At 33.3% G+C, this 72,089-nt stretch overlaps 5 protein-coding genes and 1 long non-coding RNA gene across 9 annotated transcripts; 3 read left to right on the forward strand and 3 right to left on the reverse strand.

Annotated features, from left to right (window-relative positions):
- Nucleotides 1-6,587: 6,587 nt before the first annotated feature.
- Nucleotides 6,588-7,724, forward strand: LOC133302152 (uncharacterized). Its single transcript, XM_061501902.1, has one exon. The coding sequence runs from the start codon at nucleotides 6,743-6,745 to the stop codon at nucleotides 7,619-7,621; it is 879 nt and encodes a 292-aa protein (XP_061357886.1). The 5' UTR covers nucleotides 6,588-6,742; the 3' UTR covers nucleotides 7,622-7,724.
- Nucleotides 7,725-12,905: 5,181 nt separating this feature from the next.
- On the reverse strand, nucleotides 12,906-18,219 carry LOC133302117 (adenine phosphoribosyltransferase 3-like). 2 transcript variants are annotated; one of them, XM_061501858.1, is made up of 6 exons: nucleotides 18,054-18,219; nucleotides 17,611-17,721; nucleotides 14,740-14,832; nucleotides 13,789-13,938; nucleotides 13,312-13,370; nucleotides 12,906-13,139 (listed from the first exon to the last, which is right to left on the reverse strand). In XM_061501858.1, exons 1-6 carry the CDS (start codon nucleotides 18,133-18,135, stop codon nucleotides 13,080-13,082), a joined length of 555 nt encoding a protein of 184 aa, XP_061357842.1. In that variant the 5' UTR covers nucleotides 18,136-18,219; the 3' UTR covers nucleotides 12,906-13,079. The 2 variants fall into 2 exon arrangements, with proteins under 2 accessions (XP_061357842.1, XP_061357843.1); XM_061501859.1 differs by lacking the exon at nucleotides 13,312-13,370.
- An 18,357-nt stretch (nucleotides 18,220-36,576) lies between these two features.
- LOC133302111 (secreted RxLR effector protein 161-like) lies at nucleotides 36,577-37,173 on the forward strand. Its single transcript, XM_061501851.1, has one exon. The coding sequence runs from the start codon at nucleotides 36,577-36,579 to the stop codon at nucleotides 37,171-37,173; it is 597 nt and encodes a 198-aa protein (XP_061357835.1).
- A 3,324-nt stretch (nucleotides 37,174-40,497) lies between these two features.
- Nucleotides 40,498-44,005, reverse strand: LOC133302128 (uncharacterized). Of its 3 annotated transcripts, none has more exons than XR_009750293.1 (7): nucleotides 43,606-44,005; nucleotides 42,919-42,976; nucleotides 42,524-42,614; nucleotides 42,302-42,411; nucleotides 41,258-41,963; nucleotides 41,070-41,182; nucleotides 40,498-40,959 (listed from the first exon to the last, which is right to left on the reverse strand). It is a non-coding gene; the product is annotated as an uncharacterized LOC133302128 (long non-coding RNA). The 3 variants fall into 3 exon arrangements; XR_009750292.1 differs by having other exon boundaries at nucleotides 42,907-42,976; XR_009750291.1 differs by lacking the exon at nucleotides 42,919-42,976.
- Nucleotides 44,006-47,508: 3,503 nt separating this feature from the next.
- LOC133302145 (uncharacterized) lies at nucleotides 47,509-50,797 on the reverse strand. The gene is made up of 6 exons (XM_061501894.1): nucleotides 50,753-50,797; nucleotides 50,301-50,459; nucleotides 49,812-49,985; nucleotides 49,597-49,717; nucleotides 49,241-49,519; nucleotides 47,509-49,118 (listed from the first exon to the last, which is right to left on the reverse strand). Exons 2-6 carry the CDS (start codon nucleotides 50,409-50,411, stop codon nucleotides 47,854-47,856), a joined length of 1,950 nt encoding a protein of 649 aa, XP_061357878.1. The 5' UTR covers nucleotides 50,412-50,459; nucleotides 50,753-50,797; the 3' UTR covers nucleotides 47,509-47,853.
- Nucleotides 50,798-67,448: 16,651 nt separating this feature from the next.
- LOC133302130 (flavin-containing monooxygenase FMO GS-OX-like 3) lies at nucleotides 67,449-70,050 on the forward strand. The gene is made up of 7 exons (XM_061501875.1): nucleotides 67,449-67,992; nucleotides 68,099-68,169; nucleotides 68,461-68,613; nucleotides 69,076-69,158; nucleotides 69,307-69,442; nucleotides 69,558-69,731; nucleotides 69,868-70,050. The coding sequence occupies exons 1-7, from the start codon at nucleotides 67,449-67,451 to the stop codon at nucleotides 70,048-70,050; spliced, it is 1,344 nt and encodes a 447-aa protein (XP_061357859.1).
- The last annotated feature ends 2,039 nt before the right edge of the window (nucleotides 70,051-72,089 follow it).

Raw genomic sequence — 72,089 nt, forward strand, 5'->3', positions numbered from 1 at the left:
CGATCTTTTTATTCCATTCAACTTTTAACAAACTTCCGGCAATTAATTTATCTTTTAAAATTTATATTACGTGTTATAAAAAATTAATGCAATACTATGAAAAAATGATAAAACACAATTTCTGTTGTTTAATATATAACTTTAATTTAACGTTAAATAAAATTTAAAACTATTTTATTATTTTCACATTCGTGTTCTGAATTATAGTTATATAATATTATATTTACAAATGCAATAATTTATATATGTTATTACAAAATAATATATAATCACGTGGAATTGATCCGCTTATGTTAAAATTTTACTTAAGAGGGTAACATGAAATTTTTATGTGTATCTGTTTCTTTACTAATATTGACAGATTACAATTGGACCACACATATTTAATGCATGTGAATAGAGATATAAATACAAAAAATTTACATTATTAGGTTACGTGAATTTTTAACTTAAGAGAATTCATTCGGGAGTTGATAAGATAATAATAATAATAATAATTTTTAATCCTACCCGATACAAGACTTATTTATATGCCTCATAATAATATTCTTAAAATATTAAGTTTGATTAATAATATTTCTTTCAACTGTATATTTAAAGTCAACTAAATTTAAAAGTAATATATAACTAAATTAAAAGTAATTAATAAGTCAAATAAATTAATAATATTATTTTTATTTAACTATATTCCTTTTTGAGAAAGCTCAATTTTTATCCAACTAGTCATCGATCAAAATTACGACACTTCTTGGGTTCTTCTGTCTTAACATTTTAATTTTCTTTCCTTACTCTTTATATCCGTTGACGGGGTTGCAATGCTTTAAGCCGTCCATTTCATGATTTATAAGTTGGACAGAAAGATGGGTCCTCATCATCAACTTCCGCAGTTAAGACTAACTGATTTTCGAAATCTGCTTTTTAAGAAGACAATATGATTAGCAAGGAAGATAATGATTCTCCATTTCTTGTAACCAAAGCCATGCTAGATTTGGTTGCCCCTTTCCGTTAACGCATAAACTTATTCTACTCTCCCACAGTCCCATTTCTTGTAACTGTCACTCCAAACTTGAAACTTCTGAAAGTTTTTTTTTTTTTTTTCAACCTTCAAAATTAAAGGGTAATGTTTTCCTCCTTTTACATTATACAAATAATTTTCTTACACAAACATAATAGTGAGTCCTTCAATTCTTTTACTTTTTTTTCTTATTTTAAAAATAGTGAACCCTACAATTAGTTGTCTCTATGACATCACCTAAGAATTTTTCTACAACATAATATTTGTTTTTCCCAAAGTTAAAACACCAAACTAATGTGTTTAGTGATACCAATGGAGCGTTTAGTACAGGAGAAAATTTTATTTGTCCGGGAATCTCGATTTTCAAAAATACAATTTTTACATTCAGTTACGATAATATCTGAAAATTTAAAATTTTAAAAATTTCAGTTTCCCGAGAATCCGAAAAAAATCCGTGTACCAAACGGCCACAAGGGTCCACCCAAATGGCCAAATCTAATTTTGTTGCCAATCCATTAGCCAAAAGGATAATCAACATATTGTCCCACTGGCAGTAAAGAAACTAATCTTCTTTGCTCAATTGCTTTCAGAAACTTAAATGTTCCTAAGGAATATAATCATTTTAACAGAAAAAGAAAAATACCTTACCAAAAACGAGACCCAAATTACCAAAAACGGTTTATTTATTTATTTTTCCTTTATTAACAAAAACAAGTTGAAAGCGTACACGTATTTTGGAGGTGGTTGTTGAATATCGAATTGAAAGCACGCCTACAGTTACGCATTTCCCGGGGCTAAGAACGAATGGGTTCTGCAGGCGTGACAACAAAGGCTGGCAACATTTCCACCCGCACTCCCAACTTCCCCTCCTCTTTTCCCATTCCCATTTCTCACCCACCACACCATATATTTGTTTAACTGAATCCCTTTACATTAATAAGTAACATAATTAAATCATGTTATGAGAGAAAAAAATTGAAAAAGTAATTATAATAAAATTTATCAATATCTTTTTTTTGTCTATGCACTTCTTTTTATTTATATAATAAGGCAAGAGAATCTTCTAGCACGCACAGCACACCACACAGGTTGATGTTATTCATTTTGTAACTTTTGACTGCAACATAATTTGTCCTTAATGGGTTATTCATATTGAGGCACAAGTCCTCAAGTTTTGGACCATTCGGTGGTTTGCAATGGGGGTATGATTTATGAAGTCAAGAAATTGTAGATAACCGTTGATTATCTCAAGATTATTGTCTGCTTCTAATGACACTGGAGGCCATTGTCCCAATAAGTTAAAGAACAGCGACTTAGTACCTAGAGAGTAGCTCCTGCTGGGAATCCATAAACAATAAGCAGGAGGCATTCCATTCCCGATTATTAAATTAGATTCAAAAGAAAAGTGGAAGAAAACCTGTCGTTTTACTAGTTTAAATTTCAGTGCTTTTTTAGATGCTTTCTCCGTCACTATACCCTGTGCCAGTTTCCATTCTTCTATTCTCCACTCCAAACTCCCATGACAAATTCTTTTTTAATTTCCATCCATCCTAACGCTACTACCTTCTACCCTTTTGTTTGGTATGTATAGTAAAAGAAATAATTAAAAAAATAGAAGGAAAAACTCGATTGCATGGACGAAACTACCCCGGTTGTGAAAATTGACAATTCAGGACATGTATGGTATAAGATAAAGCATAATAATATAAATTAGGATAGGATAAGATCTTATTGTATATGACCTAATTAAATTTTAATATTATTCATCATTTGACATGGTATTGTATTAGATAATATATTATATAAGATAATATCGTCTGGTGTTTGATAATGTACTGTATAATACTATATACGACAATAATAAATATTTTTGACCAAAGTATCCTTTAATAAAGAACTTATATAATTAAAAAAAAAAAAGAATTTATATAATTTTTTCAAATATATTAAATTTTTTATAAAAATCTATTGATTAGTATGTCCAAAAAATATATTACTTTTGTAGAAATAAGAATTTCCAATATATCAAAAATATAATTTTTATTTTAATATATTAATATATCAAAAATGATATATTAATTCTTGAGAAAGAATGAAAAGGTTATAATGGAAAAGAAAAAAATGGGAAGGGATTAATCTAATACATCAATCTATTATCAGGTCTAACACATATTCTTTTAGGCCTGATTAAATTATATATCATTTTAATGTATTAAGAAACTATGTTGGATAAACTTATACTATATGATTCTCACATCAAATAACTAAAAATGTCTTAATATATAATATAAACTTTATACATTGTACCAAACAGCCCTCAAGTTCATTAATTCCACAAAGAGTCTAAGACATACGTATACGTAATTAACTTGAAGGGCTGTTATATTGAAACTTCAAGCTGACGACCCAACACAGCAGCTGAGTAATGGTCGCTTTGATTTCAAGCAGCAACAATGCCACCAAGCATTCACAGTTAGATGGCAAGGCAAAAGCTTTTATTAGAATATGACATGACTTGATTAGCCACTCACCAACTGAAAATGTGTTGGGTCATTAAAATGAAAAAAAAAAAAAAAGTAAAAGGATAAATCAAATAAATTTAGAGATTAATATTTCTTATACTGTAGAAGATAATTTTATTTTTTATACTCTTAAAAAAATATATGAAAATTATTTTTATTTTTTCTATTTATATGTATCCACATATCTTTACGTATACATAAATAATAAAATTATTTTCTACAATATAAAAAATATTAATCTCATAAATTTAATGGAAAAATATTTGTCATTTTAAATGACATAAAATTATGTGATTTTAAGAGAGAGATAGACACAAAATAATATTTTTTATTTAAAATTTAAATTAAATAAAAATACTCACTTTCTCCTCCATAACTTTTATTTCTTGTGTCTATCTCTGTTGAGATATATAGACCCACATTGGTTGTATGAGCAACTAATGTGGAGTTTATAAAGCCTTGGACACTCCCATCATTTGAGTTAGCTTTTGGAGTGGTGTATCTCAAGGTTCTTTACATGGTATCAGAACTTGAGTGATTACAAAGTTACAAGTTCGATTCTCACCGCCTCCCACTTTAAAATAGAATTAAAATAAAAAGCACAAAAGGTAAACAAAAAATTGGACCTGAGCATAATTCACGCTTCAAGCCCAAAGGGCTCTTGTGTGAGGGGGCGTATTGAGATATGTAATTGGACCTGAGCATAATTTACGCTTCAAGCCCAAAGGACTCTTGTGTGAGAGGACGTGTTGAGATATATAGTCCCACATTGGTTGTATGAGCAACTAAGGTGGAGTTTATAAGGTCTCGGACACTTCCATGAGCTAACTTTTGGGGTGGTGTATCCCAAAATTCTTTACAATCTTTCTTCTAAAATAACATAACTTATTTCTAAAATAATATAACTTATAACTTATGACATTAAAATTACAAATATCAAACCCAAATTTAATAGCCTGTTACTATTTATTTGAGTTTTCAAACTGACACCCACAAAAGCCAAATGGTTTAGATTTTCGAAGTCTTCGTCTCCCATAAATCATAATAGTTTCCTCAGTCTTGATGCTGACTCATGAAATAAATAGAGACATATTCTATTAAAATTACTGAAATGCAATTATGTACATGATTCCAACTCCTAATCAAAGCACTTGTTAGATATGTCGAACTTACTTGTTAGATATGTCGAACTTTTTCTACCACATGCCAAATCATAATATTGAGTAGTGAGCAGCATAAATTAAGCAATCAAAATACGGCACCTTTTACTTGTTACTACTACTCTTTAAGGAATACTGATCAAAGTGTCACGTTTGGACAAAAAATTTATCAGACTGCCACGTCAACAGTAAATTTTATCAAAATACCACGCGACATAATTCGTTACACAGTATAGCGAAATATGCCACGTGTCAAATTTTGCAAAATTCGCTACCCTATGTAGCGAATTTTGTAAAATTTGACACGTGGTATTTTTGGTTCTGTGCGTTTTGACGTGACATATTTCGCTACACTGTGTAGCGAATTACTTGCATACATAATTCGCTACACTGTGTAGTGAATTATGCCGCGTGGCATTTTGGCAAAATTTACTGTTTGCGTGGCAATCTGGTAATTTTTTTGTCCAAATGTGGCAAAATGGTCACTCTCCCACTCTTTAAGGGGTGTTTGGCAGATGAAATTTTCTTTTTGTTCGGAAATTTCAATTTTTAAAAATATGATTTTTATATTCAGTTTATGATAATATTCAAAAATTTAAAATTTAAAAAAATTCAGTTTTCCGAAAATCTTGAAAAATGACGCGTACTAAACGCGACCCGGTTGACCCGGGTTAGACCGGTTATTATTCCTTTTTTTTGGTAAGTTTTTTTGTTGTTGATAAGAACTCTTGAATTAAATCATTCATATTTTATGATGAATATGATTAAAAGTAAGGTGAAAATAATAAGGTATTTTAGATTAGTGCAACTCGTTTATGTAATTTAGTTGTATCTTATAATGATCTCATGAAGTTGAGTGATGATAAACACTGATGGTCTCATGATCTCATCTCAACGGTGGACACTTTTTTTAGTGTATATTTCATGCATACTATTTGTTATCATGATTTAATTTATCCGTATCATGTCAAGCACAAAAGATGCATTTAATTTATATTGCAATTTTAATTCTATATTAGAATATGTTCTAGAGCTAGAAGCTTAGAAGTATATAATATTTGCTATCATTGAAAATTAATTTATTTTTTGAAGCTTATTGACAGTTTTCTTATGTGAATTTTTATTAATATAAGTAATATTTTTATATTTTAAATATGTGAACAGTTAATCCGGTTCAACCCGGTTGAACCAGTGACCCAGTATCTCGACCGGTTCGATGACCGATCCGAGTTTTAAAACACGGTTAAAAACTGTAATTACTTTTTTATTTTTAGAATTATATTTAAAGAATATGTTTGAGTTGTTTTTATTTGGTATTTTGAATTTTAACTTTCAAAATAAAAAAAACACAAAAAAATAACTATTTTACAAGGGAAAAAGTTATACTTACAACTTTTTTTTACAACCTCTTACCATCATATCTTCACACCGTTAATTTCCGTCAATCAACGATTATCATTATTGTGAATTAATAATTAATTAATGAGTTTAATTTACAAAAATCATAACTGTTGATTGATGGAAATCAACGATGTTAAGATATGGTTGCAAAAAGTTGTAAAAAAAGTTATAAGTACAACCTAGCTCATTTTACAAAACAATTTAAAAAAAAAAAAAATTAAAACACAATTATACAACCTACATTTTGCGTGCATCCAATTGGTCAGGACTCAGGACTCAATTTAGCATGCATCACCAAATGAGATTTGGTTTTGGGAATTAATAGAATTTGTTGTTTTACGGGAAGAAGGAAAGAAGGAGAGAGAATCCACGTGGGTAATTCCGAAATCTTCAGAAGGGCAGAAGAGTAAATTCAGAATGCATACGGTAGTAAAATCCATTTATTGTGGCGCCATGTTTGTTCCACTTCCACTCTCACTCATAATTTTCTTTGTTTGTTTTTCAGCGGCCACAACCACACAACAACATGAGACCCCCAATCCCATCTGTCACAAACAAAACCTAGAGCTCCCAAAAACTTCAAGTCTTTAAGAGAGAGAGAGAGAGAGAGAGAGGATATTACAATCTAGTTGTTGGTTTATGTAATGGCGAGTGGATGGGTGAAGTCATTGCAATGCAAGTCCAGAGCATATGAAGACGTTTATCACCCAAACCCTAAATTCCTCATACCCAGTGCAAGTTGCAGAAAGAGCGTTCAAAACATCAAAGACGTCGTCGAAACAACAAAGCCAAAGCCTAAAAAACCACTCCAAAAACACCCCAGCTCTAGATACCCATCAACCACCACCAAACCCGATTTCGAAACCACCATCAACCGCTCTCGAAGCACCACCGCCACCACCACCACCACCACCCGCCACACCACTACGCCGGACCCTCGTTTCCCTTCACTCATGGAACTCACTGAGGGGCATCCTTCGCGCAACGTTGTGGAGATTATCTTCCACACTAGCTGGGGCCCCAAACCCTTTTCGGGTCGGGTTGATATGATCTTCAAGGTCCACAATGGCCCACGGACCGTGTCCCGGTTCGAAGAGTATCGCGAGGCGGTTAAGGGTCGTTCCGGTTCGGGTAGCCCGGTCAAGGGTAGTAACTGGGAGGAAAATGCGCGATGCGTTGCTGATGGGAATGAGGTGATGAGGTTTCACTGCTTGGGTCCCACCTCCGGCGGTGGTCCCTACGGCGGAGCCTGTGCATGGTCATTCCCCGGCGGCAAAGGATCGGCGATCTGTACATTCTCAGGCAGCGGTGGGGCACATGACAGCTCAGGCGGCGGTAGGGGCAGGAAGGCCATGCTGGTGTGCCGGGTCATAGCGGGTCGGGTCTCCAAGCAACTAGGGTTTATGGACTCGTTGTTGGATGGGCGAGTTGGGTTTGACTCGGTGAGTGGGGACAACGGCGAGTTACTAGTGTTTGACTCGCGTGCTGTATTGCCCTGTTTTCTTATCATTTATAAATTGTAAAAAACGTATTTACCGTTCTTCCTCCTTTATCTTTTATTTTTAAAACACTTTTTTTTTCTGATTTATTTTCATTTTGGATGTATGTATGTTGATTGTTGAGGACTCGAGGTATTGAACCTAACCTACTTCTTTCCTTGCATTTATCTGCTCAATATTTCTTCATCTTATTCTGATTTGGTTAAATACTTCATCCGTCCATTTTAAACGTCATTTTGATCGAAGGCACAATTCTGAAACATAAAATCAAACTTAAATTACGAGAGTCTCATATCTATTAAAGTATAAGAGCAGAGCTGAAAATTACGAGAGTCATTTTAAGTTTTTTTTTTTTTTTTGGTTTGTGAAAATGTTACTTACAGTGATTAAATATTTTTCACCAAAACCAAACTTGAAATGGAGAAGAGAGAGTACTTAATTACATTTTGGGCAGTTATGAAAAAATTGTTGGGTTGATAAAAATTCAGTAAAATTCCTCGTTGTAATAATGCTCATTCAAAGAACAGCCGTCCAATTTGTTTGCTTTTAATTTGCTAGATTAAGGATCCGGAATGAACTTTTGTAAAAAGAAATTTTTATGAGTTAATTTTTTTTTTAAAAAACTTTTTTTAAAAGTTAAAATTATTTTATGTTTGAATGCAATATTTGAAAAATGCTTTTGAATAAAATTGTTATTTGGATGTTAAAATAAAAAGCAGTTCTGAAATATAAAATGACTATTATGCCCATTTTCTCTTTGTGCCTCAGTTACCTTTTTCATCGTGTCCTTTATGGTCCGTTTGGTATGCAGGATTCTTGAGGATTTTCGAGAAACTGAATTTTTTAAAATTTTTGATTTTCAGATATTATCGTAAACTGAATGTAAAAATTATATTTATAAAAATTGAGATTCCTTGATAAAAAAAAATTCAGCAAAAAGGTCTCTAAAAAAAATTTCTCCTCTCTTGTCATGAACTTCAGATTTTCTGGCTCCAAATTATCAAATCTAATTTTCTTCAAAGTCATAATCTTTTCAGCAAGAAGGTCTCTAGCCTTATACACATCGCTATACGTCCCTCCCCAATCTGAACAACAAAAACAAGATTGATTCATGTACCCAAAAAATCAACAACATTCAGAAAGATCCAATTTTTATTTTTAAAATTTTAATAAAACGAAAAAAATAAAATAAAGAGAACGATGCAACAATTTCAGAAACGGATTAAGGAAGAATCAAAGCACCTTAGCAAAGCTTCTCGAACATGTTGGCACGACAAGGAGTCCCAATTGCTGATTTCGTCGCCGGCGACGACCATTAAACAAGACGACCTCTTTCTTTGATTATTCATGTGATTGTGGTAGAGGGTGGAAACCCTAAGATGAAAAATGTTCTGAACAGAATGGAAATCAAGAAGTGTCGAAAGGATCCACGGGTAAAATTGGTTAGGAGAGTTTTTGGCTTCTCCTTCTTTCAGAAGCTCATATTTTTAACTTCTCAAAAAACTAAGATTTTAACTTTTTTATTAACTTCTGCTTTTATGAAAGCTTCGATCCAAACATGAAAAAAAAAAAATCAAAAGCACTTTTTTTTAAAAAAAAAGCAGCTTTTACCAAAACAAAAGGCTATCCAAACGACCAGTAAGACTGTTTTAAAAATTGGTTTTGACTGGGTGGGTTAACTCGGGTCTTATTGACCCGGTAAATTTTCTGATTTGAGCATCATTTGAATCGATTATGCTATCAATTCAGTTTGGACTGGTTGACTTGGTTGGATCTCGATAACCCAACAAGTTATACGAAACCTAGATTGGATGGGCCACAATCAACTTATGTATTTTTTTTGTTACATTTTTAGTTCACAGTTTATAAATATTAGCGCCACTCTATTTTAATTATTATGAAATTAGTTCACAGTTTCTATTATTGATAGTTTTATTCTATGAATTTTTAATATAAGTAATATGTTTATATTTTTTTAATATGCGAATAATATAGCTGGTTGAATCAATGACCCAGTATCTCGACCGAGTGGATGATCGGTCCGAGTTTTAAAACTGATGAAAATTGTGCTTTTTCTATTTTCCCAAATATTGATATAGCATGATGTTTTATCTATTATGCATAATTCGATTTTTGTAATCATTTTATTTGGAGAAATTCTTACCAGTGAATCAAATGAGTGAAATGACTTGTTAGTCAATTAAATTTCATCCAATATCACCGAAATCTTAATAGCGACTTTTGATTGTGAGAGTACATTGATTTATGGGTTAATAGCATCAGGGCAATGCTTAGCCATCTCAATGTATTTTGTTGCAGTTGAAAATCCACAATCTGACAATTCACATCCGCGAATCATGGTCTACCCCTTTACACAACAAAGCGAATGTCTCGTTATGTCTCTCGCGAGGCACAAGATGGAAAAAGAGCAAAATATAAATGGACGAAAAAATGTCAACATGAACATGCTTGTTTCCTTCTGTTGAATTGAAGAAATTATTGTACTCTGTATTTCATGCAAAAAGAAATAAAACAAGGAAGGGGTTGTCTTTAGGTTCTGTTAGAAAAGAACAATAAATTAAATGATTTATATCATGTTGTAGAGATAAAATTGGTGGAGTCCACTGTTTAAATAAAAAATAAATTAAACAGTGGACCCCACTAACTTTGTCTCTGCAACATGATATAACTTGTATCATGTAACATGATGATTATATTTTTCATAAATTAATTACAAGTTGGACTAGGAAGAAAAATAGAATAAAAGAGCAAGGATAGAAATCAAGGTGGAAGCACGAGACGAGAACAGAGGGATGGTGTGCAAGGAGAACGGGTCCCACTCACAATGGTAATAGGGAAGTATAGCGCAAGTTACGCAAATGTGGACCAAACAAAGCTCTAAACTTAACTTGTCTGATGATGAAATGACATGAGAAAACTTAAATGACGAAATTAACTAACCACAAGAGTCACTATCTTTGACGGAAATTCACATTTCACAATCCCAGTTGCTAGTTTGCTACGTTTCTTTCCTTCTGCTTTCTCTATTTACCTTTCCAATTTCAGCTTCTTTATTAAATGGGCTTCCCTTTATGATCTTTCGTTTTTGAAGAGAAGCTTTCCCTTTTTGATTTCTTTGCGTCATAATGATTTTTCCTTTTCGAACTAGGGCCTTCCTCTCATTCTCACGAGGTGTGGTGTCCTCTATTGTCTATGAGCCTAAGCTCTAACCAGTTAGCCCATACCTCAAAACGAGGGCCCAAACTGTTTTCGAATTCTTAAAGCTGTATGGAATGCTCTTCACAACATTGATCAATGGATCGGGAAATTTCTCTCTCAAAAAATCAAGTGCTTTAATCAAACAGGGACTTTTCCTGTTATGATTGAGATTGAAACATCCATCTCATCTAATTTTGTGATTATTTATGACAAGATTATTTATCAATACTAGTATTTTCACATCTTGGTGTGTGAGAAGGGGGAGGAGTTTTAAGAAGGCTCTTGAAGCTTAACTCAACATTCCTCTCCGTTTTACAAAGATTTTTTGAGTTTCTAGAAGCATGGAAATTGCAGGTCCATTTTTGGTTTACCTTATTGTGTTTTTTTTTTATTTTAATTCCACACTTTAAAGCAGGGGACGGTGAAGATCAAACTTGTGACCTTATAGTCACTCAAACTCTGATACCATATAAAGAACCTTGGGATACACTACCCCAAAAGCTAGCTCAAGGTACCCCAAAAGCTAGCTCAAGGGGTGGGAGTGCCCAAGGTCTTATAAATGTCATATTAGTTGTCCATCCAATCAATGTAGGACTATATATCTCAACACGCCCCCTCACACGAGAGCTCACTGGGCTTGAAGGGTGGACAACATACAAGTCCACCTACATGTGGAAATTCCACTACAAAGAAAGTGGCAGGCGGTGGAAATTCCGCTTCAAGTCCAGTGAGCTCTCATGTGAGGGGGCGTGTTGAGATATATAGTCCCACATTGATTGGATGGACAACTAATATGACCTTTATAAGACCTTGAGCACTCCTATTCTTTGAGCTAGCTTTTGGGGTGATGTATCCCAATGTTCTTTACACGGCTTAAAGGGTTCTTGCGTGAGGGGGCGTGTTGAGATATATAGTCCCACATTAATTGGATGGGCAACTAGAGCTAGCTTTTGAGGGTGGTGTATCCCAAGGTTCTTTACATGGTATCAGAGCCTCGCCGCCCTCCACTTTCTCTTGTGGCGTTTCTTAGCACAGGTAGGCTGGGCCTGTTGCATTGTCCACTCTTCAAGCCCAATGGACTCTCGTGTGAGGGGGCGTGTTGAGATATATAGTTCCACAATGGTTGTATGTGCAACTAATGTGATCTTTATAAGACCTTGGACACTCTCACCCTTTGAGCTAGTTTTTGGGGTGGTGACCTCAAGGCTCTTTACAACTGGTATGCCGATGGATTAAAAAAAAAAAACTTTCATGTTGGCTTTTAATGTTATGAGCATTGAAAGAAAATAAAATATACATGACCAACATACATAATTAGAAATAAAACGAAATTCATCAATAAAAACCTTTGAGGCCTTACCCTTATTATTTAGAGGAACCTCTTTTTCCGTCAGATGAATAATTATTATTATTATATTCTCACAAGAAAGTGAACGAAATAAATAATTATTCAAAATATAATATAAACATAAATAACGCGTCTTCACCCAATAATTTAAAATTTTATAAGAGTTAAATGATTTACTATTCGATTATTATTGTTTTTATTCTTCTAATAAAATTATAAAAAAATTTAATACAGGATAAATTAACTTTCATATTATTCACTCTTCAAACTCAAAAAATAAACAACCTAAAATATAATATAAAAACCCTTCACATTGGAACAACTAGTTGCATGAAAATTATCACTTTTCCGATATTAGAGTAACAAAATCTTTTTTTTTAATTAAATAAGTATATATACTAATACGATTATTGACACATGCGAGCTATCTAATATTTTATAAGTACAGCTCTAAACCCCCAGAAAGTAAGGAATGGGTACTGAAAATTTATAAGGCCCTCTGGAGTCTAGACTCCATTTTGTTTGTCATATATAAAATCTACAATTACAAGTGCGTTTAGATTAAATTCAAAAATAATACTTTTATGATTTTTTTTTAAAAGCTTCCATTTATAATTTTTTTAAATAAACTTGTTTAATTATTATAAAAAAAAAAATTCACCAATTTTTAACTTAAAAAACACACAAACAAACCCAGGTCCTGCAGCAAAAGTTATAATTTTATTTGAAAAGGATAGGGGAAGCAGAGATAAGACGAGTGTCCCAAAGGGTGGGTCATACAAATTCATTAATTTGATTTGTGACTGTTCCTACTACAAGCTAGCTTAGGAATTCAAATGGGAAAGTACCCACTGAATAACACATCTCCCAAATCTACAACTCCATTGTCTGGGCCGAACCATATTAATGCGCAGCTCATACCTCCAAATATTCCACAAGCACATACAAGGGCTTCCCATTCAAACGTTCACGACCCTGTCACGTGTTCACAAAAATCATTAACAAAAATGACTACACATCGTGCCAGTAAAATTACCTTGGTTTAATATAAAGAACCTCTTTGAATGTGAAAGAAAATTAGGTAACACCTAACAACAATATAACAAGGAAGAAAAACAGAAATGTTGAGATAATCCAAACTATATACCTTCAATTCTGGTAATTCAATTACACATGCACATTCCACTACTTCTGCTCCCACACGTTCTAAATGACAACAAAAACATGAGGGGGAAGGGGGAAATAAAGATATCAGAAAGTGAGGCATGTTAGCAGAAAGGAAGCTAAGAATGTATTTGTGAACTTAATCTGAAGAAACAGCTTATTGCGGTGTAATAAGTACCCTACCCAGCATTCATGAGTTATTTATTTATCCATGAAAGATGTTTTTATAAGGTTAGTCAAATGAATTAGAAAGTTACTGGAACAGAGATAAGGAAATGAGAAACCAGATTTCAACCTGCTTTTACACTAATAATTGGAGTAAAAGCATGAACGTAAGGAGCACTTAAATCTAACCATATAAATACACACCAAAGCTCCTGAAATATTGTCATGTAAAACAATGTCATATTCTGATATAACAATTGTCCATTTATGATAGAATTCGCACATAGGTAAGTACCTAGCAAGTCCATAGCCGCACAGAGAGTTCCACCGGTTGCAATCAAATCATCAACCACTAAAGCACGCTCACCAGGTTCAACTGCTCCAACATGCATCTCAAGACAGTCCCTTCCATATTCCAGAATATATTCTTGAGAAATAACTTTGCCTGGCATCAAAGTAAGCTTTTTTTAACAGAAAATGAGAGAAAACATATTACAATAACAATCTCAAACCTTGACAAAGCCAGAGTTCGGTATAATTAATAGGGAAAGATTATATTTACAAACTTTTTGTTTACAAACTACACTATGTCTTACCGGTAAGATACTTTTGAATTAAGTCTTACCAGCAAGACATAGTGTAATCTGTAAGTTTGTAAAAAGAAAGTTTATCAATATAACTCTCCCCTAATTAATATATTGAAGCACTCTTTAAATTAGGTTCCCATTTAGTTCATGATTTCATTTTTCTATAAATAAAAATACATAATAGGCATGAGATGCAAAGCCAACAACGCAACACCCCCTCCAATTTGTAGACTGCACTCTGTAATGGGAACATATCACAATGGTTTCTCTGTATATCAGGATATAACTATCACAGACTTAGATATCAGAAACTGGATAGCTCTAGATTTATACCTACTACCTTTGCAAGGTTGAAACACCAAAACAAGGAACAACCTCAATAACCGCTCTCATAAATCTATTGCACAGTTGCATAGGCTACACAGATGGGTAAAACCACGAAATGATGATGAATCAATTGAGGAATGTTCATAAGAACTGAGCATTAGCAATGCAATAGAACATTTTAAGCACTAATTGGTAAAACAAGAAATGCATAAACAAAATAGAGAACCTCCTCCCAAGAACATATGATTCATAACACTATAAGAGTGCTAAAATGAGCATAGTAATGAAAGAAAAGAAAGAAAAAGAGATTAAAATCAAGGGTCAAAATATACCAGGCAACTTCTTTGGTTTCCTCAATGGGACAAACTTCGCACCTATTGCCAGTGCAATAGGAGGACCAAAAATAAAACCCCGAGCTTCAATTCCTGCAGAAGAGAAGAAGAATTCATTTATCAGAACATAAGATCATGGAAAATAATACATGAGCTACTGCCATGACATCTAGATCAACACCATCAAGAAACTGTGTACTAGTGATAGAGTGCTACTACTACTTGCCAAACATGAAGGAAGGGGACAAACGAAATAAACAAATTTACCATTTTTGTTTGTAATTGCTTCCAAGTGGCATAAGGAAATTTCAAATATTAGTGCTATCATTTTTATAATATGTCAACAAATAATATGAATGGAACAAATGTTACATAGACAAATGTAACCATCGCGGAAGTAATAAACTGACCAAAAAATCTGAAGTAAAACATACAATACTACTAAGGATACAATAAATACAATTAAAAAATGAGAAGAATGAAAGAAGCCGACATATATTGAAAATTAGCAATAGCCAAGAGACCAAACCACTGTGCCACGCTTTTTAAAAAAAATTGCTGGAATGACACGCCGACAAATTTTTTTGCCAAAATGCTACGATGGCAAACCCGTTGTCAATGGCAGCGGATTTCAAATACCACGTGGCATGAAACCTGAGGCCACGAAACTTGCTGCCACTAACAACGAGTTTAGTGGTCAAATGAGTCTGCTGCTAGGCAGTTTGAAACTCGCTTGCAGTGGCAACGAGTTTAAGGGTCTAGACTCACACGGTGATGGCACATGACACAAAATTTTGAAAGTTTTACGAAACTTCAGAAGGTCATAACGTTTGGCTCGGGTGTCTGAATGAGGTATTTTTTATTCCATATAAATTTTCGAGATCTTCGCATTGGCAATCCCGTGGTCAAAATTTTTTCCCAAAAAATACTTCTTTGTGCCACGTTTGGCACATTTTACCTTTATGAATGATGTTATTTAATTTCTATTTTTGTTTTCACTTTCCAACACTAACAAATAATTCTCCGAAAATTTGTCAGTGCATAGATCTAGAAAAGTTATGTGGAATTAAAAAAAATACCTGATTCGGACACCAAAGTTAAAAGTTACGGCCTTCCAAAGTTTTATGGTAAAACTATCAAAATTTTGTGTCACGTATTATTACCGTGTGAGTCTAGAAACTCATTGCCACTGACAGCGAGTTCCAGACTGGTTGCCACATATCCTTGACACAGCTGAGCGTTCTGACTGGTTTGACCACCAAACTCGTTGCCACTGATAGCGAGTTGGTGGCCTCAAGAAGTGTGCCACATGGCACATTAAACCCGCTGCCACTGACCGCAGGTTTGCCACCGCGGCATTTTGGCAAAAAATTTCATTGGCATGGCATTCCGGCAATTTTTTTTAAAAAACATGGCACAGTGGTCAAAGTCTCAACCATGTTATCAATAAGCCATAGGTTGCCTAAGATAGAAGTAACTAATGCCACGTCTAGTAACAAGAATGCAAGCTGACTTCAAACCCCCACACACACACACACACAAATATCCTATGCTCACGGAGATGTAAACACAGACGTTAATACCCAAAATAAAATGTATTTAAAATGTAATGATGCCAAAGGACCTAATAGCCAATCAGCCAATTGATAATATAGGATAATCATTATACACAAAAAACAAATCCCACATCTCACACTGGACTCTACAATTGAAGAGAAGCTTCTGGGAATATCACACAAAAGATATATTTAACGGCAAAAAAAACCCAAACACAGACAAATCGTAATGTGCACGCAAAAAGACAAGTCACACCCAACCAATTACGTTCTGGCTCATTTTCTAATCATACAATAGAACTAAAATGGGAACGATGGTCATACCAGCAATTAAGATGAAAGGTTACCCTTAAATTGTACAGAAGTCGAACAGTGTAAAATGGGGCCTCTAATATTTGTTCATTGGACAGGAATACAAAAACAATGCATGCATTACATCAACATCTAAAATGCTAAATTAGACATGACCTTAAAGCATAATATCTCTAGTTTCATGGCTTCCATGCCCTATCCTCCGCAACATATCACATTAAAGTTTCCAGCATATCCAGCAATGTCTGGGAGAAAAGTTAAAAGCAGAAAAAAGCTACACGAAGACAACACACATGCATACAAGGGACCAAAGTGGAAAAACGAAGCACGATGCATAGTAGTATAGTACGCAATTACTGGTAGTCCGTCATCTGATGCTACTAGTGACGTTCAAGCTTTATAAGGGATTTAGGAATTTGGAAAAGGAAAGAGACACGAGAATGGCCACAAAAGTAAAAATAAGGTACTAGAGCTCGAAGTCACCAAACAGTGAAATAGAGGAACCCACAAATTATAATACAATGGAACTATAGAAAAGAAAAATATATGTGGACCCAGTTGAAACATGCGTCATGCGGGTCCACTTTCTACAAGTTGGAATCGATCACCAATGGTGTTCCATGCAAATTGGATCCAAGCACATGTGCACGAGGAGAGAAGGAAAAGAAAGGAATCGAGGGCCGCTGAAGAAAACTTCAGAAAGTAATCAATGGCAAAACCCACTAACCATGGCTCATAGTCAAACAAAAAATCACTCCCAAAACCCACACAGTGACTTCCATTCCATAGTGTCCCTTAAAAGCATTCAAAAGGACAACCAGAAACTTATGCAATATAGAGCACTACTGCATAGTCCGGCCAACTTTCTTGTAAGCATGGACCCCACCACCTTGAAGCTAACCACAGTGATTACAACCAAAATAAATAATAAAAAAAGAGATTTAAATCAAGCCATTCATCCATTTTTGTTCGAAAAGACCAACATTTTTCCCCTTTTATTTACCTGCAACAACAGAAATATTTTTGCCCTTGTATCGCTCAACGAACAAATCGATTGTGTCCTTAAAGGCTTTGGGATCGAGCAGCAGAGTAGTAATGTCTTGGAACATAATACCTGTCATTGCAACCAAACCATTAGCAAGCAAACTGAGAAGAAAAAAAAAACATGAAGAAAACTGACAAGCCCCTTGCCACCAAGACAAGAAAGCTTAGAAATTGGACAACGAAACATAAGCAAAATATGAATTCAAAGCCTCATGGGTACAGATGTGGTCTGGTTTCATACTCCAAAACTCAAAACAGAAGACAAAAAAAAAAAGGCGTTCATGTAGAACGCTCTTATGCTTTCAGGTGTTCTAAGTTCCAAACAAACTCAAACATACAGAAGAGGGGAATAAAAAAAAAAAAAACCAAAAAAAAAAGAAAGAAGATAAAAATAAAACAAACCCGATTTAGGAAAATTGGGGACGACGCGAATCTTAGTTTTGATGCCATGAAGACGGGGATCCTGGTCAGTGTAAACCGACATTGTGCATATGATTGGTGAAGTGAGTTAAGTACAAAAAGAGGGAAAGGGAAAAAAGAAAAACAAGAAGGTGGAAAGAGAAGGTGAGGTTATCAGTGTATCTACGATACTTATAGAGAGAGTCAGTCTTTGTTCGTTGGCAAATATGCCAAACTAATAGTAATAGGGGTTAAAACTAAAAAATGCTCACCCATTCTAACTCAGTTCTCGAAGGTTTTTTTTTTTTTTTTGGGTACTAGTTCTCGAAGTTTTTACACCAATTAATTAAATATTTCAGAATAAAATTGGTGATATTCATTAATCTAACTTAACTATATTTTTTGTAGAATAAATACATTAATATAATCCAATTTTTATGTAAGTATATTTTCAATTCAATAGTTGTGCTTCTTACTTCAAAGTTTTATATGAATCAAAAAACAAACATACTCAACTATAGTCTTATTGAATTACACGAATAAACAAACCTTTTTCATTATTTGAAACATAAGAAATGTGCTTAAATTAAAAAAAAAAAATTAGCTATAAAAAAAATTAGCTTTCGAAAATATCCATTTCTGTGTTCCTATGATACATCGACACTGACACGGAACACGACATGCCGACACGTTAATTCTAAAAAGGGTAATATTTTTCTTATGTTACATAAAAAAGTATTATCTCCTACACTCACATTTTTCAAATGGGTCCCACAAGAATTTTTCTCTCTCACCTCCAATTCTTTTCTCTCTCTTATTTATTGTTTGAGTAGGAGATAGTACTTTTCTTATGCAACATAAGAAAAGTATTACCCAAATGACATATTTCGACACGTTAGAACATGTTTTAATATTAAATAATATTTTTAATATATATAATAAAATTTATATTTAATAAATATAACAGCCCATAATAAGTCATATAACCAATAAAATATTCAAATTCCATAACGTAAATATAAACAAAAATAATTTTTCGAACCTTGTTAATTTTTTATGTCAAATTCCGTAACAGAAAAAAATTGATTTATAAATTATTTTTCATGTTTAGTTAATAAAACAAAATTTAGACCTTTAAAAAAAACGTGTTGGATGCGTGTCGAAGCATTGACCGCATGTCGAAAAAAAGTGTCAGAGCATTGACCGTGTATTCCAAAATATTGACCATGTGTCGGAACGTGTCGGTGTCTGACACACATCTTTCAAATTTTTTCTCGTGTCCGTGCTTTGTAGATGTGTTCTACCCTTAAATTATTTTGATACTGACTAAATTATTAAACAAAAAAAAAACTAAAAAAAAAATCATTTGACACCGTTGAAATTTTTTAATTTGACACCACATCTGAATTGTTGCTCTTTCTTAATCTAATGATTATAATTTATTGGATTATATATATTAATTAATTATTAATTCTCAACAAATAATCATCATTAGATTGGCACTTTTCAAATGAGGTGTCATTAAAAAGTTTGACATATATATATATTAAAGAATTCATAGAAAAAACTAGATGAGTAATGATTTTAAAATCATAAATTGACTAAAAAATAAGCATTTTCTATAGAGGTAAAGAATAAGATATACTTACTACAAAAAAAGTTTATCACTCTTACCATCAGTTTAATCACTATTGATTTTCGTCAATCTAACGATTATAATTTATTGAAAAATTAATAATTCATTAATAAGTGTGACACGATAAATGTTATTAATTTTCAATAAATTATAACCTTTAAATTAACAGAAATTAACAGTGATTAAATTGGCTATAAGAGTGATAAATTTTTTTGGTGGTAAGTGGATCCTTCCCTTTTTTATATTGCATAATATATTGTAAACTATCTTCAATAATGAATGAATAGTTTCCAAAAAAAATCTTTAAAACGAATTATTTATAATTTAATAAGAAAATTAATATTAGTATATTATCTTTGTAAATTTTTTTACATTATCATCCTATCAAATATTGATATTTCATTTAGTAAATTTAACTTTATGAACAATTACATAAGATATTAAACCTATTAAATAATGAATTGATGTATTAAATATAAATTTGAAACTTTTTACGTTACTTTTACACCAATAATTTGAATCAAGAGTTATATTCTATTTATCTCTTTATTAAAATAATATTTTCCATCTTCTTCTTTTTAGTGTCATGTTTCACTATCATTCCTACATTTTTGTTATATGATCATGAATAAATAGATTAAAATAAATAAAATTATTATATCATCTTAAGAACCACCTAATTGCTTAAAAGGTAACTGTTATTCTTCTTAACAAATCTTACTATCACGATAATAATTAATTAAAATAGAAAAAATTAAATGAAAAATTAATATTAGATATTTTAAAACTCTAGAAACATTTATATTTTATTTATAAATTCATTATTTTTTATTTGATTAATTTGGAGGATTTATATTGAATAAAAGAATAATTATATGTTCTACTATTGAGTTGTCGCAATAATCCTCATGATTATTGAAATAAAAAAATTATTTTTCAATATTTTAAATACTTGTGAAGTTTTATTTAATATTATTTTTTACGCAATTACTTAAAGAAATTATACTAAATTTTAATTTGTTTCGTTATGTCTCGTTTAGTAAAATGTCAATCTCAGTGTGTTACAAAATATTTTGAATTTTTTCATTATGTCTCATATAACTTTTTTTTTTAATCATCATATAACTTGTTTCGTTATTGCGTAATAACAATATAGTTTTTTTTTTCCTTATATGCTAAATAAACGTTATGAGTATCTACAGCATCAATATTATTCGTTTTTTTTAGTACACGTGCTTTTAACAGGTTATTTTCTCTTGAAGTGAATTAAAAAAATAACAAATTCAAACCACATGATTATAAATTGCAATCAGGTAAATTCCACGGAGCGAATGGCGGACTTATAATTTTTTGCGATGAAGGGCCAAAATAAAATATTAAAGTTATAAATGTTATTAAGATTAATAAGAGAAATTAATTATTATAAATATTTTCTGAGTGAACTTATTATTAACACTAATAATTTATTATTATTTAAAAATATTATTTTATATATATAATAATAAAAAGGTTAACATTTTAAGAGGGACGATCCTCCATCATTATCCCTCCCCTAGAGCAAAGAAAAGTTGCATGTATAACCTCTAAGTATAAGCTATTTAATTAATATTGACATTTATTTAAGGCCGACATTTTCAGAAGTTATTCATCGTTCAAACCGTCAAACTTATTCACTATCTTTTGAATTCGTTTATGAGATCACAACCACGAGTGTTTCATAGTTACCTTTAAAACTGTTTTTCTCCCCTAGTACAAGTATGTATATAATACTTTTTCCAAATATGCCAAATAATTTGCAACCTTTTTCTCCTCTAAAAAGAACAAAATTAGAATAACAGAAATAAAAATTTATCAACTTTTAAATATATATATACAAGCATACTTGTCCACAGCTTTGAAGCAAAGTACGTACTACTATGCTACATGCTCATTCACATTCAAAACTTATTATTTGTGAGCTTTGTTTTTTATTATCATTATTGAAACTTATACTAAGTGACTTAATGGTCAATAAATAAATACCAAGTGATTTTGAATTTCCTTTTATGCAACATAATCATAAATTAATATTTGTTGAGTAATATATCACATATTTCTCCAAAATATAGCGACTTTGATATTATATCAACAAGTTGAGCAAACCGATAGGGAATCTGTTCCAATAGGACATCGAGCACCAAGGAAATTGATAAAAAAAAGTGTCAACCGGACAGTGATTTTAGCTTCTTTCTCTGATTAGTGGTCCACTCCACTAAGGGTCTAAGCATTAAGCAAAGAATAGAGATTTCCCCATTCTTATTTTATTTTTAAAACAAACTAACAAAAGTAGCTCCCCTCATAATGTATAGCCCCAACAGAGCTTTTATATCATTTTTAAAACAGAGAAATGAAAAAAAAAAGGTCGGTGGATTATTTATTTTGATAATATATACGCATAGTAATTCATAATTAATTTCATATGAAAATACAAAAACAGCAATGTGCTTAATTTATTCTTCGTCAATAAAACCATTACCACCCAGTTGAAATTTATGCAAACCACGGTCGGATATATATATATACGAGAAAAATATTTCTCAAACTGCTTGAAATATATTTATCTCCGACCAGTCTAAAACTACGTTGTTTTGTTTATTTACTTCCTTATATTAATTGATTCACCTTTGAATGATTATGATTCTTTTTTTTTCTTTTTTTTTTATCACCATTAATTCATATTTGCACGGTTATGATTTAGCGGTCGGAGATAAAGTTATCTCAAACAGCTTGAGAAATAATATATATATATATATATATATATATATATATATATATATATATATATATGGGTTCGCTTTTTCTGCAGTTACTGCAGTAAGTCCAATACGACGTCGTTTTGAGATGGAAATCATGGTGTTTTTGTAATTTTAATTTATTTCAGGGTTATAATAATCTTTACATTTATAATTTTTTAAAATTTCAATATCAAAACGACGTCGTTTTAAGAATAAATGCAGATAATTTATCTGCATTAACTGCAGAAATATTTTTTCCTATATATATATATATATTATTTTTCTTTGGATAAATTACAATTATTTTTTACGGGAGATAATCCTGTTCAAGACTAATACAGGATTAATACTTTAAACTTTTCTAAAAATTGAAACACATATTCTCATAAGCACTTGCATAAACTATGGATATATCTTTGCCTCGCGTGTAAGCTACATAGCCTACATTTTCACTTTCATGTACGAGACAATCATTCTGCCGAATGCCAAGAGGAAATTGTTGCTATTCTACGCAGGTAATTAATTTAGTATTTTTAAACAAAATTGTATAGTGTATAGCAAATTACTGCAATACGTTTATAAAAAAATTAATAAAACATTAATGCTACTATTACAAGTAACAAAACGGGGTTAAATATTTAGTAAAAAAATACAGAGTCATTACAAAACATAAAATCTTTTCTGTGTTTCAATATTTTTGAATAATGCTATATTCCTATCTTATCTAATTTACACTCATTTTTAATACCCTGAAATGTAAATGCTGATATTTTTGTTTTTTGTATATGATAAAGGGGCTCGTAAATGTTTATATTCAACTGAGATTAAATTGTCAAATTGACAATTGTTGGTGAAAAAATGAAAAAGCTATCGGATGTTTATTATAAAATACAAGCACATAAAAAGACAAATAATCATGATCATTTAACATTAAAAAAAAACATGAACGCATAAGAATCAATTGAAATATTTTAAAGTGTAATAGAAATCAAGAGAAACATGTAAAATTCTAATAAAAACTAGTAGTAGAATTATAGGCTTATCATATAAAAAGATAAAAGTTTATTATTACATTTGAAAACAGTAATTATAATAGATATGTTCCATTTGATAATAATATAACACAAAGTACTAAACTTTCTCGTGTCTTATTAGGCCACTAAATTACAAATATTTTAACTTGTATTGGGGCCTTATCCAGCTAGCCACCAAAGCACTTGTAACGAAGCCAAGTAACGAAATCTAGTATAGTTAATTGCACATCTCTACTGTACTGTCTACACAATCTGTGACTACCCCATCACAATCTTTGTGTATCTGGGGTTGTTTTCAAATCTGCATAGTGATATTCTGTGGGCATCTCTCATCCCTTTCCCATTAACCCAAATATCCCTTTCTCTTTGCTTAATCATTATTGATTTATTAATTGCATCCGCCTAATTACAACAACTCATAAAGCTGTGACTAATGGCAAAAAATATATATTAATTAGGACTTTTTGCATTGCATACCTTAAATTGAAGACAGCGACAGAAGACTCCCTCGGTTGTTGGCTACATTATGCAACTTTAGTAACATCGTCTTGTAAGCTGCGAAGCCAAACATTATTGTCCTCTTCTCTTTGCTTATTTAATTTGTTTAGCTGCGCTTTCCCGTAAATAATTTCAAATTAAATTAAAGAATATGCGTAATCATATATTATATATATTCACTTACATCATAGAAAAGCCAAGAAAAAGGAAGTTGATTAGTGAAACTCGAAAGAGAACTGCGCAAAAAGACTCTTTGCTAGTTGCTAGAGCTGGCGCATGTCATCAAAAGTAGGGAAAGCTAGGAGGAATCTGCCCTCTACAAAAGGGTTTTTCGGGAATGGACCCTTCGCTACTTCATGAGTCTGTATGGATTTGGCATATCTAGTTATCTACGGGAGAGAGATACGAGATTGTTCAGTACATTCTTTACCATTTTGTTCCACACTTCCACCTAAACAATTGGTCCTTTCTCTGGGTTCCGATTGTGCAAAGATTTGTGTTATTTCCGGTATGTTTTTATTTTTTATTTTTTTGGTACATTAGAGGGGCTAATGCATAAAAGCCCCTTTTCCGGTATGTCATTGTCAGTGTGCAATTATTGTTTCCTCTAATAAAATAATTAGTCATAAGAATATATCATCATATTTCATTAGGTTACAAGGGAGAGTGGACTTCAGCATTTTAACATTCACATGCTTTGTGTCCATGTATTTTCTAAATATATATACCATAATGATAGGACTTTGATAGTTGTTAAATTGTTGGTCATAATTAACAAATGATTTTTCGTTAAATCAATAGCAAAATACATATATCATTGGGAATTTTTGAAGAAAACTGATAAAGATATTTACTACAAAGGAACAAGTAATCATTAACCATAAAAATGTTAAACCAATAATATCAATATATATATATATATATATATATAGAGTCAGGATCATTTTACACCAGTGTAAGTTACACTCTCAATCTTGATCATTGATTCCATTTATATCCAAGGGCTCTAATTTTTTAGTAATATGAGCCATTGGATATAAGTGGATTAATGATCAAGATTGAGTGTAAGACTTCTAACTCTTACACTGGTGTAAGAATATCTTGTCATATATATATATATATGAGGTAGGATCCTTTGACACCGGTGTCAAATTTGAAGTTTGACACCTCATCTAAGAGTCGTTAGATAAAAAAAGATCAATGGTGTCACATGCTTGCAAATCAGAGTCGTTGATCTTTTTTGATCTAACGGCTCTTAGATGAGGTGTCAAACTTCAAATTTGACACCGGTGTCAAATGATCCTGCCTCTATATATATTTATTTATTTAAGAGAAATTCTATTTAGAGGTCTCCTGATATAATATATATCATAATTTAAAGTCAGACCTGGACCAAAATGCAAGTCCCTAATTAGGAGAGAATTTATTGTGGTCCGGGATCATCATTTTTTAGGTGGTCCTTTAGTGTAAATGGAAGGGTAAAATTGAAAAAGAAAAAAAATAATAGGGGTAAAATAGAAAAGAAAAAATTAGTGTTGTGAGAGGGAGCACCAAATCATTAAATGGTCCTGGAGCATATTAAATATTTCCCTTAATTAAAGAAGAATAGAGGGAGAAAGAGAAATAATTTACTAGTTTGTACATAATTTTTTAACTTTTTAAACTTTCAAGCAGAATATTCTGTACTCAACGTTACAGTCATCATTATGTATATAGAATCAAAAACATTGTATTCTATTTACCAAAAAAAAAAAATATTGTATTCTATAACCAAATAAAAATTATGAATATAATTTTATAATTTAAGCCGTTAGATTTGAACTGTACGTTTCCGCCGTTTTCATAAAATTCCAGACTATTGTTTTCCATGCATGTTTATAAGTTTAGAACACTTAAACTACTTTTTTAAGTCAAATAGGACCGTTAAATTTATAATAATTATATGAAAACAGATATTCATATTTGGACTTTATGAGGATTATGATCAGTGAGATATCAGTACTTTCAGTGTCCTTTCCCCACTTAGTAAAGAAACAGAATCAATCTTCTAAGCAGATCATTGGAAATTGGGCTTTAGAACTTTTCTTAATTGGAAAAAGGAGAGGGAGGGGTGAGGATTGCAATGCAATTTTGAATCAAGCCCATTTTGATAATGGATGTGTATTAGAGTGGAATTTGTGAAAATTAAAAAAATGTACGGATACAAATTATGTAAATATATGTAAGATAATTTGTGTACTTCCTTTGTGCAAGCAAAATTCCTCTACTACAGTACAGAATACAACATATACGGACTAATCAATCTCTTCTTTTGTTTTTTGTGCAAGTTATGCACAGATACTCTACACCAGAAAATTAATAATAACAACGACAGCGACGAAATGCTGTCTGAATGAAAATGAAATTTTCTCAAGAAACCAACAAGCTCCACCATGTATTTTAATTTTTTAATTTTTTATTTTTTATCATCATTGATTTATCTATTAATGATTAAAAATTATTCACATGACCATGTCATATAAAATCTCATATAAGAGGATCTACTTCCTTCAATAATTGAAAAATAAATAAAAGGAAATGATCTTCTCATGTTAAAATTTTACATAACCTAATTATATAAAAAATTTGTATTTATTTTTTTCATTAATAATAATTAGACCCCACTTATTTAATACATATGAAAAGAAGAAATATATATAAAAATTAACGTAAAAGAATCCACTCTCGAAACAAAAGGACTACGCAATTGGCTATTTGAATTACAGGAGAAATTATTAACTTTTCAGAGACAAACAAAAGGAAAGACCCACCAAATTTTTTTATTTAAAAATAAGGAACGAGATTTTTTATGGATGTACAAGAGGGTATATTTTTCTCCTTGCAACAGCACAAAAACATACCCCAGAATTAGTTTTATATTGTACACACAGTATGTCATACAAGCAGCAATTATCGGGAATGTATACAAATAATCGAAACAGAAACATTACAAATATCGAAAAAAAGTGAAACACAAAAATTAGGGCCAGTTTTATTGCAGTTTTTGAAAATAGTTTTTTATTTTAAAAAATAAAACACAAGAAAATTATCTAAGTGTCTTATTTTTATCTAGTTGTTTTAAAAAAAAATTAATTAATTTATTTTTTAAAAAAAAATTGAGAACATATTTTAGTAATTTATATTTTTCATTTTTTGTAAATATTTATTTTTATTTTAAATTAATGTCGGCGCTATTACTGTTAAATCTTACTTCATCAAGTTTTTAAAACATATTTATAATATTATAAAAAAAATTTATTTTTATTCTATAAAATAATCATATTAAACAAGAAAATAAGAATAAAATCAATAGTGTCTTAATTTTTATATTTTCAATATATATATATATATAGGATATTCTCACTACCAAAATTTTTCACTACCAACTTATTACCTATCTAATTATCATTAGATTAAAGAGAGAGAGAATGCTAAAAAAAATTTGAAGAGAGAGAAAATATTAATCCAATGACGATTAGATAAGTAGTAAGTTGGTAGTGAAAATTTTTAGTAGTGAGAATATCTCTGCTCATATATATATATATATAAATATATATATATATATATATATAATATTTAGCTTCAATATACATAAACAAAATTCTCTGATAATTATTTTCAAAAAAAATTATCTGATAATTGTCTCTGTCAAATCATAAAAGAGTACAGGGCGAGGCCTATAGAGATTTGAGGGCACGGATGTGCTGTTGGCACTTGGCACGCTTGGTTCCACTTGGTCGGTGTCAGATTCTGACGTGGCATGGGACTGATCCATTTATTTATTTTTTGTACGGTTGAGATCTTCTCGCTGCACAACCCTCGACAACTCTGACTGGGGCTAACAGTTGGGCGTGTTTTCCCAATGACCATTTTACCCTCACCTCAACGCTATTCAATATTCATCTTATCGGATTTCGAATGTTTTGTTTGTTACTCGCACCTTTTTCGATCACTCGAAACTTTTTTTATTTAACTGACTTTATGAAAAATATATATATATATATATACAGACTATGCAAGATACGTGAATAATTTTACTCAGTAAAAAAGGTTAGCCACCATTATAAGAGCTTGTAAAGAGAATGTTAAGAAGTTATATATACAATAAGTATTATTACTTAAAGGGATAATTTAATTTTCATCACTTATAATTATATGTTTTATTATTTGATCTTGTGATTTTAAACTTATTACTTAAGAGTTATTGTGATTATAAAAAAATTATATATACATTATGATTATAAAATATATCACTTAGATTCCTTGTGATTTTATATCATGGTAGTTTCGACTTTTTTTTTTTTTGTATGTAATGGTAGTTTCGACTTTCGATGAGTTGGTAACTAAGTGGTTCATGAAAATTTAATTCTTCATATTCTGTCTATATAATAATAGTTTATACAAAAATTCTACTGACAGGTTGAGTTGCAAATAATTTTAGGAGTACGTTTGCAATTTATGAATGACGGTTTAAATGATATGTATATTCAAGCATAGCAATTGAACAGTTTTTGCAATGTTGAGAATTCGAGTTCGCAGAAAACATTTTTGTAAAAAAGTATATCTAATACTCCGAGGAAGAATTAATCTATATCCCAAAGAAAGTGAAAAGTCCTCATTAAAAAAAAAAAGAAAAAAAAACTTATGACTCAACATCCAACAACTTTTTTTAAGAAGAAATAGGGTACTTAGGTCCCCTTTTGGTACATTGATAAGAAGGACCTAATTGTATAATGAAACTATCACGTCCTAGTGTTCTAACTTAATGGTATAATCATATCAAGTCAACCAAATTTATCATACTATAGTAGTATTACCTTATCCTTCACCTTATAAATCACATTATATGACTTGATAATTTGATGTATATATTCCAAGTCTCACCTTCAACTCAACTGTCATTATTTATCATCTCCTCACGTCGTCATTGGCGACACCTTTAATTTCAACAACCAAAAGCAATGGAACCTAAGCATTTTCATTTCCATTTTTTTTAGTACAGTTTGGCAATCTTTCTAGGTTGACAATATAGTAATTCATAAGTCGAATCAAGCCATATTTCCTCACGATTCTCTTTCTTTAACAAAGCCAAGGTGCTCCCGTCCCTTACATTAATGTCTTGAACCGCAAGGATTCCAACTCGGTCACCACCGTTGTCACCAATGATTCATGGCAACGTTTTGCTTGATTTTGAGTTCAAAGTAAAGATTGAGGATTGTGGACTCAAAAGATTGTAAAGGAAGATCAAAGTTGAGGAACAGTGAAAAAAGAAGAATGATGAAGTTTGTTAAGGTTGAGGAATTTATGGATGAAGATGATTATAGGTTGCTTTTGAAAGGGCTAATCCTATTTCTTAGGATTCTGCTTGTGAAGCAAGCTTGGTGGTGTTGAGTGTGTGAGATAATATAGGTTTAGGTCACTCATTAAACGGGCAATATAGTCATAATAAATAAATATACAATCAAGTGCTTTACATTATCGTATCTTATGATTTAAACAATCATGTACACTAAAAGAAGACGAAAGAGTACTAAAAAAATAAAAAATAAAAAATAAAAAATAACAGAAGACGAAATCCCTATAATTATTTTAGGTTTTTAAATCCCTTAACAACTTGGAGAACCTGATCTTTAGTTTTTAACAAATATACTCACACTTTGTGGTAATGATCATCAATAAAAGAAATAAAATATTGGGCCCCACCAAGCGATCTCTCCCCCATGGAATAAACATCAGTATGATCGAGGTCGAGAATATATTTACGTCATCTGAGTTAATCCGGTCTAACAAAAGATAATATATGTTTCTTCTCAACAAGGCAATGAGTACAACTCTCTAACATCTCCCCATTCAGCCCGAACAACACTCCATGCCAGTCGGACAACAGTCCTTTCTTGTTCAAGATTTGGAGTGTAAGAACTCGCACCGTTAATTAAGGAATTTAATTAATAAATTATGAGAAAATAGGAAATGATTCCATAATTGACCCTAATAATTATTATGAGGCTTTAATAATTATATTAAGTGGGTAATATTGCTGAAAGTCGCTTTTCGGAAGAAAAGTGCATATACTGGTTCTGCTAGTCGGTATAAATGAGTACCGAAAAAGTATCCCGAAAAATTAAAGTAAGTGCATGTTAACTACTAGAATAATATGTAGGACTTGTAAAACAAGTTTCAAGTCCAGATAATGAGAACTGGTGCTAGAAACCGGTACTGGCTTGGAAAAGCGCGTACCGGAAAGGTGCTCAGAAAATTATAAGAAAAATATGATAAATCTTAGAAAATTATGTAGTTTCATAATCCAAAGCTTGGGATTAAAATGCTAAGCGTAGCAATTAAATTTAATACTGTGTGTTTAAGTGACTTGTGGCTATAAAAACCCATTTCTAAGGGCACAATGCCCTAGGAAACAGATTTTGAACGTGAGAGTTGAGGGTGGCTGATCAGCTTGGCTGACTTGTGGGGTTTCTTCTCCATTTTGGGTCCAAGGCACTTCCTTTCTTGTTTTTCCTTCATTCTTCCTTTGTAAACACTAGTGAGCTTGGTGAGGGAGAATGGTGCTTTTCTCTGAGTGCTCAGCCACTGTTGGTGAGAGTTTTGGGGCTGACTTGGTTGTGGAAGCTTGAGTTGGGCATTTTGTTGCTTAAAGAAGCAACCTTTGGGTAGAAAGGTCAAGTCTTGGTGTAGCATTTTCGTACACCATATTCCCAGTAGCTGTTTTTGGAGCTTCATGAGCAGTTGACCCTCTGTTTTGGCCTTTGGTATGTATACCAACCTTTGATCATGAGTTTAATGTTTAAAAATGAAAGCTTGATGCATGTTAAGGCTTAAAGATGATAACTTGTTGTTGGGTAATGTTGAACACACCTAGAAATGCATGTTTAGGTGTTTTAAATTGTTAAAAACCCAACCTTAGATGGATATCTTCACGAAATTGCAGAACTGCATTCTGTCGTGAAATATCCGGATATCTGCCCGATGAATATCCGGATATGTGATATCCGAATATGGGGTTTTGGATATCCGGATATTTGGTATCCGGATATGGGATTCTGGATACCCGGATATTGGATATCCGGATATGCACAGTGAGATATCCGGATATTGAATATCCGGATATGGTCCCGAGGAATATCCGGATATTCTGGGATTTCGAAGAACAGTAGCTGTGCTGTGAGGACAGTAGGCTATTGGGGGTTTGTGGACCCTAGATTGATGAAGTTGAACTTCTGTTTTAATTAAACTAAGTCAGAATCAAGTGATTAAGGGCTTATGGCTTGGTGAGAAGCCTTAAGACATAAAGCGTAATGAAAAGGCGTTGTCTTTAATTTGTATGCATGTGGTACATGTTATTGATTTATATTTGATCCATATCAGATTGTGATCTGCTGTGATTGGACTTTGAGCTTGTGGCATTGGATAGCTAGCTTAGAGGTAAGCTTTCGTGTCCTCGGTTTAGCCATGTTGTGGTTCCACCATGTCCCATGGGGGTATGGTTTATGCATGCTGTGTACATGCTTTTGGATATTTGATATGTTGATTGAACTTTACATGTAATGGCTTTTAATATGCATGTGTTGTTTCATCTTGACGGGAAGCCTGAGTATGTAGCGCCATACAAGACGGTGTACCGGGGTGAATGCAAGTGGTACTTGCACGATGTGTAAGTGATAGACGTATACCTGCACTGTCTCTGGCCAGTAGATTAGTATTGACACACATGGCATGATTATCTGCTGCATTGCATTATTTTAGAAATGATAAATTGCTTTTGAACTTATATTGCACATGTAAGTGAGCTTGGGGTGGAAGATCCTTGAGGACGCACTGTCTTACTGAGATTTCTAGTTTAGAGATCTTACCCCACGTTTGGGGAATGCTTATTTCAGGATCAGGTAGTATGGGTACTGATGCCTCAGGCGGCAGGAGGCCGAAGCTTAGCTGATTATGTTTTACTGCTTTACGTTAGCATGACTGAATTTGGATGCTGCTTATGTTTTTCGCTATTTATGATATGTTGTTGTTGAGACTGATGTTGGGCATGTTGCCTTATTTGAGTGAGCATAGGGATTGTCCATGACACTTTCTGTTAGTACTTTTTAGATTGGAGTTGTATAAACTGTTAGATGGTCCGGTCTACGTTGTTGTAGTTCCGTGACTAAAGCCACACTTATATTATCTATGTTATGAGGTATTTCAGTTAGCTGTTTTATTGCAATTACATACAAGCGATGTTTTATTAATTGATTATTAAGCAAGTTGGTAATGTTAATGGCATCATAATTGAAAAGAAAAAGTAATTCCGCATTTTTAATTAAGTGCAGCTTAATACGATATTATGATAACATTGTCGGATATATACGGGGTGTTACATGGAGCCTTCTCTCACTCATGTGACCAAGTATGTTGTGCCACAGCTCCATGCTAGATCCATCTGCCCGGACTCATTTACTTCTTCATCATTTTTTTCTCCCTGCATCACATATAGGGAATCTTCTTTCTTTTCTCGGGCAACCACCGAGTGCAGTACCAAAATAATTTACTAATTTGGCATCATCAAGCTTTCCGACCAAAATTAGATTCAGCCGTATATCTGGCAGACTGGCACATGCTTTACTTCTTTCAACACCAAAAATCTTGTTTGTGACTTGGTTTTCCATCTTCACAACTCCAAAATCATCGCTTCTATAGGAAGTGAAGAAGCTCTTGTGTAGGGTGATGTGGAATGAGGCACTTGATCAACAATCTAGGAACAATCATCGTAGGCAACATTCAGAAAATTATCCTCACCAAAGAAGACTATCTCAACAGCAGATTTTGCAACCACAACAGTGATGCTCTTGTCCTCTTTCTTCTTAGGTTCTATTTTTTCTAGCATAACATTGCCGATCTTCTGGTCTTTGTTCAGCATCCAGCAATTAGGCTTCTTGGGGTCGGGCTTCCCATAGTTCAAGTAGAGCAGTTCATATTTAGGCTTCGACCGACCTATGGACTTGTCACGACCCTGACTTTTACTTCTACCACGTCGGTCGGTCATTGATAACACATATTTTGTTACACTTATTTATTACTCTTGGTTGATATTTTTAGGTTTTATTTGAATTAAATAAAGGTCTTTTGGGTCAAATCAGAATTCTAGATTTTAATTGGGTTTAATTGATTTTCGTCATAATTTTCCAAATTTACACTACTTTCGTATTTTGACCATCTCACTCTACAGATGTCCGATTGACTCCATTATTGATGAGTTTTACAGCTAACAGAAAGGGCTACAATCTCTATTTCATCTACTGAAGCCCAATTCGGACGAGAAGATGGTCAAAACCTGAGCCCAAGATGACGTGTTTTTGCTGGAAATTTATTTTAACGTTTGAACTTGTAAATTAAATTAGAACCCAATGTGTTTAGGGCCCAAGGCCATGTTTTAATGTTTTATTTTATTTTGGGTTGAATTTGTAGAATCTGAAGCCCAACTTGATTAGGGGTTAAAAGGGCGAGAGTAGGAACCTTGTGGATTATCTTTCGTTTGAGTTTGAATTTTACAATTTTTGAAATTAATATAATTTTCGTTTTTTTCTCTCCTTTACTCTTTAATCAACCCAAGGGTTGAGGATTCAATGGTTGAATCCTGAGGATCTGCGCCTCATTTTGAACTAAATTTGTTTCTCTTTCTAACTCGATTTGGCATCGCGCGATTGTGGGTGTTCAATCTGAGATACGCGATTGCGTTCTTAGGAAAGAGATTAACCATTAGATTTAATGGTTATGTTGATTAACCCAATGAACTCAAGTCGAACGGGTTGATACTCCGCGATTGCGTGAGTAGACGTGTCATATTCGACCAAACACTAAGTGATCGCTTAGAGAGGGTTCTCAATTGGAAACAAGGATTCTGATTCAATTGAGATCAATCACGATTTGGTAATTATTTGTCCAATGATGGATATCTTTGGAAACCTAATTCTTGGGTTGGTTGCTTTTAATTTGATTATCTTCGTTTGTTATTTTTTTTTCGTTTAAATTGACAATCATATTAAAACTTCCCATTTTAGTTTCCGTTTTCATTTGATTTCCATTTTATTATTTTTATTTTTATTTTTATAACTGAGCGATTAAGTTCCTTGCAAACTCCTTGAGAGACGACTTAGGTTGACGCTTTACTACAAAATTTTAATAAACCTGATTTAATTAATTTGCGCGAGTTCGACAGCTCGTGTCAGTCAGTCCTTTGTTCTCAGCAATATTCGCCTCATAAATGCTGGTAGTTCCTCTTTCTCTTCTCCTAGACCCTTGTTCAAGAGGTTGTCAGCCACAACGTTCATTGTCAGTTTTTCTTTAGAGGCAGAATTGCTCAAAGTCACTACCGGAGTATCCCAGCTTTATGGAAGAAAACTGAGCAGTAACAGAGCCTGGAGCTCATAATCAATTTTTATCTCATCTTTAGAAAGCTGATTCACAAAACCTTTGTAAGTGTTGAGGTGTTCAATCATACTCATGTTGTCCTTGTATTCAAGCTCCACAACTCAGTGAACCAGGTGTTCAGAATAGGCTAATACAGGCTAGTCTTTTGTTAATATATTTTCTGATCATGGCCATAGCCTTCTTGTTCAGAATCTCTCATTCTTTTTGGTTTTTACCCTCAAGAATCGTGGCATTAAGGATAGGCTAATATAGGATTTGCAGAACAAATAATCCTCCATCATCGATCTCCAGTAAATAAAATTATCGGCAATCAGCTTAAACATATATCTGTCATGGACAATGTCGTTGGTCTCCATCTCGTCACCTCATAATCCTTTATAATTGGGCATAACTAGCTTTATCGCCTAGCACAACTACTTGGTTGGCATTACACAATTTACCACTCAGTACACACATAATTCAACGGTCTGAGATCTTCAAGCTTACCTCACAACAATTCAATCTTACCGGTCGGTAATTTTGTATTACGGGTCGGCCAACAAATACAAATCTAACTTAAGTCACCGATAAGTCGAAATGCATAAAATAGAAAAATAGAGAAAATGACAAATGGAGGGGAAAACATAGTAAATTTTAACGTGGAAAACTTCCCCTAAGGCAGAGGAGTAAAAATCACGAAACACTAGTCCAGAAAATCTTTCACTATGAAATAGTATGATTACAAAGAGATCAAACTTCCATAGTAACATTAGAGGTACACTCAAACTTAACCAACAACGGTGGTTACAAAACTTTTCTCTAAAAAGGTCTCATTCTCAAACTTCGTTTTAAAGGATTTCACACACTCAGCTTTGTTGCAACAACTAAAACTTCTCCAAAACTTGATTACAAGAGGTTTCTTGCATTTATATAGTGGTGAGGAGAGTCCCTACACCTCCTGGAATCTTCTTCAATAACTAGGTGGACAATATTCATTGAGGTGGTTGTGTTCAGACACTGAACCATGCACCTATAAATGTGTTGCATGCCTAGCTACCAAGCATTAAATGAGGAACATACCTTAACACAATTGATGGGCTTGAATTATATCTAGAATCCGGATGAGTCACACCCGCTCCAAAAATAATTATGGGCATGTCATTAGTGTAACAGATGCTTCCTGGATGCGGCAAACCAGCAAGCAGAGTGTTACATCCTCCAACCTTCACATTAATTTTTAAAACAACATTTGTAAAGTACCCTTGAGGCGAACAAATGATGTGGTTAGATAAGACACGTTGGGAAACAAGCCCAAGATATGTGTCATAAATTTTTTTACCTCTCATGCACAATAATTCAATATGTCATGACATGTTCACTAGCCTGCCCAATATGAAGGGATGAACGAAGTTGAAGTGATCAGCTAATACATCATTACCATAAAGAGAGCTATTATTATTGTGCAAAATTATAAAGAGAAAATTAACCTCATTTTCATGCAATTTTTGTTTGGCATAACTATACCTAGTTTCCAAAACCTTTTTCACATGGCCAAAGACAGAATTGTATAGGGGAACTAGTGGGTATAGATTGAAATCCAGGTTATATGCAAAAGAAAGATAGAAAAATCAAGAAAATTGTATGCAAGAACAAGCCTGAGTAAAGGGAATATTTTAATACCATCCCAAGTTGACAACACCATTTTACAATTTTATAGCAAAATTTCCTGCAATGCCATCTTCAACATCCCTTGAAAAGTTGGTACAAAATCAATGTTTCATATCTCCACCTTTGATGAATTTCTGAAAGGAACATAGACAACAAAATATTATTTCGGATTCAATCAACAAGAAAAACAAAATAGGCACCACTGTGCACCCAAAAAGAAAAAAATTATCCGATTTTTCATGCTCCAATACCCATCTTTAGGCTTGATATTCTGTTCTCTACCGGCATTATCATAATATTTGAGCTGATGGCAACATAATATCAAGTGTCATAAAAAATACAATTTACTAATTAAAAAATCAATGAAAATAATTTATAGTAATTGAGGGGAAAATACCAAAGAAATACTCCACAACAGATTTCAAGGTTCCTTTCTCATCTATAGGGAATCTAACATTGTTGACAACCTTGGCATGGAAATTACAAGGACAAGGGAAGATAGACATCTATCTCTATCCCAGTCTGAGTATGTGAAAAAGGTTCTAAGAATCTTTGAGATGCATCAGTCCAAGCCTGTTAGCACTCCATTAGGTGCTCATTTTAGGCTGAAAGCTGTTTCAGGAGAATTATCCCCTGAAGAGTCTCAGTATATGTCATCTGTTCCTTATTCTAATGTTGTTGGCTGTTTAATGTATGATATGATTGGCACAAGGCCAGATATAGCATATGGAGTCAACATGATAAGCAGGTTTATGAGTAAACCTTGCAAAGAGCACTGGAGTGCAGTTAAATGGTTACTTAGATACTTAAATGGATCTATTAATTGCTGTTTAAATTTCTCTGCACTTGATTCTAATGATTTTAATATTATTGGATATTGTGATTCTGATTATGCTGCTGACCTTGATAAACGTAGATCACTAACTGGTTTTGTGTTTACTATGGGAGGTAATGTGGTGAGCTGGAAATGCAATCTCCAGCACATAGTTGCATTGTCAACAACAGAAGCTGAATATGTGGCATTGACTGAAGCTGTCAAGGAAGCCATATGGTTAAAAGGTATAGTGTGAGTTGGGTTTAGGTAAGAACCCACCAAAGGTAAATTGTGACTCACAAAGTGCTATCCATCTTTCAAAAAATTCTGCATTTCATGAAAGAACAAAACATATAGATGTTAGGCTTCATTTCATTAGGGAGATAATTGCTAGTGAACAAGTAATTGTTGATAAAATTTCTAGCATTATTAACCCTGCTGATATTTTTACAAAATCTATACCTGTTAGCAAATTTAGAGATGCTCTAGGTTTGCTAAAAATTGAATCACCATGATCATGCATTGCATATGGGCCTATGGGTTAAATGCCTACATCAAATCTGGTTTGCTTCATTTTATTCTGTTGCATGTTTAGAATATAGGTGGAGTTTTGTAGTATATAGTCATATATATATATTTCCTAAACAAAATATATGTGTATATATCTTGCTTCACTTTACTATGTCTCTGGTGGGCTGATTCTTATTTTTGTGTTGAGATTATTAAATGTCTGTGGGCCAAGTGTTAATTCAAGGCCCATTGTGATTTCCCCTATTCAGCTGAAGTTGGGTCTTTGTGCAATAAGCAACACACTTAAGGTGTGATGGCTTAATGGTATATGAGCTCCCATTTGTGCTGTGCGTGCGTGAGATCTTCTTTTGTGTATTCTGATATAATCTCTTGAAAGAATAGGCTCTGCTAGGGTTTTCAGTTTTGAGTGTTTTTGTACCAACACTGAGTGAAACACTGTGATTTTGGCTATAATGCTTTGATGAATCTAGTTCATCTCAACAAGATGGTTCCTTTGATCGGTGAATTTTTCTGATTGGTATTCAAATGCTGGAGAAGATAATCTGCAAGGTGGTCCTGTGAAGCTCGTGTGATTCGGCTTGGAGGTCCAGAGATAGGAACCACGTTTCCTATGCTAGCTTGTGAAGATTGGGAAGTCTTCTTCATCTTTATAATATCTGTTGTTTACCGTTCTTAATCTTGAGTGTTTATTCAAGATCTGTTTGTCTTGTTGTTAATAGCTTGAGAAATTAGGTTCCTCATTTGCTCGTTTTTTTATAGCTGTTTCTGTATACTATGAACTCTTGTTTTTCTTTCTGATCTTGAATAAACTGCATATCAGAGGGCACTTAACCCTCTTTAGGCCCCAGGACGTAGGAAACTCACTCATACTGAGTTTCTGAACCTGTAAAATACTGGTGTCTCGTCTCTTTATGCTTTCTTTATTCTTTCTTGTTATGTTTCTTGCGTTACTGTTTGTGAAACGGATTTCCCAAATTACAACAACAAGAAATAACTGAGATTTGTCAACAACTAGGGCTTCCAACCTAGTTAAACTTTTAGCATAGAACTTATGAATTGATTATTCCCTATAATATTTAAGCAAAGAAAAAAGGGGAGGGGGGAAATAAAAGAGTGAAAAGAACACAAGTTTAATCAAAATTCATACCGATATATCCCACGGACAAATAGGTTCCATTCTAAGTCAAATAACTAAATAGGTTCCATTCCAAGTCAAAAAACTATCTCGCCAAAAAAACTGATAGTATAAGTAATGTTCAAGAATTGTCATTGTCTCTAACAAAAAATGATGCTGACCTCATGATCCCTATAGGCTTGTTTAGGAGTTAGTTTTAAGAAGGAAATGAAAGGAAGGGAAGAATTTTATTAATCCCTTCCTTTGTTTGTGTGTTTAAAAAAGTGAGGGGAAACATTTAGGAATTCTTACAAAATCCTCCAAAACCTTTCTTGTTCTTTAAATTAAGGTTCTTCCAATTTGGGAGGTTTTAACTTCCAAACAAGGGAAGGGAATACCCCCCCCCCCCCCTCTATCTCTCTTGAATTCTTTTTCTTTCCTTCCTCTCCAAACTCCCAAACAAAGTCTATAAGTACTGATCCTAATTTCTCAGAAAGGTAATTGTCCTCCAAGTTAGTCTAAGTAGTACTAGATATGCGAAAGCTTAAATATTTTATGCTAGCAAGGAGCGAGCTTGGCACACAATATAGGATAAGGTATATCGATTTAAATTATGCAACTTGAAGATCTCTAGTACTTTGCACTTGCAGTTTGAACTGTTGAGCATTCTTCCAATTGTCCTCTTTGCGTTCGGTAATGGTAGGCCATGTTATTCATTTCCTCTTTAAATAAGGGAGAAAGTACTTCTTATGTGACTGCAGAAGGGAAAACTTGCAGCAACACAGAATACGCGTCCGAATCCTGATTTTTTTTTTGTTTTTTTTTTGTTGATAGAATCCGCACGTGTATCCTAGGATCCGCACGTGTATCCTAATATTAAAAATTTGCTGCAACTTTTCTCATCAGCAGTCACATGAGAAGCGACGGACCCTTGAATAAGAGCCCTGACTAACTAAAACACCGTTGGACCCACCTTGCCCTTCATAATTTGATGGGAAAAGGCTATTCCTGTATTCCATATAATATAATTCACTACTTGGTTAGTCATCCAATTTGTCGGAATGCAGCATGAGCCTAAGGGTGTGTTTGGTACAGGAGAAATTTTTTGGTGACCGGGAATCATGATTAATGGGAATTCAGTAGAAATTGAGTTTACTTGGAATCTTACGAAAGATGTGTTTGGTTCGCCAAAATATTACCGGGAATACTGAGTAAAAATTACTGATTCCATATTTGGTTTAGAACGAAATATGACTTGGAATATGAGGTTATTTTACAAAAATAACCCCAAACTATTTTTACTTTTGTAATTGATAGATTGGGTCTAGATTTTTATGTGGATTGGGGTATTTTTGTCTCGAAATTTATTGTTTTGCTTTCCCTTTACTTGGTATTCTGATTGGTATTCCGAATTACTATATTATTTTTGGTAATCTGAATAGTGACTTTTCATTATAAATCAAATTACCGGTAATCCTTGGATATCCGGGAATCGTAATTTATTCCTTCTACCAAACGTGGTAATTACATTTACCAAAGAAGGATTACCGGTAATCCTCTCCAAAAACTTGAACCAAACACCCCCTAAAAGAAAGGGAGGAGAAGCTAGTAAAATATCTAGCGAGGAATGCTTCAAGCCATCAAGAAGCTAGTGCGTTGATGAAGACGAGACAGCCGCATTAAAAGGCCCTTTTAATATTATTCACTACTTGGTTAGTCATCCAATTTGTCGTAATGCAGCATGAGCCTATAAAAAAGGGAGGAGAAGCTAGTAAATATCTAAGGAGAAATGCTTCAAGCCATCAAGAAGCTAGTGCATTGATGAAGACGAGAGAGCCGCATTAAAAGGCCTTACGTCTCAGAAAATTTCCAGCTTAGTATTTCTATAAATTTAAAAAGCATATTTATTAGAATTTGAAGACAATTTTACCTGAGTTCAGTAAGATTTGATTCGGACCATTTTTTTGTGGAAAAGATGAGAAATCAGAAAATTACCGAATGTGTAAAAGTCTATACAACAACCCAATATTATTGCTTATACAAGAGTGACCACCTAGTAACTAATAGCAGAATTAAAAAACGAATTTAACCAATCTGCAACCATACTCTAATTATACTAATATCATTCAATCCGAACTATAACTAATTCATCATTGAGCGAATGGCAGGTCACTGAACTGTCACTTGAGAAATATGATGAGTGCACCCACTGAACTTGGTTGAGATCCAAAATATTTTCTTTGATGGAAGGAAGGAGGTTCACGAATATCACGTCCTGCACCAGCATCCATTCCACAACCAGCTACAGCACCACTTGACATAGACATTGAACCTGAAGCTCAGGTTTCATATAAAACCGAGCTCAAGCAGCCCCAAATGAGCATAAGATATAGGGCACTGCAATTGCAATTGTAGCATACAAAACAACAGAGTTTGTTAACTACATACAACATAAATGCACATGAATCCACCAAACAATTTATCATCCGCATTATGAAAAAACTCACCAATTATCCTCTCTCTCGGCGGGATGCCAACGACGTAGGGCAAATAAACATTTAATCTGTTTTGGCATGAAACTGCTTGAGATCCACCTTTGTCCATAAGCTATCTTGCAAACCTACATTCAAGACAACCTATTAACATAAACATTAATGTGATAGCCAAGAGCTGACGCCTTTATGAGAATGCTCACCTCCATTGGTAGATAACATAATCTACTGGTATTTCCCACTTCCAAGCAAGGCAAAAGCACATGTTGAATTTCAACACTGTATTTCCCAAAGAAATATCCACAGCAGATTTCATCGTTCCTCTATGGAGAATCTAACATTGTTGAAACAACACACATACAAAGAAAACATCGTATCTGTGATCTAACTTCACAGAATGCTACAGAGTTGAGGTAAGTAGCAATAACTTTTGTTATTCTTAATACAATAAAGAAACTCATCTACTAATTTTCTTTTGGGTCGTCAACAATGTCAGATTCCCCCATAGATGACAAAGGAACTATGAAATCTATAGTGGAATTTTTCTTTGAGAAATATGGTGTCGAAATTCAGCATGCGCACTTGCCTTGCTTGCAAGTGGGGGTAGATAGCATAACCTACTGGTATTTCCCACTTGCAAGCAAGCGCATGATGAATTTTGACACCATATTTCTCAAAGAAAAATTTCACTACAGATTTCATAGTTCCTTTGTCATCTATAGGGAATCTAACATTGTTGACGACTCAAAAGAAAATTAATAGATGAGTTTCTTTTTTGCATTTTAAAATAACAAAAGTTAATGCTACTTACCTCAACTATGTAGCATTCTGTGAAGTTAGATCACAGATACGATGTTTTCTTCGTATGTGAGTTGTTTCAACTTTTATTCCACAAAGTCCTTCCTTGATCTGTCATTCAGAAATAGGAAGAATAAAGACAATTAGTGAGTTTTGAGAGAATGGTACTCTAAAAACAATATTATAAAAAATAAAATATCTCCACGAATTCAACTAATGAAATGAATATTTATTGATCCCCTTGAATGCTTGATAAACTTAGAATATAGTGATAACAAAAACAAAAACACAAGTGACTCCATACAACGAGTATCATTGTTATGTCACCCATTTAATTATTAGTAGTACAATGACATTGTAAAGAGTTCTATACTAACAATAGATGAAATTTCAACAAAATGTGATGATATAGAGAAAACTATCAAGAAAGGACATCAACAAAATCAAACCTTTGCACGATCAGCATAAGAAAGTGGTTGGTTGGAGACATTCCTGTTCAGCAGTTGTTTTACAAAGTCTATAACTGGCAATGGTTCAATAAAAACAGCGGAGGATGCATCTGAACATCCATAAATGAACATATTCAGAAAAATTGATTTGTCAAAAGAATTTATTTAAAAAAATGAAACAAAAAAAGAATTTAAGAATAAAGAAAGCGGTACACAAATTACTGTGATATTATGCCCCAACATTCAAAGACAAACCCATCTGAAGGGGACGAAAATTTTGATAGAAACGACCTTCCTTCCTACACGGCAATACCTGTGATGACATCAAAAGTCCAGTTAGCAAAACCATATACAACAAGATGAGCCAAAATGAACTAAACAGGAAAAAAGGAACTATATTGAACATGTTTTAAACATGATTTAAATGATATATTCTTGCCCATTAACATGTTGTGAATACCATATTTTGTCCTCTTAATTTTATTTTATTTTGTGTTTTGAAAAAAAAAAAGATAAAAAAAAAAGTACATCACATCAAGCCTTGCTCTGTTAAAGTGTTAATATCAACAGAGCCTTGTTCTATTAAGGTAAAGAAAAAGACTGACCCAATCACATACCGCCACTGCAAAGAGGGCTCTTCCACCTCCACAAGATACCGCCCTGCTGGTAGACTCACTTTGCCCAAGGAATGGCAGAGAGCAAAAATAGCAAAGAATCAGAGTTAAGAGCTACAGGCAATAGCCAGAAGAAAGTGCTAAAATCCCCTTAATCCGTTAGGCAAGAGTAGAAATTGGAATTGATTTCTTTTTCTATAAAGTTTGGTAGAATGAGAACGATAGGGGGATCAGGAAGAAAGGTAACACACTCCAACAAAAAAAAGTCTTGAAAACACAAATAAAAATTTCAGATGAACATGGAGCACGTTTTCGAGCGATTTTAGAAGTAAAAATATTAGATGTTTTAAGAGAGATTTTGAAGAAGGATCTTGATCTGAAAGTGCCGGTAATGACATGGTGATGGTGCTATTCATGGAAAAAAGAGTGAAATAAGAAATCACAAATTGCAGAGCACAAGAAAGAGGTAAGATTCTAAACATGCTATTGATCCTGTTTGAATCTCTCTGGTTTGGTATCCACACTTTTCAATATAACATCCCATTATCACAAATATTCAGCAACACATAACATACATTCATGCTTCAACTATTCATAGTAGACAGAGTCATTTAACAAACCTATTTATCAATAATAAAAATCACCAAAAAAATTGAAAAAAATAATAATTCCATGCTCACTATACATTACATTTTTTCCTCCATTTTCAGTGCTCCTAAGGCCTATTCCTCTGTCTCTTAGTGCTTGTTACCACATCAAGCCGCTGCCAACAACCTCATCATTCAGATCGGCGAGACTGTACCAGAAGATATGAACCACCGTTGATAGCACCGTGGAACTGCACCACAAAATCCCCTAGCGCCTTCACCGTGAACCGTTTCAGATCGGTCTGACCGCAATGAAAGGCGCCACCCCCGCCGCGTCGCACCACCGCAGCGCTGTCTTCCATGGTCATCCATCATGCCGCGAGATCAAGCCACTTTCACCCTCACGATCGCCGCAAGATCACCATGTCAAGTTCCATTGGTGGTTCTATAGTACAGTAATGAACTCATTTTTTGTTCTGGTCTGCCGCCGCTGCTAGCAAATGAACCCTTCCACTCCTTTGTCTATTTTTATCTTAGTTAGGGTTTCTTTTTTTCTTAATGGACCAGTAGCCCATTTTGTCTAACGCCCAATTGCTTTCAAATGGGCTTTCTTTTTCCTTTCTTAGTTAAATAAATATAGAGTTTAGTATTTGTTCTCATGAAATTATGTCATTTTAAGTGAGAGAAAGATACAGTCATACAACAATGAAAATTATGGAAAAAAGTGAGAAATTTTTGTTTTAAATTTAAATTTTAAATAAAAAATACTAGATTGTGTTTTTCTCTCTTTTAAAATGACACAATTATATCTTTTAAAATGACTAGTATTTTACCCATAAATATTTAGTGAATGTTTGTTTGTATATTTTTATATGGGTTTAATGTTTGTCATTTTAAATGACATAAGTTATGTCATTTTAAGAGAGGGATAGATACAATGAATGAAAATCATGGGAGGAAAGTGGGTGGTTTTTTTAATTTAAATTTTAAATAAAAATATTATTTTGTGTCTATCTCTCTCTTTAAATGACATAACTTTATGTCATTTAAAATGACAAACATTTTTTTCTTTTTCTTTTTATATCATGTGTACTATGTAGTGAGTAGGTTCTTTTTTTACTTGAAGGAAAAGTGTTTGTCATTTTAAATTACACAAAATTATGTCATTTTTAATGAAATTACATCATTTTTGTGTGTTTTTACATTGGAAAAATATACTCTTATGTTGTAGGAGAGTATTTTTCTCTCCTACACATATATATATTTTCGTGTTATTTTTTTATCTTTTTTATCTTTTTCTATAGTGGGTGGGTCTCACACATGATTGTCTCTATAGAATTAGAGAGTTTTTTCCTATTGCATGAGATTAATAAAGCCCTTATACATTTTCTCTCTTCAACTTTTTTCTTCTTCCTAATTTTATATAAAAAAGAAAATAACAAAACACATCAAAATGACATAATATCATTAAAAATGATACAAAGTTATGTCATTTAAAATGACAAATATTACCGAGCATTGTAACGTGTGCCTGTCACCCAATTGGGGGTAATAAAAAAAAATTACAAACACTTTTTCCTTTACTTAAAACATTAATATATAGATAAACAATAAAATTTAAAGATAAAATCCCAAAAATATTAGGCTAGAAAATTCAAAGAATAATTTTTATTTTTTTTGAAAGTATAAGAATAGTCAGCTTAACGTTTCTCCTTTATAATTAGTTTGATTTTGCTTAAATTTGTCTTATGTATTTTTATTATTTATTTGTGAAATTTGATTGAATGTTTGTTAAGAAATTTTAAATTTACAAAAAAAAAGAAAAATCAAAAGCGAAATATAATTTGTATTTTGTTTGTTTCCATTTGCTTATTTGACCTTATAACACATTTTTATTAGGGTGGTCAAATATTCAAAGTATGAATGAGAAATAATTTTCTTTTTAATCCACCTAATGATTTATGATGTTGTTGTATGGTCCTCCATCCTCAAGCATTATATACATCGCATGGATTTTCATATAGCTATGATATCTTAAACTTTGTGGAAATTTGGATTCATTTTCAAATAAAATTATATTGTCTCAATTTTTAAAAATAAAAATTAGACTTCTATTTATTTAATTAATTTGTTTTATTCAATATCCTAGCAACTATGTATATGACATTGTTGTGTGGCTTGCCATCCTCAATTGTTATGAGCTTACGTGTAGCTATGTTGTCTTAAGTTCTATGCAATGATGGATACATTTTTGAAAAAAATAAAAGATTAATGATGAAAGAAAAATTTGCGGAACTTTCCCTGCCTTGAAAATTACTTTCCCTGCCTTGAAAATTTTCTTCGTCTTCCATAATTAATGAATTTCAATGTTAATGTGGCCCTGACTGTAGCTCCACGTTTGCTGCATAAATGTCCAAGAACACACATAACTATAGAAGATTGTGAGAAAGGATGGGCCTACCACCAAAGAATTTCTGGTGGTTGAGAAAATATAACATAACACATGATGGTGCATACCTTTACTTGATATCTTCTGTTTCTTCTTATCGCCCATCTTGGCTAAGCTATCCAATATCAATCTGAATGTAATGCAGTATATGATGATAAGAACATCTTAAAAAGATTCAATGCAAGATTTGAGTTCTAGATTCCTAAGTAATTTAAAGGAGCATCCAATGAATGATCTAGAAAGTCTTATTATAATCAGAAACCCCACAGTTTGGATTATGCACACTTTCTTTTCGTAAGAAGTTTAGTCAAGCTAGAGTTGCAGCTACTACTTGATTGAAGTTACGAAGTAGGGTTGTAGAAATCAATGGTGTTTCTTTGAATTTCATAACATTCTCTCAATTTTTTCTTTGATCTTCCTTTATAGAGGCAAAATCACAGAAAATAACTGAGATTTGTCAACAACTAGGTCTTCCAACCTAGTTAAACTGTTAGCATAGAGCTTATGGATGATTATTACCTCTAATATTTAAGAAACGAAAAAAAGGAGAGGGGGAAATAAAAGAGTGAAAAGAACACAAGTTTAATCAAAATTCATACCGATATATGACATGGACAAATAGGTTCCATTCTAAGTCAGAAAACTATCTCGCCAAAAATAAACTCAATACTATAAGTAATTTCAAGAATGGTCATTGTCTCTAACAAAAAATGATGCTGACCCCATAATCCCTATAAGTACTGATCCGAATTTTTCAGAAAGGTAACTGTCCTCCAAGTTAGTTTAAGTAGTACTAGATATGCGAAAGCTTAAATAATTTATGCTGGCAAGGCGCGAGCTTGGCACACAATATAAGGTATATCGATTTAAATTATGCAACTTGAAGATCTCTAGTACTTTGCACTTGCAGTTTAAATTGTTGAGCATTCTTCCATTTGTCCTCTTTGCGTTCGGTAATGGTCGGCCATGTTATTCATTTCCTCTTTAAATAAGAGCCCTGAATATCTAAAACACCGTTGGAGCCCACCTTGCCCTTCATAAGATGGGAAAGGGCTATTCCTGTATTCCATATAATATTATTCACTATTTGGTTTGTCATCCAATTTGTTGGTATGCAGCAGGAGCGCATAAGAAAGGGAGGAGAAGCTATTATATAACTAACGAGAAATGCTTCAAGCCATCAAGAAGCTAGTGCATTCATGAAGACGAAAGAGCCACATTAAAAGGCCTTACGTCTCAGAAAATTTCCAGCTTATTATTTCAATAAATTTCAAAAGCATATTTATTAGAATTTGAAAACAATTTAACCTGGAGCATGGTTATATCTACAAATTTTTTATTTTAAAAACTTTTACAAATCACACTATGTACTACGGGTAGTACATCCTACTTGAGCATGTACTATCCGTAATACATAGTGTAATTTGTAAACAAAAAGTTTGTAAATATAATCTACCCTTTTAACATGAGATCAGTAAGATTTGTTTCCGACCATTTGTATGGGAAAGATGAGAAATCAGAAATTTACTGAATGTGTAGAAGTGTATACAACAAGCCAATATTATTGCTTATACAACGAGAGTGACCAACTAGTAACTAATAGCTAAATTAAAAACGAATTTAACTAATCTGCAACCATACTCTAATTATACTAATATCATTCGATCCAAATTAACTAATTCATCATTGAGGGCATCCCACTGTAAGATTTGAAGAGATTGTCGATGTCGTTCATACAAGGAGAACAGATTGCATCCTCAGCACGTTAAAGGCAGAAATGAACAATCAAACTTCAAAAATCCTATGAATCAAAGGTTGTTAACTTCTTACACTTGGAAGAAGAAAACACGTTGGGGGGGGGGGGGGGGGGGGGGGATTATGTTAGCACTTGGATGAACTCTGTTAAAAAAATTTCCGCCGCACATTATTGCGTTTGGACCGTCTACTTCTCATAGGTGCACACCAGCTCCTCTGATCGCCCATCCCGGCTCTGATCTTCCGGTATTCCCTTGATCTTAAAATTGCCTCCAGAATGTTTATATCTTCCTGAATTTCATGTCTAGCAAGAGATACCAGGCCAGGAAGTATCTCCTTTTGGAAATCTTTAAATCTCCTCCCCTTTCTCAATTTAAAAACAAAATCCCTTTTTTCTGTGCTATCTATTTCGTATGGTTTTGATGACACGGAACAGTCAACTGTACTACATTCTTCTAGTTTTAAAGCAATTTGTTCATAAGAATCAGAACAATCTGGCTTCTCCATCTCCTCCTTACTAACCTTGACAGATTCTGCTTTGGAAGAACAATCTTGATGGCTAGAAGAACTGCCTAAGGACAAATTTATAAGCAATTGAGCAGCAGTTTGGATGCACATAGACACTTCAGGCAGTTCTGCCTTTTTGGGGCAATTATGCCCCGGCTCATTGCCATCACCAGTGCCTAAATGCTGGTCAGGAGCGATGAGATTTGTATCTCCCAAATTGATCTGAGGTTGTTTAGTCTTTATGCTGCCAGAATTATCAATGATACAGCTAGATTCACATAATAAAGCAGGAAGTACGTTGCCATCTTCAAATTTTTCTTCTGGTGGACTTAGGCCAGCACATGAGATTTCATCATTTTTGGTATTCTCACAGTTCACCAATTTAGTTGCCACATATGTAGTATCTACATCAGTAAATTGGCCTCCGTAAAGCTTCCAAATGGATCCGGTATATATGTTATTAGGGTCACTAATGCAGTAGCTAAGATCATTATATTGACCTACCTGGGTCCTAAAAACTGACTTATTAACAGTTAGGCCAGCTTCACATCCCTTAATACCCTTACATTTGGGATCAGAAATCTCACTTGTGTTGTTGGAATTCATTAGAACAGAATTTACAGCATCATCCCATTGAAGGATGTTAGAAGCATCATATAGGGACTTGCTGCTTTCTTTCCTCTGTGTCGCACAGGGACGGTTGTTCTCTCGAGTCCTGTCAAAGGATACACCAAAAACTGGGAATGAGCTGGCTGGGAAATGGCAGGTCACTGAATTGTCACTTGAGAAATATGATGAGTCAGCCAACTGAACTTGGTTGAGATCCAATTTTCCTGCCTCATGAGAAATGCAATCCTTCAGTGATGATTTGTCAAGCATAAGAGCTTCATGACAATCCTGGAACCCTGTTGAAGGACAAAGAAAAAAATATTAGTCCTAAGAACTATGCAAGGTTACAAGGAAAAAAAATTAAAATTAATGCATAACAGTGTTCAACTAAACTCTCTTGCGGACAAAGTAGCAGTACCTGGAGGACATTCTCCATCATTACGAAAAGGGCAGCTACTATTTGCCATCTTGACTGAAAGGGAAGAAATTTGTGACTCACACTTGGTCACGTCAACAAATGTAGTAGTACAAGTTGCATGGTTTCCCTCTTCATTTGATATTCCTTTTGTGGACACTTCTAAGTCAATGATATTTTGAGTGGAAGAATTTTCTTTCAGATCGAAACAAGTGGAGGTGGTAGCTTTTATCCCCCTGTCTTCCTCAACAACACTAAGCGAAAGGTTCAATGCTTCTTGGTCTGAAAAATTACCATAGTACAGTGAATGTTCAAATATTCTATTTCTATTTAAGTGTCGCAAACAGATTTCTTCTCACCCAAATGGCTTGCACGCTGATCTGAACAAAGTTGAAGACCAAGTGGCTTCGGATGAATACTATTGTAAACACTATAATGTCTGTCTGGAAGCATTTGGGACTTTGTAAATGTTGGACAGACCTGTAAGGAAATTTTTAAAAAAATTTAAGAATAATACTAAACAAGTAATAAATCACCAGTAACAGAACTATTATGTTTCAGTGGCTATACTTACCATTTCAGTTGATGATAATTTTGCATCTTCAATCAAACTTGCTGATGATCCATGTGTTACTGGATTGGAGGAGTAAAACAGCCAAGTTGATTGATTGCATCTATCAAACTTCTTCAAACCAATATCTTCCATCAGTATCTTTTGCATACTATACAATCTATGGAGTTCCTGGACCTGGAGCACAATCAACAGAAACAGAGTTGATGGCTTTGATTTCATTATTTGTGCTCTGCAGGAACGAACCTAAAATTATAATTGTGACGCTTAAAACCGAAGTGATTTACAAAACTAAGTGTCAGAAGAAACATAATTGAATCCTTGAAAATAGTATATATTAAACACACAGATAATTTTACTCCTAGGGTTGTAAGTGTAAAACTAAAAGAAAATGTAAGGTGACATAGGATAAGTAGGATTTGCTCGAATGATTAAACACCAGATTAAGCCAATGCATAACTAAGCAGCTAACGTAATCTTGACTTGTTATACCTGCTTTCTAAACATAACCTCTTGGTCGAGCATAGTTTTCCTCAAACCTTCCTTGAGTGGAACAGCATATGATTGCATAGAGTTGAGATCAAAAGTTTCTCGCATCAACATGTTGTCCTCTTTAATTTGGAAAATTGATTTCTTCAGCAGCAATAATCTCTGTTGATTAAGATGTAGTGACAGTATTACAATAATAATAATAATAAAAAATAAAAATAAGGCCATTCCAGGAAGAAATTCAGCAGGTTTTTACATTTCAAGAAAGAAAAGAACAGTAAATAACTAACTGTATAGAAATGTAGTTGAGATTACTCTTCACACACGAGCTACTAATAACAACTCCAAGCAGAGAGAGAGAGAGAGAGAGAGAGAGAGAGAGGGCAAGAAAGATCCAAATGTTTAGAAGGCTACGTATCCGCTTAGAAATTAGAGAATAAGAGAATAATCTCAACCTTTGAGTGAAGATGGAATGGGAAGAACGGAGAGAAAGCGGGACAGAGAGTTAACAGTTGCGTGACTATCATACCAAAAATGAAATTGCCCTTCCCCTTCCCTTGCTAGATATGACCTCCTCCACTTTTCTGCCTAAGATAAGCGACTTCATAAAGGGTAGTCCTACAGCTTTTGAGATAATTTTATTTATAATTTCTTAGTAGGATAAAAAAAAATTATCATTTTAAATTACATAAAGTTATATTATTTTAAGAGATATAGATACACAATAATTTTTTTATTTAAAATTTAAATTAAAAAATACTCATTTTCTCTCTCATGGTTTGCATTTTTTGTGTTCATCTCTCTTCTAAAATGACATAATTTATATTATTTAAAATAACAAACATCAAACCTAAAAAAAAAAAATTAATCTTTATATATGTTGCAATTGAAATTTTTAATATCCCGCTGACACATAAAGTTAAAAAAAATGGCTGATTGGGGGGTGGGGGTTAAACGTAGGAGCCATTGAGTGGTCTTTGCCGGACTATTAAACACTTAGAATTTATATGTATAAAATTGATTGCAGACTTAAATTTTTATAAAAGCTTATTTAATAAAAAGACTTTAGGTTCTAATTTAAAAGCACATTCTTAAAGTCTATCAGGCTCACCTACTATATTAACTTTTATTTTATATTTTTTATACTACTTATAGCCTTATTTCTCTCTTCAACCCATTTATCATTATTTTATTGGTTAAATAGATTTTTTGAATGATTTTATTCTATATTATATTATTTGGATATACATTGAATTTATAAATCTTTGTGGAATTATTAGTGATGTTGATCATATGTTATTTTAAATAAATTTTTGTTGTCTTAATTTATTTTAACAGGCTAAACCAGATTTTTATTTTTTATAAATAAATCATGCTATATACCAATAATTATATTCATAACAGATAACAGGCCAGACAGACTGATATATTTAAATACAAACTTCATCTTTTAAGACCAAACTTTAATCTAACTTATCCCATTATCACCATGATATCTCTGCACGAGTGAAATTTCTTCTATACATCAATGTACCCAAGTAGGTATATCTTCTTTCTAAAAATAACAAAATTTATTTCCATTTAATCCATATCTTTTCATGAATTTCCTCAAATCTCAAAAAAAAAAAAAAATTGTAACAGATGCATCATACATCTGATGCATAACCACTAGGGTTAGCTTAGTGATGTGGAGTGTGTGTGTTAGGAGTGTATGTAATGTACGGTGTTGTGTTTAATTCCTTGTAACCTCCAAAAATACATCTGATGCATCAAAGAAACACTCCTGCACGAGAGGGTGATTTTCTCGTTGCAATACAAAAATATATTTCTTACTAATAATATAATATCTTTTTGGTTGGTTTTTTTTTTATTGAGCCTTCTTTTTTAATTTTTAAAAACATTGAAGTTTTTTTTGCTTATATTTGCTTAATACTGAATAATTATAATTATATGAATGAAAGTAAATCGATTGACATGTTAAATATATTTTAATATTATCTTTTTGGGGAAAATGGTGTTCTTTTATAGGACAGTGTCATTTAGATAAATTATTCTGTTTTATTCTGAAAGAAATAATTACACGATAAAAATTATATTGAAAAAGAATAGAAGATTTTTTATTTTAATTATTGAATAAAACATTATAATTTTAACTAAAATATTTATATTTTAAAATAGCAATTATTTTTCCCTACTCTTTTTTTTTGTAAACTAGGTAAAACACACCACAGCACAAATTAAATAACTGAAATACGATAAGTTCTACAAATAGAAGCTAAATCTGCATCAAACAGCAGACCAATTCCAAGGGGAGGGGAATTAAAAACACAAAAATAATCAGAATTAACATTCATAAAAGGAAAATTTGTCAGTCAATCCGCACAACAGTTTTCTTCTCTGAAAGTATGAACCAGATGAACTCTCCAATCCTTTTAAATCCATGTCCGTAATCGAGAAATCAGATGATTCTCACGGACTGCATCACCATCACTAGTGAGCAGAGCAATAGCTGACTTAGAGTCACTTTCTACAATAACATTTCTCCATCCATCTTCCCAAGCTAGTTGCAAATCCTTTAAAATACCCCAGAATTCTGCAATAAGAGCATCACAACTACCAATTCTATAAGCAAATCATTTTAACCATTGACCAGTATCATTTCTAATAACACCACCATAATCTGCTAATCTTTGATTACCTTTAACCGCTCCATCCGTATTAATCTTTACCCAATTGCTTCCAGGAGCCTTCCAAAAAATCAAAGTATCCGAATGGGACAGGTTATTTTGAGCTAAATTAACCTTATGAAAAGCATCTTGTATATCTCTCACCTTGGCTATCACTGACTGAATATTGTATTGATAATCATGAACTTGATTTGGATTGTCATGACTCATTTCATTCCTCCACTTCCATTCAAGCCAGCAAGCCGTAGCAAACCATGTACACCAAGGGATATTATCCATGAAAAAACTAATCTGTGACATGTTTAGTTCTATCCAATCCCATAAATTGGCAGAAAAGAAAGAAACCTGCATATCTATTGGTACCAAATCAGACCACAAATTCTTCATATCATTACAATCTCTCAATAAGTGAATACAAGTTTCATTATACTCCCAACAAATTGGGCAAGAAGCTGAACCCATATTAAACTGGCTAAGGAAATTTTTTGTAGGAATTTTATTGTGAAGCACTTTCCAAATAAACAGCCTAATAACCTGAGGTCCCTTCCAATTCCAAATTTTCTTCCAAATAGGGGCCAAATCCTGCTGCTCAACCGCACCAGATAAAGTGACATAAATATCCTTAACAGAAACTTTGGTATCACCTTTTAAATTCCAAAGCAAGTGGTCTATCCCATCATGAGGATTCGGGGGGAGCATACCTCGGATGTTAAGCAGAACATCATTTGGGAGCCACCTTGAAAGCTTGTTTAGATCCCATACTCCATTACTGTCTATATAATTAGCCACCTTCATACACACTTCATCCCAAGGAATCAGACTTAAGGCTTTATCCATCAGCCTACCTGCATTTTTAACCCAATTATCCTTCCAAAAAAGAATATTATTACCATTACTAATTTCCCAAATCAAATGCTTCTCTAATTTATTCCACACCAAACAAATGAATTTCCACAGCCTTAAATCAGTAACCCTGCTTTTAAAAATATCTGTTCCCATTCTCTGACCTGTATATTTAGCATACAAAGCCTGAATCCATAGTTCATCATACTGGCTAAAAATAGCCCAGGCAATTTTTCCAACAAAGGCCTCATTCATTAAATTAAGCTTTTTTAATCCCAGCCCACCACTCTCTTTTGGCTTTGTAAGGGTTTCCCAACCAACAAAATGCATCCTCTTTTTATCCTCTGTATCCCCCCAAATAAATCTTCTCTGAATTTTTTCAAACTCATAACATACTGCAACAGGAATCTTATCACATTGCATTTGGAAAAAAGGCAATGAAGCCAGTGTAGACTAAGTAAGAGTAATTCTCCCAGCGAGAGAGACACTTAGCCTGCCAACTATTCATCTTGGATTGAGTTTTTTCCACAATGCTAGCATAAACCTCCTTAGTGACCCTCCCATGCTTCATCCACACACCAAGATGCTTACCTACATTTCTAACCCTTTTAAACCCACAAATTCTGGAGATTTCCTCTGCTGCAACATCCGTTTTGGAGAAGGAAATACTTGTTTTCTCAATGCTAATTTTCTGACCAGAAATCTCACCAAATAAATCTAGACATTTCAAAACAATTTGTATTTGATGCGGGCTAGCTTCAGCAAACAACATTAGATCATCCGCAAACATCAAATGAGAAATCTCTGGCCCTCCATTTCCAACTTTAATCGGCTTCCACATACCCCCATCAACTGTTGTTTTAATTATATGGCTAAGCTTTTCCATGCCCATGACAAAGAGATAAGGAGATAACGGGTCTCCTTGTCTAATTCCCTAGTGGGATGGAAGTCATCAGTCATTTCACCATTCCATAAAACACTAAAATTAGCAGTTGTAATAGCAGCCATAATGATATGAATCAGCTTATCCGGAAGCTGAATCTCCTTCATAACTTTATTCATAAAATCCCAACTTACTCTATAATATGCTTTTTCCAAATCCACCTTTATAGCCATGAAAGGTTTTTTACCTCTCATTTTGTGCATAGAATGAATTAATTCTTGCACTATAACTATATTATCATGGATATGCCTCTTAGGAACAAAGCTAGCGTAGACTGGAGAAATTATTTTGGCCAGTATGCACTTCAGCTTATGCACAACAATCTTGGTCAGCAACTTATAAATTACTGGATAAAGAGATATGGGTCTAAATTGAGCCATATGAGCAGGATTCTGAACCTTTGGGATAAGAACAATAAGAGTAGCATTAATTGTAGCCACGAGATCAGGATTTTCCCAAGCTTAACAATATGCTCAGATAATTGATCCTTCATTCTATCCCAATTAGTTTGAAAAAAACTAGCCGGAAATCCATCTATACCGGGTGCTTTGAGAGGAGCCATATCAAAAAGGACCTTCTTAATTTCATTCTGAGTAGGAAGCCTGGCTAACATTTGAATATCCTCTGATAGTAGAGCTGGCCACATATTCTGAGAAATTAACCACCTTCTATCAGCTTTCTCTTCTTTGAACAAACTAAGGAAAAAATTACAAGCTACCCTTTTAAGATCCTCGGGCTCCTCAATCCATTGATTACTATCATTCTTCAATCTTGCAATTTTATTCCCATTTCTTCTGATAATTGTATTCAGGTGGTAGAATCTAGTATTCCTATTCCCGTCCACAATCCATTGATGTCTAGATTTTTGAAACCACAACAATTCTTCCTCTTCCAAGACAGTGTTCAAATGTTGTTGTAAATTCTCTTCCTGCCACTTTAAACTAGAAGCATCATTATACAGCCTTTGATTCTGAATCCTCTCAATCCCCTTTAAAATGTTCTTTTTTCTTCTATTAATATCCCCAAACACTGTTCTATTCCACTTCCTCAAATCAGGCACTAGCCTATGCAGCATATAAAGCACATCAAACTCCTTTAACCAATGATCATTAAGAAATTTGTGGAAATCAGGGTGTTGTTGCCAAGCAGCAATAAACCTAAAAGGTCTTTTCCCTTTCTGCTTACTGTTACCAAATAATTTAAGCAGCAAAGGATTATGATCCGATTTAGTTCTGGGGAGATGAGCTACTGTAGCATCCTCAAAATCAATTCTCCAAGAGCTATTACTCACAATTCTGTCCAGCCTTTTATAGATTCTATCAAGATGCCCCCATTTTGGACCTTGCCAGGTAAATTTTGATCCTTAAAAGCCCAAATCATTCAGCTGACAATCTTCTAGAATATCCTTAAACTGCTGACATTTTGAATAACTTGGAGGTGATCCACCTTTTTTTCCCTTAAGGCAGCAATTTCATTGAAATCTCCACCAACTATCCATGGCTCAGATCCCTCTCTACTCATTACTTTCAAATCATTCCATAAGCTTTGCCTTTGAGCTTCTCTTGGGCTAGCATAAATGGCAGTACATAAATTTTTCCCCCATTATTCAGAGTCATTCTAGTATGAATCCATTGACCCGTTTGAGCAATTGAATCCACTTTGATTTTAGATGATGCCCACACGATCCAAATACCCTCACTAAATCCTTGAGCTTCTTCCACAAATTTGCTATCAAATCCACATTTCTTCATGATATTTAAACCAATAGAACTATTGGTTCTAGGTTCCAAAAGAACCACACAAGAAATATTATATTGCCTCACTAGATTATTAAGGCACCTCCTTAACTCCCTACTTGCAGCTCCTCTAACATTCCAAAAGAGAATAGACATAAATAAACTAATAGTTGATTACAGGGTTATAGAGTACCTGTTTCTCCTCTTCCATGGGTGAAAAATTCCCACTTTGATCATCATTCACCTTCTGATTATCATCCGCCTCATCTTGCTCTATCTCTTGAATTACCAGACCAGGTGGTCTTGGGGGCTGAAGGATACTCGTATTAGTTGCATTCTGATTAGCAACCAATGAGTCATTCACATTATCATCACTTTGTTGTCTTTGGATTGAAGGGACTCCATATTTGCTGAAGCCTTTCTGTTTTACTTCGTCAGTTTTTTTTCTTGTTGAGTTAGACTTCCGGGAATTGTTGCTAGAATCAGGTTCATTATTAGCCCCAGAAGTCTCCCCACTCGAGCCTTTAAAGCTACCACTATTGCTGTCATTCTTCATTATTTCACCATTTCTTCCAACAAGATGGAAATCAGTCTTATTCTCCACCACCTTATACTTAGTCTTCAACTGTTTTTTTCTTCTTCTTATCATTTGTCCTGGGTTGAACATTGCTGCCCTGCTCATTAGCTTCCAATTCAACTATATTCTGCTCATCTGGTATTTCTTTCTCTGCATTTTCATGTTCCAAGATAGCATATCTTGAATTTGTTCCTTTTGAAAGATTAGATAACTGACTCCCCCTTGCTTTTTTGATGCTACTGCATTATTGTTGTTTACTTTTTTTGGCTTGCTCACTAGCATCCAAGGGCCATACTTACTCTCAGCTTTATCATTCACCACCTCTTTTCCTTGCAGCTCCTCTGTGGCCACTTCTTTCTCTGTAACCTCCTTATTCTTTTCCTCATTCGATCCACCTACTTCATGTAAACATTTTTTTGGACAGCTTTCTACTCTATGACCATATTGGCCACATGAGTAGCAGACAAGATGAAGTCCTTTATACTCCACTTGCTTGATTCTTCCCTCTACCTTATACTCAGCTTGCAGGGGTTTGGTCAGATCCAATTCAACACACATTCGAGCAAACCTACCTCTATCCATCGATGTTGTTGCTGCATCTACCTTAATGAATTTGCCTAGCCAATTTCCAATTTCCTTCATCAGCCCTGAATTAACATACTCAATAGGAAATCCTGGTAATCTAACCCATGCTGTAATTCTATTAATTGCTGCTTGATAAGGTTGGAAGTCAAGCTCCCATGATCTAATAGCAAGACAGTGCTCCATAATTACCCAAGGACCCGATGTAAGAGCATGGTCTAAATCTTTTTGATTCGAAAATCTAACCAAAAAGAAACCATTTTCTATATCAGTGATGAAAATCTTTCCTTCCCTTTCCCACAAATTTTCTAAACGTTTTTTCATGAAAGTCAAAGGCAACTTCTTACCCAATAATTTGACAATTAGGGCTTTTCTCCATGGTTTCCATGCCTTTTTCTTGAAAGCATCAGAGAGCTTGAAGTTCATCCGACCATCTTTATCTACTTCCCAGGTTACTTCAGGTTGCTTTTCCCCTTCATCGACCAATTCTTGATCCTCTGCCTTCTCTTCATCCAGTTTCAGTTCCAGTTCCCCTTCCTCTAGCCACCCCCCATTGTGCCTCATCAACATTTCTTTGAAAGACATACCTTCCTTCATCCTCTCCTCCTCTCTTGGTGTCATTGTCTGATCATGACTAAAAGGTTCATCTCTCCCTTTATACTTTTTTTTACTTCGCTGCAAAATATCAGCTTCCTCCGGCGAGATTGCATGACTTGTCTTCTCTGACATTCGAAACCCTAGCAGAGCAAACAGTTCCCTATTTTAAATTACTCTTTTTATTGTTTCATATTTGCTTCGATTCTCTATGTCGGGGTCGTCTGTGCTAAGTCTTATGCGATGTTTTAAATAAAATGTATTTAGTTAATATCTCGCGTTAAATATAATATTATAAATAATATTACATCAGCATATTTTCAAGAGTAAAGGATCTCTCCAGTCAATGGAGATAAGTAGGGGTGCTTGATAAACCTTTAGTTTATCTTGTTTAATGGACTAAAATAATATGAATTATCTAGTTGAACAAGTCAAAAATTAGGGTTTTAAAATGATAATCATGAACATTATCTAATTGTTGGAACTAAATAATATATTTGCTATTTTTGAAGGGATTTGATAACAAATAGATTCAAATATGAAGATTTAGATAAAGAGAGATCAAATCAGAAAAGAAGATGAATCAAGGTGAAAACAATAAGATTGAAGATCTTATCAAGTTGTTAGAAGTGGGAGCTTAAGCCCCCATTCAGAAGCTTAAGCTCCCTTAAAACGCAATTGCCACTGCCTCTGGGCGCTTAAGCCCCCAACTCAGGGCTTAAGCGCGCCACAAGAAGAAAATGTTGTCGCGAGGAGCGCGCTTAAGCGCCCTCCAGAGCGCTTCAGCGCGCAACGCGAGTCAGAAATCACTGTCCTATGGCGCTTAAGCGCGCTACAACAAGCTTAAGCGCCCAGACAAGTCCAACTTAGGCCCATTCGAGTTTTCTACTGCAACACGAACTCTTGACCTATTTAAACACCATTGGGGACCGGAAATACAGAACTTTCACATTGCAAAACAACTCTTGGGTGCTTGGAGGCTGAAGGAACGCGGAGGAACATCAGACTCATGTTCGTGAGCGGCGGAGACGGTCAACGTCAAGTGTTCACTGGAGATATTGAAGATCCACCAATTATCTATGGAGTTTGGGGGAGCTTTTCTATTTTCTTTTGTTCTTGATTTTGCTATGTCCGGCTAGTTCTTTAAGTAGTTAGGGTTAGATGGATTTTAGTCGATTTATTATGCTTTGAACAATTCGTACGTTAATCTTCCTTTTTATCATAAATGAAGTTATCTGTTTTTAATGCTTTATATAGGCTTGAATATTATATAATGATCATCGGTAAATGCATGACAATAGGGATGTTGCTGTGTGATCCATATCTGATAACTTCATCGTAAACGCTATGATTCTAGGGATAGACATAGAATTTGCGTAACCTTAAGATTCTTGAACTTAATGCTTGCATTCTTGGGGAATAACCAGGGAACTAGGGTTCTTCCAAGTTTGTAAAGGTTTTAGGGTAACAAGGGATTGAGCTCTAATAACACGCGAAAGAATTGGTTAGATTGATATTAAGGACGGTTAACATAAAGGAGGACTTCGAATCATAATAAGGAGATTAAAGGAAATCGAACCCCTAACTACGTTTTTATTTTATTAGTTCAATCAAATTTTTACCTTCTTGTTTTTAATTCTTGCGAGTAGTTAACTTTAATATTTAACAACTTTAATTTTGCAATCCAAATCCTGTTTCCGAATACAACTTTGATTGTCCAACTTAAGTTGCGATAGTGAATTGGTGCTTGAACCGTAATCCTCGTGGGAACGATCTCTTACTTAATCATATATTACTTGTACGATCGGTGCACTTGCCGTGAGTAGCAACAGTGCTAAACGAGCCAGGGGCCTTTGGCTCGACTCGTGAAGGCCTGAGCTTTTATGTCTAAAATTGATTGTTGGACCATGTTTGGACTTGTATAAAAGCTCGTTTAATAAAAAGGCTTCAGGCTCCAATTTAAAAGTTCGGCCTTAGAGCCTCTCAGGCTGGCCTTTTTATTTTTATTTTATATTTTTATACTACTTGTGATAGTCCTCTCTCTCTCCTCTATCCATTTCATCCCATTTTATTAATTAAACAGACTTTTTGATTGATTTTGTTTTATATTATGTTGTTTGGATATACATTAAATTTATGAATATTTATGGAATTACTAGTGCTGTTAACTGTATATTTTGTTTGGATAAATTTTTGTTGTCGTATTTTGTTTTAAACAGGCTAACAGGCTAAATCAGACTTTTATTTTTTGTAAATAAGACAGGCCACAGGCTGAAATTATATTCATAACAGGTAACAGGCTTGATCAGGTTGACACATTTTAACACAGGCTTAGCCTTTTAAGACCAAAGCTCGGCTCGGCCTGTTAACACCCCTAGAGATAAGTTATCTTCAGTGAGTCTAGAACAACATCATTTTGAGACAAAAATCAAGATGTTTTTTTATAATTTTAATGTATTGCAAGGTTATATTAGTCTTTATCTTCATAATTTTTTAATCTTATAATCCCAAAGCGACGTCATTTTGAGCTAACTAGAGATAATTTTATATCCGGTACCCGAGAAATACTTTTTTTATTTTTAATTATAAATATATTTAAAGTGAGGGCTAGTAATGATTTACATAATTAAAGGGTCGTATATTAAATTATATATGTCAATGACATTTTCATATTTGCAAACACTTAAAGAATTTTTCTGTCACCCACTCTTGTGTTTTCATTTGATAAATTTGACTTGTGAATAGTAATATGAAAGGCTTATGTGATAATATATCACTCAACGGGCATAATATTCTTATCCAAAACAAAAAAAAAAAGGCATAATATTTTTATACTAAATATGAATTGAAATTCGGGCTAGTTAAATATATGTAGAGGCTATGGCTAAATATGAAAGTAAACCTCTTTATTTAGATTTATATAACATTTTTTTATTGAAATTTTATTATTCTTTTATGACATAAAATTATTAATATTTTTAATCCATTTACAACATTTCATTTTCTATCGGGACATAGTAAATTATTTATTTTATATGATAATAGTATTGAAGCTAGAATAAATTATTCAAGTCAGGATGACAAATCATGCCAACCCGTCAAAAATAGAACGAGACAGGTTGAGTCCCGTTATTGATAGACGAATTTAAAATATCAATCAATTTCATTTTGAGGTGGGTTAGCGGATTAATCCACTTAAAAATAAAATATTAAAAAATATTTAAATATTAATGTTAATTTTTTATTTCTAATTTCTAACATCTAATATTTCTCAAGTCAAAAAAAATAAATCAAGCAATAAGTTAAAGAAAAAGTAATGATTTAAACCAATGATTTCATTTAACATAATTATGCAAATAATATCATAAGATTAATTAACAATTTCAATGTTATTATATAACAAAATAATGACATCAAACATGTAAATATTTGCAAATAAACTTATGAGTAAATATCCTTTTTGGTCCTCAGCAAATTTCATGATGCCTATTTTAGTTCCTAACAAATAAAAAAGCTTATCGTGGTCCCTAAGAAATTCAAAATGGACTCATTTAGTTAAAATTGTGGCCTCTTACAAATTCAAAAAAGACCCATATTAGTTCCTAAAAGGACTAAAATGAGTTCATTTAAATTTCTTAGGGACCACGATGGACTTTTTTATTTGCTAGGGACTAAAGCGGGTATCGTGAAATTTGTCGATGACCAAAAAAGATATTTACTCTAAACTTATCATTACACTAGACCAAGAAATAAAAAACACACCATTACATCATGTAACTAGAATTTCATAAGCATCAATTTGATTATAGATACTAGCGTTTAAATCCAAAAAAAAACTTAAGTTTCTTTTATTATTTGTGTTAATCTGAATCAAAAGTGAATAAAAAAAGGGAAAAGTTCATCAATGTCCCATGGTTTATTCTAGAACCACTCATGTCCCTGTGATTTGTAAAAGGGTATATTTTTTTATCACATATGTCCATGTGGTTTTTTAATTTTTACAAATCACCGGGATATAAGTAATTATGAAGCAAATCACAAGAGCATTGATAATAATATAATAACATTATAACCCTAAAAGAAAATATATTGTCTCACATAATAGTCATTCATATAGACCAATCAAGCCATAACCTAACATTCAATATATATATATATATATATATATATATATATATATATATATATATAATTGCATGCGGATTGACTCATCCTACCCAGCCTACAATCCATTTTAACCCTTATTCGGGTTGGTGGATTGAAATACTAACCCGCATCGTTTTGACGAGTTAACCCATCAGGTCCAAGTTCAACATTTTGTAATCTCACTAATCCACTCGTAATAATTTGTAGTTAATAAGTGTATCCAAAAAAAAATTTGTAGTTAATATATTTATATTTTCTCTAGATTTAGTTGATCTTAAGTAAGCTTTTTTTATTACTTTTGATTGTGATATTAAATTTGTTAACGTTTTCAATATAATATTTTATAAAGCATATCACATGCAATGTTGTTGGGAATGGAATTTCCCCGCCTTCGGTTTTCAATTACCACACAGGTGGTAACAGTGACGTATATTAGTTATGGATTAATTTACTTCCTTTTTGTTTTTCGAGTTCCATCTTTGAAATTATCAAATTAATTATTTAAATTATCTATAATTTGAATATTTTACTATTCAATAATAGTCGTATTTCTATAACAAGACTTATCAATTTAATAAAAATGAAAAACAAATAAGTTGTATTTGTTAAGTAAGCCATACTTTTTAAAAGAGTAAATAATATCTAAAAATAAGTCCAATTATTTTAAAAAAATAAAGTTACATAAATAATATTTTTTATAATAAAGTTACATCCTTGCTGTGTGAAGATAGAGCGGGAAAAGAGAGAGAGAGTGAGAGATAAATAGAGAAAAGAAAATAAAGGAGAGAGAAAAATAAATAAGAAGGGATCATGAAATATTTTTTTCGTGAAGATGACTCATTTCACTTATAAGATGAAAGCTGGATCGTCCATTCATACCAACCAAATCAATCGCTATCATGACAACGGCAATCCCACTACTCTCGTCGCGCCATGTGGCAGTGATCGCCGCTGGGGCCGCCGGTCTAGTGCCGTATATTGGAGAGAATTTATGGTAGACCGGGACCACCATTTTTTAGGTAGTCTCTTAGTGTAAATGAGAGGATAAAATTGAAAAAGAAGAAAAATAGCAAGAATAAAAAAGGAAAGAAAAATTAATGTTGTGAGAGAGAGCACCAAATTATTGAGTGGTCCTGGAACATAATAAATATTTCCCGTGTATTGAATGATATATGTCAATTACATTTTCATATTTGCGAACACCTAGGGGGCGTTTGGTTCACGGATTCTGTTGAGTTTGATATCTAAATGTGAAGTGGGAAAGGGAGAAAGCATCGTTTGGACAGAAGGTGTTCCTGACTTAGGTAGGTAAATGTGATTGCACTCATTCGTATTTCCCTATGCAATTGTACTGATATTCCCGGCTAAATTTGCCCTTTTGCATGGTGGTATTGTTGAAAATCTCCATATTTGGTCACTGTGCATATTGTTCAAAGACAAAAGTACCCATCTCTTTCATCGTTGATTCTCTTCGTTCCCCTGCTCTCCTGGGGCTGGAACACTGAGGGGCTCAAAATCTGAAGCCCCATCTCAGGCTATGAACCCTCTACCCCACAACCATCACCCATAACCGCTAGAGTCTTAGACAAAGGAGCAGCTTTGGAACTCAGGAGAAGAGAAGAAGGAACGTAAGCTGAAGGGAAAAAAACTCATATCTCCATTGAAACCTTCACCCCCATTGTTGAAATGATGTGAACTCACGGAGACTGATTGCCAAGTACAAACAGAGGCAAAAACAAAACTAAAGACAAACAGATAAAGGGGGCAAGGCTGTTTGGTCATTTTTTTAAAAACAAGGATATTTTTGTAATATCACAATTTTTTCCCATCTATATTTTACCAAAAGCCAAACATAGATTTTACAAAAGTTATCTAATTTCCCCAGTAAATTTTTTTCCTACCAAACAACTTTTTTACATTTTCCTACCAATCTCACTTCCCAACATTTCCCTACTAATCTCATTTCTCTATCATTCATAAAAAAATTTCCTCAACCAAACGCTCCCCTAAAGAATTTTTCTGTCATCCACTCTTGTGTTTTCATTTGAAAATTTGTCTTGTGTTTTCGCTTAACGGGCATAATATTTTTATACTAAATATGAATTGAAATTCGGGCTAGTTAAATATATGAAGAGGCTAAGGCTAAATATGAAAGTAAGCCACTTTATTTAGATTTATATAACCTTTTTATTGAAATTTTATTATTCTTTTATGACATAAAATTATTAATATTTGTAATCAAGTTACAACATTTCATTTTCTATCGAAACCTAGTTAATTTATTTATTTTATATCCTAACATTATTGAAATTTGAATAAATTATTCAGTTCTTACAAAGAGATGGCAAAACATGCCAATACATTTTACCTTTAACCAACAAAAAATGGGGCGGGACGAACTTGTGGCTTGAAAATATTAATTTTTTGAGGTGGGTTCAATCTATCTAAAAATAAAATATTAAAAAATACCCAAATATATTAATGTTAATTTTTTATTTCCAATTTCTTTTCTTTTTTTTGGAAACTGATCCTAATTACTTCTTTGAGGCGAATCAGAATCCTCCGGTATTCCCACAGGTTCGACTCTTTGAGCCGCCTATGGGACTAATTCAGAGTTCTGGTGTTAGTCCAAGGATTACGGTACTTATACCCTTCTCCAGATAGTGTTGGTGGGATTCGAACCGAGGTCCTCTCCACCACTCAATCCCCATGCTATCAACTGAGCCACCACACTTAGGTTTATTTCCAATTTCTAACATCTAATATTTCTCGTGTCTAAAAAAAAATCATGCAATAAGTTAAAGAAAAAGTAATGATTTAAACCAATAATTACATTTAACATAACTATACAAATAATATCTTAAGATTAATTAACAATTTCAGTGTAATTATATAAAAAAATAATGACACCAAACATATAAATATTTGCAAATAAACATATAATTACACTAGACCAAAAAAATAAAAAACATATCATTACATCATGTAACTAGAATTTCATAAGCATCAATTTGATTATAGATACTAAATCCAAAAATAAACTTAAGCTCTTTTATTTTTTGTGTTGATCTAAATCAAAAGCGAATAAAAAATAATATTTGTAGTAATATAATAACATTATAATCCTACAAAAATATATTTTGTCTCGTATGATCAGTGTTATTAAATTCGATCCGAGCATCGATCCGGTCAGGGTACTGGGTAACTGGTCGGATCGGAGGGTCACTGGTTGGACCGGTTGATCCAGATATATATAGATATATTAAAAAATATATAGATATGAACATATAAATTCAATTATATTTTTCATATCTAAAATGAATTAAACAAAGTTCACTAAATAAGCTCAAAAATATGAAGCATAAATAAATAAAATTGCACGTTATTATTATGTCAATTTAAATTGCAACTTAGAATCCGCATAAACATACCTCTCAATGACATTGAACTCATATTTTTCAAAATCAACTACACTAAAATAACATATGTCACGTTCTCTTAATTTATTATTCCACAGATTACTTTGGTATTAAAAATTGAAATTCGAGGTCATTGTAAAAATGTATACTAGCAAATAAAATTATAAAATATTTTTACAATGACTTCTACATTTTTTTTCTGATAAGATAAAACAATTTTGGTTTTTTGTTTTTAAAAAAATGCATGACCCGACCTGGTCAACGGGTCATCGGTTTTGGCCGGGTTTTGACTGGGTTTGACCGGGTCGATGCATGACCGGTCCAATGCTTGACCCGGACCGGTCCAATGACTGGGTCACCGGGTTCCGGGTCGGGCCGAGTTTTACAGCAGTGCATATAATAGTCATTCATATGGACCAATCAAGCTATTATCTAAGGGTTCACTTTTTTTACAGTTACTGCAGATAAGTTATCTGCAGTAAGCCCAATACAACATCGTTTTGGACGGAAATCATGGTATTTGGTAATTTTAATTTATTTCAGAGTTATAATAGTCTTTATATTTATAATTTTTTAATATTTTAATATCAAAATGACGTCGTTTTGGAAATAAATGCAGATAACTTATTTGCATTAACTGCAGAAATATTTTTCTCATTATCTAATATTCAATATATGTGTGTTTTTTTTTTTTTAAATTACATGCAAATTGACTCACCTCTCATATAGGTGAGTTATTCGGTTTGAGTGGTTGAATTGAAATACATAATCCAACTCCTCTCATTTTGGTGGGTTAATTCATTGGATTTAATCCGTTCTATCATCTCACATAATTTGTAGTTAATATATTTATATTTTCTCTAGATTTAGTTGATCTTAAGTAAGTTTTTTTTATTACCTTTGATTGCGATATTAAATTTGTTAACGTTTTGTATATAATATTTTATAAAGCATATCACATGCAATGTTGGGAATGGAATTTCCCCGCCTTCGGTTTTCACTTACCACACAGTTGGTAACAGTGACGTATATTAGTTATGGATTAATTTACTTCCTTTTTGTTTTTCGAGTTCCATATTTGAAATTATCAAATTAATTATTTAAATTATCTATAATTTGAATATTTTACTATTCAATAATAGTCGTATTTCTATAACAAGACTTATCAATTTAATAAAAATAAAAAAACAAATAAGTCGTATTTGTTAAGTAAGACATACTTTTTAAAAGAGTAAATAATATCTAAAAATAAGTCTAATTATTTAAAAAAAAAGTTACATAAATAACATTTATAAAAAAAGTTCATTTTTTTGCAGTTACAGTTATAAAACATTTTTTCTTATAGAAAGGGGAAAAAGAATTCTCACTTTATAGGAGAGCTCTTTACTCTCTTTTTGTGTCGGTGAAAGTTCGTTTCGCTTGCAATAATTTTTTTTATTTTTTACCATGAATTTGAGTGCGTACGAAACTCCCTCTTCTTCAATAACACTAGAAATGCATTGCCCTGTAAAAAATACATCCCTGTGGCTTGCTGTGTGAAGATGACTCATTTCACTTATAAGAAGAAAGCTGGATCGTCCATGACTCCATTCATAGTTTCATACCAACCAAATCAATCGCTATTATGTCAACGGCAATCCCACTACTCTCGTCGCGCCATGTGGCAGTGATCGGCGCCGGGGCCGCCGGTCTAGTTGCGGCACGCGAGCTCCGACGAGAAGGGCATCGAGTGGTGGTTTTCGAGCGAGGAGACCAAGTAGGTGGCGCGTGGGTCTACACTGCAGAGGTGGAATCGGAGCCACTTGGGTTGGACCCAAAGCGAAGGTTGGTCCACTCGAGCCTGTACGAGTCGCTCCGAACGAACCTTCCTCGAGAGTTAATGGGGTTCCGAGATTACCCATTCGGAAGGAAGGAAGGGAATGGGAGAGATTCGAGAAGGTTCCCAGGTCACAGAGAGGTGTTGATGTATTTGAAGGATTTCGCTGCTGATTTTCAGATCGATGAATTGGTGAGGCTTGAAACGGAGGTGGTTTTTGTTGGGTTGGGTGACGGTGGAAAATGGACGGTCAGATCAAGACCATCCAATTGTGATTGTGTGGATGAGATTTACGATGCCCTCGTCATTTGCAACGGACATTACGTTCAGCCTCGTCTCGCTCATATCCCCGGTTATTTTATTTTCCTTATATGCCCCTCACCACTCATTATTCACACACACTGCGGTTTCTATCGGAATCTTGTTTGGTTTTATCTTATAATTTAGACTCTTTGCAGGCATTAATGCATGGCCAGGGAAGCAGATGCATAGCCATAATTATAGGACACCTGAGCCCTTTCAAAATCAAGTATGTGCTTTTACATGGTTAGTTCTGTTTTTAAAAGTTAGAAATTTCTTTAAAAAAAAAATGATGCTTTATATTTTATGGGAGGGGTCTACAAAATAACAAGTATATATTGCACATATTATATTTATCAAAATATTTTAAATCTTGAAGCTTATATCTTTTACAGTACTGATTGGCTTGGCACCGAGTGCAAATATTTAAATAAAGGGAAAAACTAGACAATTAGGAATCAAGATTTCGTCTTCATTCTGATATGATCTGATTTAGTTCTTCCGTTTCTTCTTTGCGCAGGTTGTAGTTATAATAGGCAGCGCTGCTAGTGCGGTTGATATATCTCGAGACATCGCAAAAGTAGCTAAAGAAGTTCACATTGCTGCTAGGTCAGTTGAAGAAGATAAGCTTGGAAAGATGCCTGGTCATGATAACATGTGGCTTCATTCTATGGTAAAACTCATCATCCATGGTGAGAATTTGATGGCAATGACGAGCTATGTTGCACCCGACATCGGGGATACGACAATATCCGACGTGTTAATTTTAAAAAATATTAAATTTTGATATATTTTAAATATTATATAATATTTTTAATTTACATACCGTATATTATATTTGATATTTAATAATTTAATAAAAAAATAAAGCTAAACTTATAATACCCATTAATTTTGCAAAGAAACATAAGATATTCTAAATGTTTATATTAAACTCAATAAATTAGTAATCGTAATTCAACGAATCTAATAGTTGAAACTTAAAATGCAAACTCTTGAACCTTTTTTGAGTCTTAACAACCAGTGTTGGAGTGTCGGGAAGTGTCGTGATAGATCATGAGTATCCATCAATTGATTTGACAACTGTTGCCTAGAATGGTTGATCTGAAGCGCTAGTATTTGTTAAAAAATGCAGATTGACAGCGTTCATGAAGATGGTTCAGTGGTTTTTAAAGATGGAAATGCAGTTGGTGCTGACTTCATTGTACATTGCACAGGGTATTCTGAGCATTATCCACCAGTTTTTATTGAAGGCCCCAATTTATTTTGGCATAACATAGCGCCTTCAATTGAGATACAAAACTGATGCAGATTATTCAAAAGAAAAGGTGAAAAATTGTTGACGCCCCATTTGTTTATTTTCCAGGTACAAGTATGATTTCCCTTTCCTTGAAACCAACAGCGCGGTGACTGTGGATGACAACCGTGTAGGACCACTCTACAAGCATGTTTTTCCACCGGCGTTGGCTCCATGGCTTTCATTTGTTGGGTTGCCTTGGAAGGTTGTTCCCACTTCCCATGTCATAGTTCTTTGTCGTCCTTTCCTTGAAGCAAAAACTCGAAGCTGTTCAATTCATAAGCGGCTTAATATTACTACATGGATGAAATTGTTGGCAGGTTGTTCCCTTCCCCGTGTTCGAACTGCAAAGCAAGTGGATAGCTGAAATTTTGTCTAATCGCATTGCACTTCCTTCAAAAGAGGAGATGGTTGAAGATATTGAAGCTTTTTACTCATCACTTGAAGCGTCTGGCACTCCTAAGAGTTATACTCATAATATGGACCATGCCGAGGTTTTTTTTATTATTATTATTCCTCAACTTTTTGTTTGCTTGTGCCTTCTTGTCTATGCCTATCTAAATTCTAAATCATCCATCAAGACGTACTTATATTGCACCTGATATATTTTGGATTGTGTCAATGCTGCAGTGGGATTACAATAACTGGATTGCGGATGAGTGTGGAATTCCTGCTATCGAAGAATGGAGGGTGCAAATGTGTATGGCCACATCTAAGAACAGGCTCTTGCGATCTGAGTCTTACCGTGACGAGTGGGAGGATGATGACTTAGTTCTGCAAGCTCAACAGGATTTTGATAATTATCTGATCTGATGTTGTAAAAAACCCTAAGCCATGTTATCAAAAAAAAAAAAAAAAAAAAAACCCTAAGCCAAGTTAGTGATGTGCTTTGCTCACAGTTCAGTGTTAAGAATAATGATCATAAAGTCAGCTTTACTGTGCGATTTCGAAAAAAGAAGAAAAATTGATATTTAAAAGTAATCATATAATTATATGTTCATAATACTTTTAATAAGTCATCCATTAATAAAGAGTGATAACGACGTGATCACATAATACTTTTAACATATGACTACCTGATTTCTCCTTTTCCACAGATGAGGCCTTTCTGGATTCCTCTCGTTTCCCTTTCTCCTTTACCTCACACGAGTTCCTTCTATGTTTATTGGTTGCCCCTTCCTTTGTGAACAGATAGCTATATTTCTCCAGCACCCTCTCTCTCTCTTTAACTAAGCCTAATATCTCATATGCATTTGCCACTTTCTGAATGATAGATATATCCCGAGGTTTACGATCAAAAGCTTCCAGTCCCTTAAAAAGCTTTATACCAAAAGCACAAGAAGAAGATGAAACAAAGGTTAAATCTAACAAAAAGTATATAAAACTATCAAACAAAAAGAGTAAGGAAGCAATCCCAATATTGCCTACAGTAGTACAACAATATGCAAGCTGACAACACCCAATCAATTGAGATAAGAAAATTATTTTATTTTTCCCCTTAACAGAATTGACTGGGTAAAAAATTCAATGCTGCTCTTTTCTTTTTCCTATTTTTTGGGTATAGTAAACCTAATTACTTTTTTTAGGCAAGTCGGTCACTCGGATATTCCTCCAAGCTTCAACTCTTTGAGTATGGAACTAATCTCAAGTCGGAGTTTAGTCATAATTGAAACTCTTCGCACCCTCCTCCCCTCCCAAAAAAAAATGTATTTGATGAGAATCGAACTCAAGTTATCTCCCCACCTACTCAACATGAGTTGTCAACTAAGCTACACTCATTGGGTGAACGTTGTTCTTTTATATTCAAATAATAATCATTATTCATTAGTGCTATACAATTTATTTATTTTCCTCTGACATTAATCAAATTCAACACATATTCTACTTTTCAATTGTTACAATTTCATATAAGTCAAGATTTTGATAATTAGAATTTTGGGAAAAAGAGAGCATTACAGTACAAATAGTGAAACTCCAACTAAAGGTTACGAGTAACTACGTTTGAAGGACACTGCAAGTAATATTTTTTGTATTATGTAAGCTCTCATCAGCTGCATCCATGTTTTTTATTTTCAATATGAACCTTTTCAATAAATGAAGATTATTTTGGCAGCTATACTTCAAATTTTAATGGTAAAAATGTGTATCATTTTAAAGGATGTAAAGTTATGTCATTTTAAGTGAGAAAAAGATATCGATAAAAAAATAAAAGTATGGATCTCACCTCTTTGTGAGTGTAAAATGATATAAGTTGTGTCATTTAAAAGGACAAACATTTTTTTCAAATTTAATAGTTCAGAACATCTCATAATTTGGTAGTTTCGAGCAGGCCATGTGACGTATCTTCATGGTCTCATATTAGCATTCCCTATGTTCCCTTTGATCTCCCTTTATATCGACGACCTCAGTCTTCGTTTAGAGTAAGATTGCTATTACTCTGGTAATGCGGAATAATCACATAAGAGAATTAACTATTCAAGCTTGTTTAAACCATTTTCATATTGAGGTCCACCAGAGATAAATTAACTCATTTTGGATAATATTATCACACTACTATATACTACAATTCAATATTGGCTTTATTGAGTGTTATCATCACACTACTATAGTTATTTATGTAGGGAATATAGGGAAAGGTTACACATAAAGTGATTATTCCTATTTCATCTTAACATATTTCTGATTAACAAGTATGGTTATGATATTTATAGATGAACTCTGGGACTATTTTTCAATGCCTAGTTGATTAGGGAACAAACTAGGTGTAGAATTTTTTATCAAAGTTGTCTTGAGCCTTCTGCACATCTAGAGCCATCTGTACATTGAGCCATGTGTAGCTTACCTTTAATTAA

The sequence above is a fragment of the Gastrolobium bilobum genome, unplaced genomic scaffold (genome assembly GCF_033153095.1).
Source record: "Gastrolobium bilobum isolate Gb01-03AN ecotype WA unplaced genomic scaffold, APGP_CSIRO_Gbil_v1 utg5726, whole genome shotgun sequence".
Classification (NCBI taxonomy): Eukaryota; Viridiplantae; Streptophyta; class Magnoliopsida; order Fabales; family Fabaceae; genus Gastrolobium; species Gastrolobium bilobum.

Excerpts from the sequence above, each read along its gene's own strand:
- LOC133302152 (XM_061501902.1), top strand. The coding sequence starts at position 6,743 with ATGGCGAGTGGATGGGTGAAGTCATTGCAATGCAAGTCCAGAGCATAT.
- LOC133302117 (XM_061501858.1), bottom strand. The coding sequence starts at position 18,135 with ATGTCGGTTTACACTGACCAGGATCCCCGTCTTCATGGCATCAAAACT. Across the intron at positions 14,833-17,610 it reads AAATATTTCTGTTGTTGCAG|GAATTGAAGCTCGGGGTTTT; the intron begins GTAAATAAAAGG and ends TCTCTTCTGCAG. Across the intron at positions 13,140-13,311 it reads TTGAATTACCAGAATTGAAG|GGTCGTGAACGTTTGAATGG; the intron begins GTATATAGTTTG and ends AACACGTGACAG.
- LOC133302111 (XM_061501851.1), top strand. The coding sequence starts at position 36,577 with ATGGAAATTACAAGGACAAGGGAAGATAGACATCTATCTCTATCCCAG.
- LOC133302145 (XM_061501894.1), bottom strand. The coding sequence starts at position 50,411 with ATGTTGATGCGAGAAACTTTTGATCTCAACTCTATGCAATCATATGCT. Across the intron at positions 49,986-50,300 it reads AGGTTATGTTTAGAAAGCAG|GTCCAGGAACTCCATAGATT; the intron begins GTATAACAAGTC and ends ATTGTGCTCCAG. Across the intron at positions 49,520-49,596 it reads TCAGCGTGCAAGCCATTTGG|ACCAAGAAGCATTGAACCTT; the intron begins GTGAGAAGAAAT and ends GTAATTTTTCAG.
- LOC133302130 (XM_061501875.1), top strand. The coding sequence starts at position 67,449 with ATGTCAACGGCAATCCCACTACTCTCGTCGCGCCATGTGGCAGTGATC. Across the intron at positions 69,159-69,306 it reads TTCATTGTACATTGCACAGG|GTACAAGTATGATTTCCCTT; the intron begins GTATTCTGAGCA and ends TTTATTTTCCAG. Across the intron at positions 69,443-69,557 it reads TTGTTGGGTTGCCTTGGAAG|GTTGTTCCCTTCCCCGTGTT; the intron begins GTTGTTCCCACT and ends AATTGTTGGCAG.